Source organism: Callithrix jacchus, chromosome X, assembly GCF_049354715.1.
Source record: "Callithrix jacchus isolate 240 chromosome X, calJac240_pri, whole genome shotgun sequence".
Classification (NCBI taxonomy): Eukaryota; Metazoa; Chordata; class Mammalia; order Primates; family Cebidae; genus Callithrix; species Callithrix jacchus.
The window spans coordinates 98,330,207-98,402,295 of record NC_133524.1 but is presented as its reverse complement, the minus strand read 5'-3'; the positions used below and the strand labels follow the sequence as shown (position 1 = coordinate 98,402,295).

Below are 72,089 nucleotides of genomic sequence, written 5' to 3'. Positions count from 1 at the left end.
ATGGAGTTCCAAAACATCTGGCAGCAGACTGTTCTGTGGAAATCTTCCATGTCAGAAGAGAGTGACATGAAATATTTAATGTGGTGAAGGAAAAAATAACCACTTTTACCCTAGAATAGTATATCCAGTGAAAACACCCTTCCAACATGGAGAAATACTTTCCAAGACAAACAAAAGCTGAGGTATTTCATCAACACCAGATCTGTCCTACGAGAAATGCTAAAGAGAGTACTTCCATCAGAAAGAAAAGGATGTTAATGAGCAACAAATAATAACCTGAAGGTATAAAACTAACTAATAATTAGTAAGGAAATAGGAAAACACAGTATAACACTGTAATTGTGGTGTGTAAACTACTCTTATCCTAAGTAGAAAGACTAAATGATGAACCAGTCATAAATAATAACTACAACAACTTTTTAAGACATATTCAGCACCATAAGATATATATAAAAACAGAGAGATTAAATGAAGGGGACAAAGTTAAGGCATAGAGTTATTAGTTTTCATTTTGCTTTTTTTGTTTATGCAAACAGTGTTAGGTTGTTATCAGGTTAAAATAATGGGTTATAAGAAGATATCTGTGCTGGGCACTGTGGCTCATGCCTGTAATCCCAGAACTTTGGGAGGCTGTGGTGGGTGGATCACAAGGTCACGAGTTCAAGACCAGCAGGACCAACATGGTGAAACCCTGTCTCTATTAAAAATACCAAAATTAGCTGGGTGTGGTGGTGCATGCCTATAATCTCAGCTACTCAGGAGGCCGAGGCAGGAGAATTGCTTGAACCTGGGAGGTGGAGGATGCAGTGAGCCAAGATCACACCAGCCTGGGTGATAGAGTAAGATTCCATCTCAAAAAAAAAAAAAAGGTATTTTCAAGCCTCATGGGATCCTCAAACCAAAAAAACATATAATGGATACACTAAAAATAAAAAGCAAGAAACTAAATCATATCACCAGTGAAAATCACCTTCACTAAAGGAAGACAGGAAAGAAAGAAAGAAGGAAGAGAAGACCACAATACAACCAGCAAACAAATAACAAAACAGCAGGAGTAGGCCCATACTTATGAGTCATAGCACTGAATGTAAATGAAATAAATTCTTCAATCAAATGCTTAGAGCAGCTAAATGGATTTAAAAAAAAGACCTATTGCTCTGTTGTCTAGAAAAACACATTTCACCTATAAAGACACACATAGGCTGAAAATAGAAGAATGGAAATAGATATTCCATGCCAATGGAAACTGAAAAAGAGCAGGAGTTGCTGTACTTATACCAGACAAAATAAGTTTTAAGACAAAAAGTACAAGGAGAGACAAAGAAGGTCATTATATAATGATAAAGGGGTCAATTCAGTAAGAAGACATAACAATTTAAAATATACATGCACCCAACACTAAAGCACCCAGATATATAAAGTAAATATTAGAGGTAAAGAAAAAGATAAGTTTCAATACGATAATAGCTAGAGAGTTCAACATTCCACTTTCAGCATTGGAAAGATCTTTAAGACAGATAGTCAAGAAAGAAAGAGCAGACTTGAAATGCATTATAGATGAAATGGACTTAAGAGATATTTACTGAACTTTTAATCCAATGGCTACAGAATCCTCAGCACATGGAACATTCTTAGGGATAGATGATATGTTAGGTCACAAAAAAACTCTTAAAACTTTGAAAAAAATGAAATAATATCACGAATCTTCTCTGACCACATGAAATAAAACTAGAAATTAATAACAAGAGGAATTTTGGAAACTATACAAATACATGGAAATTAAACAATATACTCCTGAGTAATCGGGGGTTCAATGAAGAAATTAAGGATATTGAAAAATTTCTGAAAACAAATGATAATGCAAACATAACATGCCGAAGCTTATGGAATACAGCAAAAGCAGTACTCAAAGGGAAGTTTATAGCTTCATCATAAAAAGAGGAAAAACTTCAAAAGAAATAAAGGGAAAAACTTCAAATAAACAATCTAGCAATATGTTCTAAGGAACTAGAAAAGAAGGAGCCAAACAAACCCCAAATCAGTAGAACAAAAGAAACAGTAAATATTAGAGCAGGAATAAATACAATTGAAGTTAAAAATACAAAAATAAATGAGACAAAACTGGGTGTTTTGAAAGTTAAACCAATTTGATACACCTTTAGCATGGGTAACAAAAAGAGAGAGAAGATCCAAATATATAAAATCAGAAATGAAAAAGGAGACACTACAACTGATACTGCAGAACTTCAAAGGATCATTACTGGCTGCTGTGGGCAACTATATGCTAATAAATTGGAAAATCTAGAAGAAATTGACAAACTTCATAGGCAGGTGTTGAACAATGAGAATACATGGTCACAGGGAGGGGAGCATCACACACTGGGGTCTGTGGGGGGGACTAGAGGAGGGACAGCAGAGGTTGGGGAGGGATAACATGGGGAGAAATGTCAGATATAGGTGATGAGGGGATGGAGGCAGCAAACCACATTGCTATGTGTGTACCGATGCAACAATCCTGCATGATCTGCACATGTACTCCAGAACCTAAAGTAAAATTTTAAAAAAAGAAGAAATTGACAAATATCTAGACACAACCTACCGGGTTTGAGTCAGGAAGAAATAAAAGACCTGAACAAAACAATAATGATAACAAATAATGAGATCAAAGCCATAAAAAGATATTTTCCAGTAAAGAAAAGCCTGAGACCCAATGTCTTTACTGTTGACTTCTACCAAACATTTAAGGAAGAATGAATACCAATCCTATGCAAGCTATTCTGAAAAATAAAGACGGGAATACTTCCAAACTCATTCTATGAGGCCATATTACTCTGATACCAAACTCAGACAAAGACACAACAACAACAAAATAAAACTATAGGCCAATATCTCTGATGAATATTGATGCAGAAATCCTCAACAAAATACTAGAAAACTCAATTCAACAACAATTTAGAAGATCATTCATAATGACCAAGTGGGATTTATCCCTCAGATGCAAAGATTAAACATATGCAAATCAATCAATGTGATATATCATATTAATAGAATAAAGGATAGAAGTCATATCATCATTTTAATTGATGCTGAAAAGCCATTTGATAAAATTCAGCATCCCTTTATGATAAAAGCCTTCAAAATACTGAGTATAGAGGGAACATACCTCAATATAATGAAAGCCATATATGAGAGACCCACCACCAGTATCATACTGAAAGACCTTTTCTCTAAGATGTGGAACACTGCAAGGTTTTCCAGTGTCAGTGCTGTTATTCAACATAGTACTGGAAGCCATGGCTAGAGCAATAAGACAATATAAATATATAAAGGGCATCCAAAGTGGATAGGAAGAAGTCAAATTATCTTTGTTTTTTTTTCTGTGTGTGTGTGGGGGGATTATATCACTTCTTTTTATTTATATATTATTATTTTCTTTATTTCTTCTAAACACAAAATGGGATACATGGGCAGAACGTGCAGGTTTGTTAAATAGGTATACATGTGCCATGGTGGTTTGCTGCTCCTATTGACCCATCTTCTAACTACCCTCCCCTCACCTCCCATCCCCAAAAGACCCTGGAGTGTGTTATTCTCCTCTCTGTGTCCATGTGTTCTCCATGTTCAGCTCCCACTTATGACTGGGAATGTGCAGTGTTTGGTTTTCTGTTCCTGTGTTAATTTGCTGAGGATGATGGTTTTCAGCTTCATTCATGTCCCTGAAAAGGACATAATTTTATTCCTTTTTATGACTGCATAGAATTCCATGGTGCATATGTACCCCATTTTCTTTATCCAGTCTATCATTGACAGGCATTTGGGTTGGTTCCATGTCTTTGCTATTGTAAACAGTGCTGCAATAAACATACACGTGCATGTGTCTTTATAGTAGAATAATTTATATTCCTATATACCCAGTAATAGGATTTTGGGGTCAAATGGTATTTCTGGTTCTAGGTCCTTGAGGAATCACCATACTGTCTTCCACAATGGTTGAACCAGTTTACATTCCCACTAACAGTGTGAAAGCATTCCTATTTCTCCACAGCCTTACCATCATCTATGGTTTCCTGACTTTTTAATAATCGTCATTCTGACTGGTGTGAGGTGGTATCTCATTGTGGTTTTGATTTGCATTTATCTGATGGTCAGTGATGTTGAGCCTTTTGTCATATGTTTGTTGGCCACATAAATATCTTTTTTTTGTAGCTTCTTTTTTTGTTGCATTTTAGATTTGGGGTACATGTGAAGAACATGTAAGATTGTTGCATAGGTACACACAAGGCAGTGTGGTTTGCTGCCTTCCTCCCCATCACCTACATCTGGTATTTCTCCCCATGTTAGCCCTTCCCAACTCCCCACGCCCCACTGTCCCTCTCCTATTTCGCCCCAACAGACCCCAGTGTGTGATGCTTCCCTCCGTGTGTCCGTGTGTTCTCATTGTTCAACATCTGCCTATGAGTGAGAACATGCGGTGTTTGATTTTCTGTTCTTGTGTCAGTTTGCTGACACTTCTTTTGAGAAGTGTCTGTTGATATCCTTTGCCCACTTTTTGATGTTTTTTTTTCTTGTAAATTTGCTTAAGTTCCTTGTAAATTATGGATATTAGACCTTTGTAAGGTAGGTAAATTCTGTAGGTGGCCTGTTCACTCCAGTTTCTTTTGCTATGCAGAAGCTCCTTAGTTGAATTAGACTCTATTTGTCATTTTTGGCTTTTATTGCAATTGCTTTGTCATGCATGGAGTTTTGTCATGAAGTCTTTGCCCATGCCTTTGTCTTGAATGGTATTGCATAGGTTTTAAAAAGAAGTCAAATTATCTTTGTTTGCAGATGATATGGTCTTATATTTGGAAAAACTGAAAGATTCCCCAACAAGACTATTAGAACAGATAAACAAATTTGGTGAAGTTGCAAGATACAAAATTAGCATACAAAAATCAGTAGCATGTCTATACGCCAACAGTGAACCATCTGAAAAAGAAACTTAAACAGTAATCTCATTTACGATAGCCATACATAAAATTAAATACCTGGAAGTTAATTTAACCAAAGAAGGAAAAGATGTCTATAATGAAAACTATAAGACACTGATGGAAGACATTGAAGAGGACATCAAAAAATTAAAGAAAATTTCCATGCTCATGGATTGGAGGAATCAATATTGTAAAAATGTCTATACTACCCAAAGCAATCTACACATTGAAAGCAATCCCCATCCAAATACCAATAACATTCTTCACAAAAATAGAAAATCCTAAAATTCATGTGGACCCACAAAGTACATAGAGCACCTGGAGCTATCTTAAGCAAAAAGAATACAACTAAAAGAATCATGTTACCTAACTTCAAATTATCCTACAGAGCAATAGTAACCAAAAGAGCATGGCACTGGCATAAAACCAGATACAAGAACCAATGGAACAGAATAGAGAACCCATAAACAAATTCACACACCTATGGTGAACTCATTTTTGACAAAGGTGACAAGGACATAACTCTTCAATATGACAGTCTCTTCAATAAATGGTGCCTAGAAAACTAGATATCCACATGCGGAAGAAACCCATATCCCTATGTTGCCATATACAAAAATCAAATCAAAATTGATTAAAGATGTAAATGTAAGACCTCAAACTCTGACACTACTACAATAAAAAGTTGGGAAAAATCTGCACGTTGGTCTTGACAAAAATTGCTTGAGCAATGTCCCACAAACATAGGCAACCAGAGAATAAGTGGACAAATGATATCATATCAAATTAAAAAGCTTCTACATAGCAAAGGAAAAATTCAGCAAAGTGAAGAAACAATCCACAGAATGAGAGAAAATATTTTCAAAGTAATCATCTGACAAGAGATTAATCACCAGAAGATATAAGGAGGAGCTTAAACAACTCTATAGGAAATAATTTAATAATCCAATCAAAAATGGGCACAAGATTTGAAGAGACATTTTCCAAAAGACATATAAATGGCAAATATGCATACAAAAGGGTGCTGAACATAATTGATCATCAGATGATTCAAATCAAACTACAATGAGGTATCATCTTAACTCAGTTAAAATGGCTCATATCCAAAAGATATACAATAACAAATGCTAGTGAAGATGTGGAGAAAAGGAAACCCCGTACAATGTTTGTGGGAATTTAAATTAGTACAGCCACTATGGGGAACAAATTCGAAGTTCCTCAAAAAATTGAAAATTGAGTTCCCATATGACCCAGCAATCTCACTGCTGGGTATGTACCCCAAAGAAAGGAAATTAGTTTATCAAAGAGAGATTCCTGTTTGTTGCAGCACTGTTTACAATAGCTAAGATTTGGAAGCAATCTAATTGTCTATCAACAGATGAATGGATAAATAAAATGTGGTACATATACACAATGGAATACTATTCAGCCATAAAAAATGAGATCCTTTCATTTGCAACAACATGGATGGAAGTGGAGATGTTTTGTTAAGTGAAATAAGCCAAACATCACATGTTCTCACTTATTTGTGGAATCTAAAAATAAAAGCAATTGAACTCATGAACATAGAGAATAGAGGAATAGTTACCAGAGGCTAGGAAGGGTAATGGGAGGCTGAGGAGGAGCAGGAATTGTTAATGAGTAAAAAAAAAATGTAGTTAGAAAGGACGAATAAGACTTAGCATTCGATAGCACAACCGGGTGATTACAGTCAATAATAACTTAATTGTACATTTGCAAATAAAGAGTATAATTTGATTGTTTATAACTCAAAGGATAAATGCTTGAGGGGATGGAATAACTAACTAACTAAATAAATAAATAAATAAAGGGGTGTTTTAAATGTCCCTATTAAATATTGCAATAATATACCTAAGAATTATATCAATATACTCATAATAAACAGAGATGTAAATATAAATGGACAAAACCTTTAGTGAGTCTGTGCTAATGATTTTATTTACAGAATATCAGATCTGTGGGGAATTGTTTTTGACCATTCCAGAATATGATTAGTCAGTCCTACTCCCAAACATCTGTTTTTCAAGTGCCTATCTTACATTGAAGCTCAGAGTAAAACTTTATTGTCCCCAGGTTCTATGGGGCAATTACTACATGCTTCAGAGTTTTTTTTTTTAAATCATTTTTGGACTCAAAAGATTCGGGAAACTTGGGTTTGTAATGAAATTATTAGGTTTCTTTTCATCTGAAGATTATCCTTTAATGATATCAGGTTCTTAGTTTGCCTTTCTTAATTTTGAACATCATGGAAATGACACATGGCTTTGCTTTCCCATGATCCTGCCTCTCAGTTTGAATTTTCCCAGGCATCTATGACCAAGCCTAGCATTTCAGAGTCTGGTCAAGAGTACTTCATAGTCTCTCCCCATCTGTCTGTTACTTCTAGTTCTCTTTGATACCCTCCTAGTCCCTAGTGTCACACTTGGATTCTAATACAGATCTTGTGACTTCTGCCCACCCTTCTAGCTTCCCACTATTTTATTTTGGTAGGGGGAGTTGTATTTCACACTGACTTTTTAAACGAGCACATTACAGTCATTTAAGACTACCAGAGACAATTCAATCCAACTTGCTCTCATTTTTTTTCTGCTCATAAATCCTTAATGACTTCTGTCTTAGTCTGCTTTGTGCTGCTATAGCAGAATACCTTACACTGGGTAATTTATAAAGAGTAGAAATTAATTTCTCACAGTTCTGGAATCTGGGAAGTCCAAGATTAAGGAACGGGAGGATTTGGTGTTTGGTAAGTGTTCAATCTCTGCTTTCAAGAGGATGCCTTAAATGGTGCATCCTCCAGAGGGGATGAACAATATTCCTCTCCTGGCAGAAGAGCAGAACAGAGCAAATCCACTCCCATAAGCCCTTTTTATTGTGAACATAATCAATTCCTGAGGGCAGAGCCCTCATAACCTAAGCACCTCCTATTAGGCCACACCTCCCAACTCTATTGCATTGGGGATTAAGTTTCAACACGAGTTTTGGAAGGGAAAAAATACTTAAACCATAGCAAATCCTGTTTTCAAACAGGCTAAGACTATAAACCTCTTTGTCAAAGTCCTCCAGGTCGAACCCTACCCTCCCTTTGCTTATTCTGTTATACACTCTCAGATTCTCAGATGGGCTGTTCCCTCTACGGGAAGTCCATTTTTGCCCCGTTTCCAATACCCCTCAAGATGCGCGCGTGCGCACACAAACACACACACACACACACACACACACACACACACACACACACACACAAGGGAGCCTCCTGGAAACCCCTCTTGTTCTTACAGTTTGGCTACAAATTATATAACCTTTGAGCCCAATCACACCAACCCTCTTCCTACCTTTTTCCTTCCCTTCGAATGGACATAGTCCTTCCCTTTTCCCTTATTATAATAGTACTTCTCAGATCAGGTTAAGTTGTGATTTGATCAGTTACTGGTTTAGTGGCCAGCAGGAGAGATGGGGGCAGAAGGTAGGGGAGGAAAGTTGTCTTGTGAGGTAGAGAGTAAAATATTATCTTCATGCAAGGAGATGCTAGTCCTTAATTGGGAGAAAAGGGTTGGGTTGCCAGTTTAGCAAAAAGATAAATAAATACACAGACACTCAGTTAAATTTAGATTTTAGGTAATGAACTTTTAAAGTATAAGTTTGACTAAGGTATTACATGTAACACTTTTATTACAATTAGCTCTTTATCTGAAATGCACATTTAACTGGGCGTTCTGTATTTTATTTGACAATCCTAGAGCTCAGTGGGTTCAGGAAAAAGTGGGATAAGATGAAAAGATGAAAGTCTCTTTATATGCTACCAAGGATGCCTTCTGACTTTCATATTTTGCCCTCAATTGGTCATTCATTTTCTTAGCCTTTCATTTTCTTTCTACAATGTATCAATGGCATCTAAAAAGTCAGCAAATTCTATATAATTGCTATTTCCCCTAATCTTCTCAATTACTTGAGATACTACATTTGCATGTACATTCATTTCTACTAGTATAACTTGAAAGTTTTAACAACTTTCAAGTTGAAAAAGTTGTTAAACTTTTTCATAGCATGGCAGGGACACCTACTATGAGTATTTTATCTGTTACCAATGATGGAATCCTCATTGCCTTCTTTGAAAATCCCATTTTGGAGGTCTGTTCTCTAGGATCACTTCTGTTATCACCTGTTTTGGGTAAAGTTCTAGGGGAAATTATGAGATAAAAATTTGATTGTAGACAATTTATAGGGGCATGCTCAAAAGAACCCTTGTGAATTGAGGCGGAAGGAAAGAATAGCAGAGAACGAATTGAACTGATGCAGTCACAACGAAGGCCTCAGCTGATCCTATGGGGAGTTTGGGAACTGAGGTGGCCTTTTAAATTTGCCCAAAATTGAAGCAGGAGGTCTGGCTTTTGCCTATCTACATCATCCCATCATTGGATGTGTGTTGCATAGCCTTAGGAGAGTCAGTTGCCTTCAGATAAGGCCAATTCTCCAGAATTTAGAGAAGTGAGTGCCCCTGACCTGAGAAGATATGACAAGGGGTGGGGAGTGGTTCTAGGCAGCATAACACAGCCTCCATTTCAATGAATTTAATTTTATGTCTGTTGGCTATCTTTTATCTATTAGTTTTACCAATCTTTAGTATAATTTAAAAAATTATCTTAATTTTCCTTTTCATTTGTCTCATTGCCAGTCTCTACTCTCATGTATTCCTTCCAAGTTAATCTTCATTTATGATTTTTTCTTGTTTTCATGATTATTTCCTTAGTCCTGTTTCTGTTTCATAACCTTCTGTTGTTTATTTCTGGGTTCTTTTCCTGACTTATACTGTTTCAAAGCTTTAAATGTTTTCTTTTGGCTCATTTAGAAATACTAGGTCAGAGTTTTTATCTGCTTTGTGTTTGTATGTTTCTGGTATGTTCACATCCTATGGGACTTGTCTCTCAAGGTATTAGGCTTACCTTTAGTAGTTTATTTTGCTGTCATCACACTTTCTGGGATTTGATTTCTCTGGATTCTTCCTCCATTTGCTACTTATCAGAACTTTACTTTTCCCTTCCTCACAATATTTCTTCCCTGTTCAATTTGATTTCTGAAATAAGCAGTTTTCTTTCTGTATATGTATTTTTTTCTTCTGGAAGAAAACATATGCTGGATAGTTGTAAAATCCTTAAGGGACTAGTTCACCATAGCTCTCTATGACCTCTTGATGATTCTGTGCAGTTTTCTTTAATCTGTTATTCAGAACCCACAATCACTTCTTCCAATGTTTCAACTGCTCTCAAACCTACTTTCCCAGTTTGGTCAAGAAATAATGATATTTCAGATTAGGGTGATAACAGTGAAGATGAACTGAACATTGAGAGATATTTTGGTGATATAATCAAGGGGAATCACTTATGGTCTAATGTAGGAGAGAAGAGATGCTAAAAAATGGTTTTTGGCTTAGGCAATTAGACAAAGATTTTACAGAAATAAGGGAAACTAGATGAACAATTGGTAATGGCAGAAGGCATTCTATTTGTCGATATTAAGCTTGCAGCACCTATTAGATAGCCATGTAGATATATCAAATAAGTCTTTGAAACTCAGAGAAAACAGTCTGCTTAGATGTCCTTTGGGAAGCCTTTTCTGAATGCCCTCTTCCCATCCCATTAATCTTATTACCTTTCTGCCCACAGCATCCTTCATCACTTTGATTTAAGCCTTTATCAAATTTATTTTGTAATTGCCTATTTATTGGTCCATTTCCTCTGTTGGATTGTGAGCTTTTTGAAACAGAATCTCTGTTCATTCTTTTTTCAGGTTCCTTCCTGAAACAGTGCTGACAGTCAGCTCTTATTTGTTCAATCAATGCATGCACACAAGAATGTCAATTCTATTTTTTCTACAGATCCGATTTTTGAAAAATATTTTCCAAATTTGGCCAATACTTGCCTCTCTGTATCTTCTACCCACTTCAGGATTTATCTCTGAAGTTAGACACTTTTAACTTGTTCCAAATATTCTCTTATTTTGACTTAGACCATATGTGTATTTTATGTCTGGGTGAGCATATTAGTCTTTCAAACCAAACATTTAATAAAATCCTCAACACTGCTTTCACATATATCTTAAATTATGTCTCCTCAAATAGGTTTTTGTATTGAAATATCTAAATGTAGGATTTATTATTTATATCATTAAATTTCATCTTAGTGAATTAAACACTTAATTCCAGAAGTGGAGATCATTTGGGATCCTACACATAAACATATTGACTTACATATATTCTTACCTCTAAGTGCTCAGAGGCAGAGAAGTTGGAAGCATAACAAAAGTGCCAATGTTGGGCTCCAGACCCTTGTCCCACCCTCAACCTGAAAATTATGTTTTTAGGTTAATGTAAAATTTGTTTTATGGTGAGGTCAATGTAAAATTTATTTTTGGCAAAAAACTGTCTTAAAATTTTTGAAAACCATTTTTCTAGAGCAAGTCACTGGTGCATGTCCCTAGACTGCAATCAATACTGCATCCTTTTCTCTCTGTCTACTCATCACCGAATTTAAATGGTTTTAATTTTGTAAGTTTTCAAGATTTATCCACTATAGTTTAAAAATGGGTTATTTTTATGAATCATTGCATCTACTTATTTTAAAAAGATCAGAGTAATTTTGTATCTTAGTGAATATTCTTATGATATAGTTTTGAGTCCTCCCTAACTTTAAACACAAAATAAACTTCTGTGAAAAATTTAACAGATGCTGGCAATTCAATTGATCTTATCTTGCTCTTTGTGAAAAAAATGCTGCATTTCGTGGTGTGCTCAAAAAAGGTAACTAGCCAATTTGTGCTTGGTAATTCAGTCTGCGTTCTACCCTGGTTCTTCTTTCCCTTTCCTTTCACCAATACACCAAATGTATTTAAGAGTGGGGGATGATATTGTACCATAAAATAATCTTACAACAACAGTCTCATGGAAGAAAAGAGGATTCTGGAACCATCTAACTCTATTTAGGACTATTTACTCAACTAGGTATAAACCCAGACAATGATACTATGCTTCATCTTACACTTACTATTTTACTTAAATTGCAAAGATCAAAAAAAACTATTAAATCCCTTGTCTAAATGCAGATATGTCAACAACTAAATTTGTCATTTTTAAAAAATAGACACAGGATCTCAATATGCTGCCTAGGCTGTTCTTGAACCCCTGGGCTCAAGTGATCCTTCTGTCCCAGTCTCCCAAAGTGCTGGGATTACAGGCATGAGCCACTGTGTGGAGCATAAATTTATTTTTTGATAGAATTAATACATGAAGGGAATACTAAAGCCTATTTTTCATATTCCTGGTGACTCAAGTTGGATTCTAATGGTATTCTCACAAGTTCGCACAGTAACTTGATGATATGACTGAGACCAGAATCCTGGAATTTGGATTCACAGGCCATTACACTTTCTACTATCCCAAATACTTACGAGAGGGACTGCTCATAAATAAAGAGAGCACCAATGTAAAAAAAAAAAAAAACTGACAAAATCTAACAATTCAAAGGTAACATCCTCTGGCCCTTTATCACTTACAAATTCTTCCTTCTTCAGTTTCAAGTGTTTAATTTGTAACATTTTCCTAACCTAAAACTGAGTTTGAGACTGAATATCAGCTTCTATGAGGTAAGATGTAGAAAAAAATAAAATTATTACAACTTCACTGTGTGATCTCCCCAGGGGTATTAAGTGCAAACTGTTTAAGTATTGCCCCTCCAATTCCCAGAATAATCATCTTTGGATGGGAAATGATCATTTACATAAAACAATATGTAGAAATTAAAACACTTTAATATAAACATCTCCAGAATATAGACTGACTTTTTATATCAGCAATTTTTGAGAGCTTTTTAAAACTATATCTCATCTAAGTTTATTATAGACTGTTTCATTTTCCATGTTCAGAACTAGAAAATGCAAAAAATACACTGCAAATTAGACTGAATGAAGAAAAAAATCAGTTTAAGTTATTTCATACATATTCCTTGAAGAAAGCGGAGACATGTAAGCACAGAAAAACAACAATTGAATACCACCAACACTAAAGCAAAACCAAGCAAAGAATTGACTTTGTAATGCTTGGCAATTCTGTCCTTTAAAATAAATTATCTCCCATGATTAAATAATTCATTATCACAGCAATTTGATGAGCAGAAGTAGACACAATTTCATTACATGTGAGATATGTGAGAAACACTTAATTCTTTTTCTTTTTTAAGAAAATGAAGGAAAGTAACTTGAGGAAAAAGCATATTGAATACTTTTACTTCACTTGGCTTTTTTAGAGATTAAAGTAGCCATCTACCTAGAAAAATTCCAATAACACGAATTTTATGAAAGCAAACTCTTTAACTTTTTTCTTCAACTTTGAAGGAAAAAACTAAAAAGTTAAAAATGTGTCTTGTGTCTTTTCTTGAGTAGGTTTATTTTTCTCTTAACTTCTTGTGTTCTCATGTTAGTTTTCAGAGGCTAGGTTTAGGCTTTTTTGTTGTTGTTTCTTCTTTCAATTAAATCACAAGCTTTTTAAAAAATAGCTTTCCTGAAGTGACACTGACTGTATCTACCTATCCTTTTCTTCATCTGATCCTCTTGTGTTTGTCTAAGTCCATTTTTTTAGCTGATTTTCTCAATTAATCCTTGGGTAAACAAAACTAAAAGTTCAGTACACAAGCGTCGACTCATTCCAAAACACCGACTCTTCTCTTTTCTTTAACAGTTTTGCTTTTCTCTTATGTTCTCCTTGAGTTCTTATGTTCTTTTTCAGATATTAAGTTTAGGTTTTTTTTTCTTCTTTTAATTCAGTTTTAATTTTTATACAAAAAAACTAAGTGTCCTGAACTGACACTGACTGTATCTACCTCTTCTTTTCTTTATCAGATGTTGTGGTCTTTTTCTAAATTCATACTGTTTTTTCAATTTAACCTTGGGTAAACAAAACTAAACATTCAAAATCCAAGAATAGACTCATCCCAAAGCATTTCCTCTTCTGTTCTTTCTTCAACAGATTTCTTTTTCTCTTTCCTGTGCTTACGTTCTTCTCTCTCAGAAGGTACATTGTGGCTTTTTTTCTTTTTTCGATGCTTAAGCTTTCCTGAACTAACCCTGACTCTATCTCCCTCTCTTTTCCTTTGTCGGATGCTCTTGTCTTTGTCTAAATTTGTATCTTCGTAAGTCTTTTTCCTTTTATGCTTGGACTGTTCTTTCTCTGGCCTTTCTTTGCCTTCTTCCAGGTGTCGTCTTCTCTTCTGATGTTTCCGTTTATGACCTGCTTGAGGGTCAATAGTATTGTTTTCTGGGAAGAGGTGCTTATAAACTTCAGATTCCACACTGTATGAGCCAGAGTTATTTTCTTGATGATTAAGGCTCAAGGGTACTGGTTTTTCTGGGAAACAGTCTCTGGTGAGTTGACAGTAGCTAATAGAATCTAGTCTCTGTTTGCTGTCATAAGCTGATAAACAATGAGGTAACTGGTTTTCCACTGCTTGTGAAATACTGTACGGTCCTGAATAGGCCTGAAAAGTCTCAAATGGGATCTTTTCCTCCAACATTCTATGTCTAGGTCTGACATCAACCATTTCTCTGTTCTGTGTTTCTACAGAGCTATCACCTATCTTTCTGAAACAAGTTTTTGGCTCAAGTCCTCTGGCTTTCTGCACTTTTATGTAATCTTCAAGTTCATCTTGGAAAGAATCATATGTCCTCTTTGAATGAGCCGGTAACCACTGAGGTAACTGGCTTTCCACTGGTGGAATATGGTATGGTCGTTGGTAGGTCTGAGAAGCCTCACGTGAAAATCTTTGCTCACACATTCTTGGTCTGGGTCCAGAATCAACCTCTCTATGTCCATGAGTATCTACAGAGTTCTCTCTCATCTTTCTGAAACAAGTCTTTGGATCCAGTCCTCTGGCTTTCTGTACTTTGATGTAATCTTCAAGTTCATCTTGGAAAGAGTCATATGTCTTCTTTGAATGAGGCAACTGCTTTTCCACTGCTTGTGAAATATTGTATGGTATGGGGTATGTTCGGAAAGTCTCAAATGGGAGCCTTTGCTCAAACATTCTATGTCTGGGTCTGGAATCAATCACTTCTCTGTATCTGTGTGTTTCCAAAGAACTCTGTTCCATCTTTCTGAAACAAGTCTTGGGCTCTAGTCCTCTGGCTTTCTGCACGTTGATGTAATCTGCACATTCGTTTTGATAAGAGTCATGTGTCTTCCTTGAATTCTTCACTAGATTGATAACAATGGATTCTCTGTAAAGAAGACAGTAGAAAATTCTTGTTACTAGATTATTTTATACTGAATATTTTCTTTGCTCTTAAAAGTATTAGTCTGAAAAAAGAAAAACAACAAATGTTCGAATTTTAAAAAGCTGCTTCATTATAAAAGCTATAACTCATCAATTTTTATGCCAAAAAAAGCAGCATGAACAGTGGGAACTTACTTCATTGTAAAAGCCATAAATCATGACGTTTTCATGCCCCCCAAAAAGCAGTATGGACAGTGGTATATCTCCCAGGCCCCTCACAATTTTTACGCAAAAAAAAAAAAAAAAAGAGGAAAACTTCCTCAGGCCCGAGATGAAAGGGAAGATGGGTATAAAGGAGCAGACTTATCTGATGTCGTAGCACTAAAAATGTTGAGGCATATTGGAATGTATGCATAGGAACTAATGATATTTAATGTCCTCACAGATGCTCTGATTTGACTGTCATATTGTTTTTAAAGTTTTCATTAGTCAGTTCCTTATATACATCTTATAAATGTGATAGGTATTTATTCTGTAATCTCGAGGTTTTTTAAAGTCTAAATTATAAATCTAGCCAGGTGAGGTGCATGCACCTGTATTCCCAGCTACTGAGGCTGAAGCAGGAGGATTGCTTGAGCCCAGGAGTTCGAGGCTGTACTGCACTATGATGAGGCAAATAGCCACTGCACTCCAGCCTGGGCAAGATAACAAGAACCCATCTCAAAAAAAAGGAATGTAAATGTAGGTTAATTGGGCAAGTCAGACAATTTAGCTTCTAAGTATTCAAATTCAAATAATAGAAATATTTTCTACTAGAATAAAACTGTAACAGAAACAATATGTCTTGATTTTATTTTATTCATTTTATTTTATTTATTTTCTTGAGACAGGATTTCACTCTGTTGCCCAGGCTAGAGTGCAGTGGTGTGATCATGGTTCACCGCATCCTCAACATCCTGGGCTCAAGCGATCCTCCCACCTCAGCTCCCCAAGTAGCTGTGACCATGGGTGCATGCCACTAAACCTGGCTAATTTTTCTTTTTTGGGGGTAGAGATAAGGTCTCACTATGTCGCCCAGACTTGTCTCAAACTCCTGGGTTCTGCCTCCCACAGTGCTGGGATTAGAGGCATGAGCCACCAGGCCTGGCTCTATGTCTTGACTTTAAAAGCATCAAGACAATGATAAATAGTCAAACACCCTCTGACTTGATAACTAAACTACCCAGTCTCCAACTGTCCACTCAATTCTCCTCTCTTTGAAATAACAGAATAAAATGGACTAAATATTTATTGAATTTTTAGTATGTGCCAGGGCAGGCACCTTACACATATTATATTTCATTGTAACAATCTTATATAAGAACTGTCCAAAGTTACACACTTGGTAGAAAAATGGATCTAGTATTCTAATCTAGGTCTATCTAACAGCAAGGCCTCTATTCTTAACCACTATACCCCACTGGAAAAATAATGACTGGATCACTGGATCACTGGATCACTGAATACCTGGAACAGGGCAAACCTTCCAGAAATTCTCTGAATTTGGGGAGTTAGTATCAGAGTGACTCTTTAGCATCTCTCCAAAGAACACTGCTCTCTAGTCAGGAGGGGTGCCAGTTAGCTAGCTTTGTCAGTACACTATCATTACTGGAGAACTCCCTGAGGGACACGAGTATGCAATAAGTTACAAATACTGCCAACCATACCCAGGTTTAATTCATAGGCATATGGATGCCTAAGAAGTTTGTAAAAATACATTAGAGTGCTTAACTAGAAGCTCTAGTGTTATGCATCATAGGAAAATTTTGGCAAAAATACTTACTTAATCTGATGTTCACTTCCTTGCATGTGGGACCGGAACATATCTAAAGATGTAAAAGCAATACTACAAATATGGCAAACATAGGTTCTCATACTAAATGCTGAAAAAACAGAGAGTTCAAGTTAAGAAGGTCAGTATAAATATATTTAGAATCACATAACGTTAGAACTGTAAAAGAATTTATTAAAGACCATTTACTTTACATTTTCCAATAAAGATGGGGCCCAGAGAGGTCAAATGATTTGGTCAAAGTCACAAAGCAAGTTAGTAGTAGTGTTAGCCTCTCAGAGTCCATGCCTCTCTTAATTGAATGGCCATAATTCTTTATACTACACCAGACTGCTTCTCCAGCTTGACTTATTCCCTAAAAATATGCTATTTGTCTGCTTACTGTTGCTACATGGAGGTGCAACAGGCACCTGAAATTTAGCATGGCCAACCAACCTTTGCTTCTGAATATCTTAACCAACTTCTTTTTGTTTGCCCCCAATTCTGTTCCCACCCAACCAAAAGCTGAAATGTCCCAAAACATTAAAAACAAATAAAGGCAAATTTTTTACTCTCTTACCTGAAGTCACTGCAGTGCATTAGTTACCAAAAGTAATTTCCACAGATTTTAGAAAGGAGAGAGGTTTAGTGAGCCCCACTCTCAGGATAAAAGCTGAAAGCAAAATTCTAAAACAAAACTACTAGTTACCACTTCAAAAGAGTCAAGAACTATTATGAAAGGAATTATATAGTAGCTAGCACACTATTCTGCTTCATAGAATTAGAATCAAGGAATAAATTAATTTTTATTTTTCTAATCTCATCATCCTTCCACTTCATCTTTGATCAGAAGAAGCAAATTAATACATTTCATAAGCCAAATATAAAATTATTCTGACCCTAAGGAGAAGGAAATAAATTGGTACCTGCAAAGATTTTAAGGACAATCAAGCGCATCTTCTTTTAAACCAAAAAGTGACCTAATCATTTAAAAGAACCTAAATTAATTATTATCAAGTGTATTGGCCATGTCTGAGCAAAGACTCTTCATAGAAACAGGAGACTGCTTACAAGGGGAAAGAAAGATGCTGACTTTACAGAATATGAGACTGCACACTAAGGACATATACTCTACTGTGAGCCTAGGAAAACTCAGCAGGTTATGTCAAAACCTGAATGAAATGAACCCTCAAAACTATCCTTCTCTGTGGTCTAATTTCATGCATATTATAATTTGGTTTCTCATATTCTTTGATACCAAAAAAAGGATACCATGGATGATATATATCAAGAAAAACTAGGAAATGGAAATATCTATTGCCTCATACCATAAATCAATACCAGAAGAACAATACAATAACTTAAAGTACAGTGTTTCCAAGACTTCTCTGATAAAAATCACCTGGGGTGTTAGTTAAAAATATAGATTCCCAGGCTCTCCTCTGGAGAACATGACTTAATGTTTCTGGGTGAGGGACAAAAAATTTCTATTATCACAAATATAGCAAATAATTATCACAGGCCTTGTGAAAAACATATTAAAGTAATATCTTTCCAGTTCCTCAGTTATTTATCAGCCTCTTTCAAGTTTGTCTGTGGTTAGTGAGTCCCTGATTGAGGTTGATCAACTTGAGGATTTTGGACTTCCTGCTAAGGACTAAACCCAGGAGAGTACATATTCACAAGAAACTCTTAGGAAAATCTTACTATTTTTTATAGTCGCTCTAACTAAGGCTTAGATTAACTTTACCAATACATTTTGAGGGTACCCAAGTGGTGCAAGATAAGCAGAAGTTCTGGTTTCCTCTGGATTAATGGTTCTCAATGCTGGTTATACATTAGAATCACATAAAATAATTTAAAATTATTGATGTTACCGCTCCATATCAGACCAATTAAATCAGAATCTCTAGGAGGAGAATATTGAGTCATGTTCTCCAGAGGAGAGCCTGAAAATCTATATTTTTAACTAACACCCCAGGTGATTTTTATCCTTACTTTTTGAAAGCTTTCCATATGATTTAACTGTCCAGCCACCATTGAGCACTTGCCCTAGATTAAGCTTCTCCAACCTGCAGCCCATGGGCCATATGTGGCCCAGGGTGGCTTTGAATGCGATCCAATAAATTCACAAACTTTCTTAAAACATATGAAATTTTTATTTTTATTTTTATTTTTTTTAGCTCATCAGCTATTGTTAGTGTATTTTATGTGAGGCCCAAGACAATTCTTCCAAAGTGACCCATGGAAGCCAAAAGATACCTCTACCCTAGAATATTGAGGAAATAATCTTCATTATGACTAAAAACTCAGGTTATATTTCAGTTTTTACATATTTATTTAGTGCTTATAAAGTATACTGTATATATGTTCGCCTCAGTTCCTGCTTTGTTTCTCCATAAATTACATCAGAAACAATGTTGTAATAGAGGTAACATAGAGGTTTAGAAGAACTGCCAGTCATGTATGAAAGACCCAGAGGCAGTTCTAGAACTGTGTGGTCTGATTACCATTACCTTAGCCCTTTTTTCCCCCCCACATACTGATGGTCTTTATCTTTTTCTAGGATTCAGACATCTCAGAAAATGACATATAAAAGTCGTGTAAATCCTTCATGTGAAGATATGAAGCCTATTCATTGGCCCTAAGATCAGAATTCGTGATTGAATCCTCCTGGGGCCTGCCTCCATTATGTTTCTTATACCTTCCACTCTTTTATTCCAGAGACTACTCCATGGTCCTGTTCTGTTCTCAGGTATTCTAGGATTCCTTGTTCGTGAGTTCATCCAGAAACTCAGGCTCCTTTGTATCTTGTACCGTTCAGAATCTTCAATAACCTAATATTTGTGGGGCCTACTCTTCCCCTCATAATAGCCCTATCTTACAAGTCTCTGAACTATGGTCCTTGTTTTCAAAGCATGAATTGGGAAGGTGCATGCCTAACACTACTCTCAATCTTGGCTTCATATAAAAATCACGAAGGGAGTTAAAAAAGAGAAAACAAAACACAAATTATAAGTCCCAGAGATGGTAATTTAATTGATTGAAGGGATGGCCTGAGCAATGGGATTTCTAAAAGCTCCTTGCATGATTCTAATTAGTCAAGGTTGAGAACCACTGGTCTAACACCTTAAATTGGGAAAAACCAATCGAGAACTGCACATAATCAAAACTGCAGCTGTCAGAAAGAATAGCTAATGGATACTGGGCATAATCTCTAGGTGATGGGATGATCTGTGCAGCAAAACCACCATGGCATACATTTACCTACATAACAAACCTGGACACCTGCACATGTACCCATAAACTTAAAATAAAAGTTGGAAAAAAACTGCATGTAACTATTGGATTTATGTTATAAAGAAAAATAGAAAATGTCCAATTTACCTATTTTTAAATCATGACAGGACAAAACATTTTTACAAACCTAACATTTGTTACCAACCTATTCTGTGCTGGGTACTATATATACTACTTCAGTTAATTATTATCCTGTGGAGTCACATCATTTTCATTTTATATCAGAGGAATCTGTGGTGCAATTTGGCAAGTGACTATAAGTGTATCTCCAAATCTATGTTTATCCCTCTATACAACACTGCCTCTCAATTTACAAATATGAATTCAGAAAAAATTATGTCCTCATTACCATATAAAGCACTAAGAAGGATACTGCAGAATAAAATGTTATCCTTTGTCTCAAGGATGCTAATTTCCTTGAGGGGCTATAATTGATGAAATTTTTAGTGAATAGTAAAGGCTATGAGAAATCAGAGAGAGGGGAGAACACCAAGAACTAGAACAGTAAGGGAAGTTGTGATGGATCTTTGAGGACAGAAAGGATTTGAATTTGTAAGAAAGCAGGTAAGGGCATTCCAAGGGATGAAAATAATATCAGGTATGGTGGAGACAGAAATGAGCACAATGTGTTGAATCCAAATAATCTGTTTAATAAACACTGAATACCTATGCACCAAGCATCAGGTTAGATGCCAGATGAATACAAGATGAATAAAACAGTCAAGTTGCTCACAAATCTAGTGTGAGAAAGACACATGAACAAAAAATTTCAGTCTCACTTGGTAAAAGTAAAAGAGGTATGTTTAAGAGGTATGCAAGCACAAAGAAGCAGAGGCACTCAGCATAATATGGGGGTCTGAAAAAAGCTGTTGGAAGAGATGATGTCTTAGCTAAACTTGGAGAGATGATAAATAGTTAACTTGAAAAGAGTTGAGAAGAGCGTTTTAGGTACAAAATAATCATGAAAAAAGTGCTTACAGGAACTTCTTAAAATTTGGGATTGTTGTAGAGTAAAACATAAGGGGAAGAGATGGGAAAAGGCAAAATGGGTCAGATCAAAGAGAGACTTATATGTTATGCTAAGGATCCTAGACTTTGTATTCTGTGTTTTGGGAAACCTAGAAGTGGTTTAAGTAGTAAGTGGCATGGTTGGTCAATCGTGTGTTTTAGATGAGTCTTTTCTGTGACTGCAATACAAAAGATTAATTTAAGAAGAGTAAGCCTAGAAGTAAGTAGATCAGGCAAGACATAATGAGGACACAGACTAGATGGGTCTCAGTAGGGGTAGAGAGAAGCAGGGAGATTGGTATAACATTCAACTTTAAAACTGGCAAAAGTTAATCACAGGTTGAATGTGAGGGACAGGGGAGAGGAGAGAATCTAGAGAAGTCTAAAACAATTCCCAGAAATCTAATGTTGTAAGTGGGTGGGTGGTGATCCCATTAACTGAAATTGGGACTTCAGATGCATGTGTTGTTTTAATGAGTAGGAGAGTAGGCAGTGGCGAATAGTCTAAGTTTGAACACAGAGTCTAAGATATCTACCAAACTTTCATGTAAAGGTGTCCAACAGGCAGTTATACACAGGAGTATGAAAGGCAGAAAATAGGCCAGAGAGATTTTGGAGATGTCAGAACATGGATGGGGGTGGGTAGTCAAAATAATCAGAGTGGATGAAATCTCCTGAAGATAATGTATGGGTGGGCACAGGAATAGCAACACACTGGTAAAACCCTGGAGAATGCCATTCTTTGAAGAAAGATGGTAGAGAAGGATGAGCCTATGAAAAGTCCACCAAAGCAAAGGACAGCAAATTATAAGAATGAATAGGAGGGAGTAATGTCAAAGGAGCTAAATAAAGATGTCTATTGGATTTACAAATTTAGAAGTCACTTTGGCATTGTGAGTAGTAGTTACAGTGAAGTGGTAGGCTAGTGGTGTGAAGGTTGAGGGAATGAGTGCCAACAAATGGCAGTGAGTTGTGAATAATAAGTGAAGACAGTAAGAGTGGACTACATTTTTAAAATATCTTGGCTAAGGAGGGAAGGGGAGAATGTAGTAGTTAAATGAGAATTCAGGGTTACAGGAGTATTTGGTTAAACCAAGATACTTGATAGTAACCCACATCTGATGGTCAAATTCTTCTTGATAAAATAACAAAGGAGCTTGTCTGAGAAGTGTGAGGAGGATTGTAGAGCAGGGGAAAAGAGTATTGAAGAATGATGTAGGTTTAAAACTGTTGCTAAGGGGAAAGTGAAGAAAAAGGAAACAGATTAAGTAAGACTAAAGGCCCAAAGAGGTTAGGTACCAAGACTCTTAAAGCTTCCCTAGTCCCTATACTTTATAATTTTCCATAGCATCAGTCAGTAGGCTTGAATGCAGAAGTAGAAAATATAGAGGGTGGAAATGATCCAGGGTTGAAATCCTGCTAATAGGGAGTGAGAGAATAACAATGAGGTACAAGTAAAGCTTTCCAGAAGGTTGTTACAGCATTATGGTGTGAGGTGATAGTAGTAGAAATGTAATGAAGGACTACAGAAAGGAGAAATAGTTCTAAGATTTGATAAGACTTGCTGATGGATAGAATATAGATAATCAAGTAGTTAAAGATAGTCTCAAAGATTCAAGTACAGGTGACTAATAAACATTGTAACTACTAGCAAAGATGGAAAACTCAGGAAATTCAAGTTGATTGTAGAGAAGATTATTAATTCTGTTTTAGGTATGTTGAGTTACAGGTGAAGTTGAGACATCTAAGTGCAATAATGGGGCCAAAAATTAGTAAGATAAACAAAACAAATACAATAAATAAAAATACATACATACTTTAGTTCCATATCATTATGGTAGCCATTCCTGTGCTAATAAGATCTGAGCTGGATGAGGGACATAAAGGAAGCAGTGAGAATGATGAAGAAAAAGAGAAACATTAGAAATGGAAGAAACGTATATAAACAACAGCAGATGGAGAGGAAGATAGACAGAAGAAAATGGGTGATGAGTGAAACAGTTAAGATGGCATATGTTAAATTATTACCACTTGTTTACTTGTAATGAGGGCTTCTGCTGTTACTGTTCTTTGAAATTCTCATTAGCTAATTTAAATTCTCCAGGTATTTTTAAATGTTCAAATGTTTACTGCTCTCAAAATGAAACTGCTCTCAAATGAAACCCAAGGCAGAGTTGAAAATCTGTTCCTTGAGTTCTAGCTTCAGAGACTAATGTAAAGCAATTCCAATGACTGGATTAAATTATGCTGATGATCATCCCCTCTCCTTCACCATCAGATGAGATTTCACAAAAACCCTTTTTTCCTCATTCTAATAATGTAAAACTTCAGAGTACCAAAACGGCCCTCACCATTTAGAAGTGACAGGAGTGCACACACTTCTCAAAGTTAATTCAGTTCAAATGTACCTAATGCTACAAAATTTGAAGCCGCTTCTTTCAGATACCCTCAATCTAGCAACAGGAAAATACATTAACAAGTGGAAGCTGTCATTTCTCTGAACATATACTCCTACTTTCAGAAGCCCCACCACTTCTATTTCTACACTTGCCTAAATCAACATTCTTCACAATCCTAGATTAAAACACATATCTCTATGTAACTTTCTGGGATATGTTGAATCACACTAAGTAGGAAGAGTAAAAAAACAGGGTAAGAACTCAATAAATAAAAATAATTAATAGTTCTCTGATTCACATATTAAGCTAATCTCCATTGAAGTGGGCCTATTTCTGTGCCAGTTTCTATCTGCAGCACTGGAAATACAGATGAATTAGATGAAGTCCCTTGCCTCAAAGACCTTACATTCAAACGGGAGACAGACACATGGAGAGAGAATTAGAAGTGCAGGTTAAGGAAGCACAGAAGATGAACCTTGAAGTAAGTGAATGAGTGGGAGTTAGCTAGGAGAAGAGTGTTATGGGGATATTCCAGACAAAGTGGCAGCATGAACAAGGGCACAGAGACAAAAAACAGGGTAATGGTTTCTGGAAACCATATATGGTTTGCAGGTACTGACCCACATAGATCATGCCAGGAAGTAGCAGGGGATAAGCCTGGAGAAGGCAGGCAGAAACAAGATGACGGGGAGCTATGGAGCTTAGATTTTATATTTAGAAGATGAAGGAACAATGAAGGGTTTTAAAGAACGGTAATGACACATGGAAATACTTACACTTTAAGTGAAACACTCTAGTGGTTAAATTGGGGGTGGGTTTGGGGAAACAAAACTGGAGGCAGAAAAAGTAGTTAAGAGGTTCTGGCAATTGCTTCTCAAAACTTATTAAGTACAAATCACCACGGATCATGTTAAAATGCAGATTCTGATTCTGTAGGCCTGCAGTGGGGCCTGACAGTCTTTGTTCTAACAAGGTCCCAGATGATGCCAATGGCGTTGATCCACAACCCACACTCTGAGTAGCAAACCTCTAGGAAAGATCTTGAGGACCTGAAGAGCAGGGCTGGAGAGAAGGGGAGAGTACTATTCAGGAGGTAAAAGAATCACAGCTTGGTGCTTCATTAGATATACGAAGTGAAGAAGGTGGTGTTTGGGGGTTCATAGTTACCTGCAGGTTTCTACTTTGAATGACTAGGTGGATTTGAAATGGCTATGAGGCATCCAGGTGAAGCAGTAGCTGCCATTTGGATATGTGAATCTAATGCTTGACAGAAAGGTCATAAGCATACAGATGAGAAATGAAACCAGGGAAATAGAAATCGTGTTTGTAGAGTAAGGTCAAGGATGAAACCATGGGAATACCTACATCTAGGTAATGAATAAAAAAAGAGCCCACAGAGAAAACAAAAAAGAAACAGAAATACAGGAGAAGAACCAGTGCATAAAGAGTTACATATGACAAAGAAAAGAGCTTTAAGAAGGAGAGAATAATGAACATTTTCACATGAAGCAGAAAGGTAGGGTAAAGAAAGAACTGAAAAATAATAGTGAGTGGAAGAAAAGAAGTGGGTGGAAGAGAGAATATGAAAGGGTAATAAAACACACTAGTAGTGAGAAGGTGCCTGTGGGGGGAAAAATGAAAAAAAAAATATGGTTAGAAGAGCAAGTGGATCACTCTGGTCAGGATCAGTCTCTTTATTGTGCCTGAATTCTTGCCATTCTTTCTTAGCTCCAAGCCCTTTGGTTCATCCTTTCTTCTTCCCACTTCAATCAATTGAAAATCATCTAAATATGTGAATATTTTTCTGGAACATTATGCTTCACTCCCCTAGTTACCAAAAATATGTACACAAAAATGCATGTCTGTCAGCTCTTGCAATGAAGTATTATTAACCTAACTAGTTTACATACTTGCTCCTTTAGGTAACTGTATTCCCAAGAATGACTAGTCTAGCACCAAAGAGACACTTAAACGATACTTAGTAAAAAAAAATGATATAACCACATGATACTAATTTAAAATGCTTTCTTATATATGTACTTAAGGAACCTTATTTACCTAAAATAACATGAAACCATGAGAATTCCTGTATTTGATTCTAAAACTAATAGGGATCATCTGAACCATTCAGGGTTTCATTTCCTAGAAAATGAACAGATCAAGCTACATGGACTTGAAAGTCCTTACTTATCTAAAATTCTATTATTCCATGAATACTATCAACCTCTCACTCAATAACAGTAAAATGGTATGTAAATAAGCTAGTAAATGTTTTATAAAATACAAACTTCCTATGAAAAAGTTTTGTGAAAACTTTACTGTTTACCATTTGCATTTGATTTTTCTGGAAGCACTTTCTCTCTTATTTTGATTACAAATGTCTTCCTAGCTTCATTTCTTTTGTATTTTTTTCCCCAACATAATGTTGCTGGGCCATTACTGGACTATTGAAGGAAGCAGGATAGAGCTTGCAAAATTTGTTTGGATTATTTAAACCCAAATCACTGCTGGAAGAGGAAGGCAGAGTCTTGTCTTTAATCCCACCTGGAGGAGGCTTGACAGCAAGGGGCTTCAGGAAGGTTGACGCTGCAGAAGTAGTAAGAGGCACTCCTGCTGAAATAGTTGTAATAAGAAGTGATAAACACATGTTCAGATATTAAAACTGCATATATTATAAAGTACTAGGGAACTTTAGAATTCTCTAAAACCCCACTCTCTGGGCATTTTTTTCCCCAACAGATAGCTGCTGGATAAAGGTTCTAAAGTAAAAAAGAATTTCCTTCTGTGAGAATGAAAATGTGAATATTAATCTGTCACCAAGTTTGATATGAGAAGGAAAAAATGTTCTGTATTAGGAATTGCCTAATTATATCCATATAAAAATCAGTGAAAGCATGATAGCCATCTTAAGATTATTCTTTGAAATTAGTGAGGATAAAACATGATACTAACTTCTAAGTTAGTCTTTCTTGAGTAAGATAGTAAGGCATCCATTCATTCTACCTTTGTGATGTCTGCATCAGAATAAAATATATACAGTTGTTTAAGACTATAAAACTATATATGTTCCCACAATTCCAGTATTTCATACCTCTTTTATTTATCCTCCTCTCTGAGCTCAAGATGATAAATTTGAGGACTGAAGATAAAGCTTTTACAAAATGTTTTTTCTTGTAGGGCATAGTGATTTTATTTATCTTTTCAATTACAGGCAGAAAAAACGTACAAAAATTAGAGACTAAATTTAAAAATAATTCTGATTTCATTTATTAATAAAATGAAAGTTTTAATAACATATCTCATAGCATTGATTTTTCTGGGTGACATTTATACTATGAGTTCAGAATTAATTATGGTGAATTTTCCATGCCAGGAGTGCCTTAGTCCTAAAGTGTTGAAGTTACAAAGAATGTGGTAAATTATTTACTACAGAGGATCGACCATCTTTTTTTGTTCTAGCACATGCACTTAGAAAAATACAAGTTGGGTTTTCCAGGGTATACTCTGCCATCTCAGGCAACTTTGGGTCAGTTTTCTCATATGCACTGGTGACCCAACATCACTGGAAGAAGGAAAGACATAATGTTTTATACTTCCCTGTATCTTTAGGATTTAACATAAAATAAGTACTCAGTAACTAATTGATGATGCTGGTAGTACTTTAGGGAGAAAGAAATAGGCTGTCATGATAGAAAGAAATTCAGTAACTTTTTTTTGCTTATAGTTAGCAGGAAACATATCACTACATTCTGGTGAAGACATTGATTTGAACACTCATATGAGATGTTTTGTAAAATACTAAAGGAAAAAAGATGCCAAGGGGAAGAAGAAAAAAGTGAAGATTTTATTATTTGATTAGAAACTGACAGAGCTCCAGCTGCTTACTGTTGTTTCTTTATAGCAGTACAGCAAATCACTTGCTATTGTTTGGATTTGGTGAACAGAAAAGGAGAGGTCATAACGTTTCTTAAAAATCAGCTAGTGATTAAAATCTTCATATTGAATGACAAAGAGATAGAGATTAACTGGGCAGAAGAATAATGATGAAGTTATATCAACTGGGGTCAAAGTCTCCCCAATAAAAAGTGTATGGCAGGGTTAAACCAAACATGATAGGTAGATAAAGAGGTGAACAGAATCTTACCCATCTCTGGTTGAAATCCTGGTGGAGATGCCTGATCATATTTCTCCATTAATTGCTTCAGTTTTTTAGCATGGACGTTTCCCACATAGTGAGAGTGAGCAATATGTGGGGAGCTAAACATTATGTTGCAGATATCACAAAATTTGTTTTTGTCTACTCCTTCATTCCTATGCACCTGAAACAGGCACAATCTTGTTAGAAAGATTCAATAACTAAAAGTTTAGAATTGCCATATCAACATACATTACTCACCTGAAAATTATCAACATGCATCATCGTTTTCTTATCAGGCACTTCATTTTGCTCTCCATGCATTTGAAAATAAAAACTAACATTTTGAGCATGTTTTTCACCCTGAAAAAAGATATAATACGACTTTGTTTATTCAATAAAAGAGTCATTCAAAATTTATACCTTTCTTAATTTGAGGATTTCACTCATATGTTAATATATTTAGTCAAACTTGGTACAGACCCACATGTCTTCAAATCTCTAAATGTTGGTTAAAATGAAAATAATAATAAATTTAGAAGCCAATAACTCAGATTCTTGCTTTTGAAATGGATTCCTAGCTGCTGCCCAATATCAAATATCTTCTTTTTACTTAGTCACTGATCTTGAACAATGTACCCAGCTAAAAGACTATGTTTTTCAGCCTTCCTTTCTGCAAGATGTAGCCATGTGACTAGATTCTGGTCAATAAGCTATAATTTGAAGTGTTATGCAGAACTTCTGGGAAGCCTCCTTAAATGACTGGGCCATAAGCTCTTGTTCTACCCTACTTCCTTCCTGCTTCTGGAAGTAAGATACAAAGGATGGAGTTCCAACAGTCATCTTTGGACCATGGTAGACATTCAGGAGGAAAAACAGTTCATCAGAGCAGAAAGAAGGAACATGCCTAGTCCCTGATAATGTCATCAAGCTGTCATGTCAGCCCTGTACTACCTACCTGCAAATTCTTTTTTTTTTTTTAATTTAAGTTCTGGGGTATATGTGCAGACTGTGCAGGATTGTTACATAGGTATACACATGCCATGGTGGTTTGCTGCATCTATCCTCCTATATTAGGTATTTCTCCTGTTACCCCTCCTTAATCCCCCACCACCTGCTATCCCTCCCCTAGCCCTCTACCCCCAACAGACCCCAGTGCATGATGTTTCCCTCCCTGTGTCCATGTGTTCTCATTGTTCAACACCCACTTAACAGTGAGAACACGTGGTGTTTTGTTTTCTGTTCTTGTGTCAGTTTGCTGAGAATGTTGGTTTCTAACTTCATCCATGTCCTTGCAAAGGACATGAACTCGTCCTTTTTTATGGCTGCATAGTATTCCATGGTGTACATGGGCCACATTTTCCTTATCCAGTCTATCTTTGATGGGCATTTGGGTTGGTTCAAAGTCTTTGCTATTGTAAACAGTGTTGCAATGAACACACTCTGTGTGTCTTTACAATAGAATGGTTTATAATCCTTTGGGTATATACCCAGTAATGGGATTGCTGGGTCAAATGGTGTTTCTACTTCTAGATCCTTGAGGAATCACCACACTGTCTTCCTCAATGGTTGAACTAATTTACACTCCCACCAACAGTGTAAAAGCATTCCTATTTATCCATAGCCTCTCCAGCATCTGTTGTTGCCAGATTTTTTAATCATCACCATTCTAACCAGTGTGAGATGGTATTGCAATGTGGTTTTGATTTGCATTGCTCTAATGACAGTGATGATGAGCATTTTTTCTTATGTTTGTTGGCTGCATAAATGCCTTCTTCTGAAAACTGTCCATATCCTTTGCCCACTTTTTGATGTGGTTGTTTGTTTTTTTTTTCTTGTAAATTTGGTTTAGATCTTTACAGATTCTGGATAATACCCCTTGGTCAGATGGGTGGCTTGCAAAATTTTTTTCCTATTCTCTTGATTGCTGGTTCACTCTAACGACTGTTTCAATTACTGTGCAGAAGTTCTTAAGTTTAATTAGATCCCATTTGTCTATTTTGGCTTTTGTTGCTATTGCTTTTGGCATTTTAGTCATGAAATCCTTGCCTATGCCTATGTCCTGAATGGTACTGCCTAGGTTTTCTTCATTGACCTTCTTCACAGAACTGGAAAAAACTATCTTAAACTTCATATGGAACCAAAAAGAGCTTGCATGGCCAAGACAATCCTAAGGAAAAAGAACAAAGCTGGAGGCATAATGCTACCTGACTTCAAACTATACTACAAGGCAACAGTAATCAAAACAGTATGGTACTGGTACCAAAACAGACATATAGACCAATGGAACAGAACAGAGGCCTCGGAAGTAATGCCACACATCTACAACCATCTAATCTGTGACAAATATGACAGAAACAAGCAACGGGGAAAGGATTCCCTGTTTAATAAATGGTGTTGGGGAAACTGGCTAGCCATGTGCAGAAAGCTGAAACTGGACCCCTTCCTTACACCTTATACAAAAATCTACTCCAGATGGATTAAAGATTTAAACATAAGATTTAACACCATAAAAGCCCTAGAAAAAACCTAGGCAAATTTTCTTATGTGAGAAAGGAAATCCTTCTGGGTTTAAGCGACATTAGAAATAATCTGTAACAAATATATAACCAAATACGTAAGAATAGCTAAGATGCTGGTGTATGGGGAAGGAAAGCTAACATTTCCTGAGCACATAATGTAAGGCAATCACTCTCTCTACAGAATTTAATTATTTTTTAAATTAAATTACATTTTTCCATAAGTTATTGGGACACAGGTGGCATTTGGTTGCATGAGTAAGTTATTTAGCAGTGATCTGTGAGATTTTGGTGTACCCAGCACCCGAGAAGTATACACTGCACTGTATTTGTAGTCCTTTATCCCTTACCCCCCTCACACTCTTCCCTCCAGTCCCCAAAGTCCACTGTATCATTCAAGGCTTTTGTGTCCTTGTAGCTTAGCTCCCACGTATCAGTGAGAACATATGATGTTTGGTTTTCCATTCCTGAGTTACCTCACTTAGAATAATAGTCTCCAATCTCATCCAGATCACTGCAAATGCTGTTACTTCATTCCTATTTATGGCTGAGTAGTAGTCCATGATATATACATATACATATATATATAATAGTTTCTTTATCCACTCTTTGATTGATGGGCATTTGGGTTGGTTCCACAATTTTGCAATTGTGAATTGTGCTGCTGTAAACATGTGTGTGCAAGTACCTTTTTCAAATAATGACTTCTTTTCCTCTGGGTAGATAGCCAGTAGTGGGATTGCTGGATGAAATGATAGTTCTTCTCTTAGTTCTTTAAGGAATCTCCACATTGCTTTCCATAGTGGCTGTACTAGTTTACATTCACACCAGCAATGTAGAAGTTTTCCCTGTTTACCACATGCACGCCAACATCTACTGTTATTTATTTATTTTTTTTATGGCTATTCTTGCAGGAGTAAGGTTGTATTGCATTGTGGTTTTGATTTGCATTTCCCTGATCATTAGTGATGTTGAGCATTTTTTCATATGTTTGTTGGCCATTTGTACGTCTTCTTTTGAGGACTGTCTATTCATGTCCTTAGCCCACTTTTGATGGGATTTTTTTTCTTACTGATTTGTTTGAGTTCATTGTAAATTCTGGATATTAGTCCTTTGTCAGAAGTATAGACTGTGAAGAGTTTCTCCCACTGTGAGTTGTCTGTTTACTCTGTTGACTATTCCTTTTGCCATGCAAAAGTTCTTTAGTTCAATTAGGTCCCAGCTATTTATGTTTGTTTTTATTGCATTTGCTTTTGGGTTCTTGGTCATGAAATCCTTGCCTAAGCCAATGTCTAGAAGGGTTTTTCCAATATTACCTTCTAGAATTTTTATAGTTTCAGGCCTTAGGTTTAAGTCTTTAATCCATCTTGACTTGATTTTTGTATAAGGTGAGAAGTGAGGATTCAGTTTCATTCTCCTACATGTGGCTAGCCAATTATCCCAGTACTATTTATTGAAAAGGGTGTCCTTTCCCCACTTAATGTTTTTGTTTGCTTTGTTGGAGATCAATTGGCTGTATTTAGGTTTATTTCTGTTCCATTGGTGTATGTGCCTATTTTTATACCAGTACCATGCTGTTTTGGTAACTATGGCCTTATAGTATAGTTTGAAATCAGGTAGTGTGATGCCTCTGGATTTGTTTTTTCCTTAGTCTTGCTTTGGCTATGTGGGCTCTTTTTTGGTTCCATATGAATTTTAGAATTGTTTTTTCTAAGTCCGTGAAGAATGATGGTGGTATTTTGATGGGGGTTGCACTGAATTGCTAGGTTGCTTTTGGCACAGAATTTGTAGACCTCATTTTCACAATATTGTTTCCACCCATCCATGAGCATTGGATGTGTTTCCATTTGTTTGTGTCATCTATGATTTCTTTCAGCAGTGTTTTGTAGTCTTCCTTGTAGAGGTCTTTCAACTCCTTGATTAGTTAGTTATATTCCTATATTCTTTTCTTCTCTTTTTTTTGCAACTATTGTAAAAGGGGTTGAGTTCTTGATTTCATTCTCTGCTTGGTTGCTGTTGGGATATAGAAGAGCTACTGATTTTTGTACATTCACCTTGTATCCAGAAACTTTGCTGAATTCTTTTATCAGTTCTAGGAGCTTTCTGGAGGAGTCTCTAGGGTTTTCAAGGTAAATGATCATATCATCAGCAAACAGTGACAGTTTGACTTCCTCTTTATCAACTCGGATGCCCTTTATTTTTTTCTCTTGTCTGATTGCTCTGGCTAGGTCGTCCAAGTACTATGTTAAAGAGGAGTAGTGAGAGTGGGCATCCTTGTCTTGTTCCATTTCTCAAAGGGAATACTTTGAACTTTCCCCACTCAGTATTACGTTGGCTGTGGGTTTGTCATAGATGGCCTAAAGAATTTCAAAATGTGAAATACACCCATTGTATAGGAAAAACAGAAAATATTATTGAAACCCATACTCACTATTCAGTTTTCACATTTTTTTTGCATTTCTCTCAAATTTCCTTTTTAAAAGAGGTAAAATTTTAGATACAATCCTATACCCTCATGCTCACAATCCTTTCTTCCTCTCTCTCTCCATGTAAGTAATCACTTTCTTAAAGTTGGTGTACTTGATCTCCTTTTATGCTTTTATTCCTTTTTACTACACACATGTATCCATAAATAGTTTTATATATTACTACCTTGTAAATTTTTTTTCAAAAATGTAATCATTTGATACATATCCTTTTCATATTGTTTTATAAAACTCAGTATTTTGGTGGGAGTGTAAATTAATTCAAACATTGTGGAAGCCAGTGTGGCAATTCCTCAAGGATCTAGAAATAGAAATACCATTTGACCCAGCAATCCCATTACTGGGTATATACCCAAAGGGTAATAAATCATTCTATTATAAAGACACATGCACACGTATGTTAAATTGTGAATGACACTGTTTACAATAGCAAAGACTTGGAACCTACCCAAATGCCCATTAGTGTTAGACTGGATAAAGAAAATGTGGCACATATACACCATGAAATACTATGCAGTCATAAAAAGCATGAGTTCATGCCCTTTGCAGGGACATGGATGAAGCTGGAAACCACCATTCTCAGCAAAGTGACACAAGGACAGAAAACCAAACACTTCATATTCTCATTCACAAGTGAGTGTTGAACAATGAGAACACATGGACACAGGGAGGGGAACATCACACACATGGTCCTGTTGAGGGGGTGAAGGGGCTAGGGGTGGGATAGCAGGGGATTGGGGAAGGATAACATTAGGAGAAATACCTAATGTAGATGATGGGGGAATGGATGCAGCAAGTCACCATGGCATGTGTATACCTATGTAACAATCCTGCACAAACTGCACATATACCCCAGGACTTAAAGTATAATAAAACAAAACAAACCCCAAACCCCAAAACCTTATTAAAGCTATGATTGAAAAAAAATAAAAAAAATTTAAAAAGACTTATTGATATTGATACACGTAGCTCTAGTTCATTCATGCTACATACTGTATAATATTCTAGTCCATATGCTACCTATCTAGTTTCCTGTTTAGGACAATTACGTTTCAGTTTATTTTGCTAATAGAGGCATTGTTTCAATTAACATATATAAATAGATGTCCCAATATACATGTTCAAGAGTTCCTTTAGAATAGATGCGTAGAAGTGGAATTCTTGGCCTAGAGAGTGTGGATTTTCAACTTTACCAGGTATTAGAAAATTTTGATACAGTTTACATCTCAAAATGCAGCAATGAGAGCGTTTCACTATATTATCTTGAAGTGTTAAGTGTTATTAGATTTTATTTTTTGCCAGTATTATGGTTCTTATATGATAGTTCACTATCATTTTAATTTCCATATCCTGTATAATCATTAGTGAAGTTGAGTATCTATTCTATGACCTGTTTACATCACTTTCCCATTTTTCTTTTCTTTTTTTTTTTGAGACGGAGTTTTGCTCTTGTTACCCAGGCTGGAGTGCAATGGCGCGATCTCGGCTCACTGCAACCTCCGCCTCCTGGGTTCAGGCAATTCTCCTGCCTCAGCCTCCCGAGTAGCCGGGATTACAGGCACGCGCCACCATGCCCAGCTAATTTTTTGTATTTTTAGTAGAGACGGGGTTTCACCATGTTGACCGGGATGGTCTCGATCTCTTGACCTCGTGATCCACCCGCCTCGGCCTCCCAAAGTGCTGGGATTACAGGCTTGAGCCACCGTGCCCGGCCCCCACTTTCCCATTTTTCTATTTGCTTCTTGTTCTGATTGACGTGTGATCCTTTACATATTCTAGACACAAATCTTTCATTAGTTACATAGGTTATAAATATCACCTAATGTGTACCATATATTTTTAACTTGATTTATGATTTTTAGATTTTTTTAAGATCTTATACATTTCTTCTACAGATATTGTGACTTATTTGAAAGCTGTGACTTATTTGAAAGGTGAAATTGTTGCAGATATAGGAAACCAGGCCAATACAATAAAACATGATAAAAGCCTCAAAACAAACCTATATATATGTAGAAATTAGCATATGATAGAAGTGCCACTACAAATCAATGGGGTAAGGATACAATAAATAGTGCTGGAACAACTGGCTACCCATATGAAAAAAATGTTATCACACTCCATACACGAAAATCAATACCAGATGGAGTATAACGTAAGAAGTAAAACTTCAAAGTTTTAGAATAATATAGAGGAAAGTATCTATATGATAAAACTGTATAGAATGGTTTCTTAAAACACATACACACAGACACAAAAGAGATATTAATAAATGCAACCCCATCAAACTGCAATACTGCTATATTTTACAATACTATACTTAGAGAGTCTGTATATCTTTTTTTTTGTAAAAATGTATGTGTATATGTGTATGTGTGTTTAGAAATCATATTGGAATCACAGAAGCAAAAGAGGAATTCAGTAATGGTTAACTACAAGAAGTTACAGAATTATATTTATTTCCTCGTATTTTTGCCTATTTTCTAGAGTGAATAGTACTTTGTGATTTCACAAAAAGCTATTTTTCACATGTAAATTTAAACAGTTCAAATGGATAAATGGTAGTTATCTCAGAGTCTCCTGAATGTCTGTCTCTATTACTAATTCTAAATCTGATCTATGGAGTTTAAAGATGTGCTAGGCACTCTCATACATTTGATTTCACTTAATTCTCACAAGTATAGTAAGATATTTTACCACTCTCATTTTATAGGTCCAAGAAATATGTTCAGAAAGGTAAAGTGACTTGCGAAAGCTTCTATAACTAGTCAGCGGTGGAGTTAAGACTTAAACCTAGCTCCTCTCAATCCAGTCAACACAATTTCCCTATCTGTAATTATAGTAATTTAATTTCAGCCAACATTAGGACTAAAATATAATTACCCATAAGAATAGCAATGGGAAGAACAAGATGAGGTGTTTAAAAAAGGAGAACTGGCATTACATTAGTTTTAATTGAATGTATCTTGTATTTTTGGTAACCTAGATACCAGATATGAAAGAAATCCAACAGCTCATCAGATGATGTAGAAATATGAAGCAACACCAAATGAAGGGAAAGAACACTGGATATGAAATCAGAATAAACCATTTTTAGGCTTAGTCATACCAGTGACTAGCCATGGAGAATTATTAACCCTCTGGGTCTCAGTTTTCTAATCTATAAACTAAGAGAATAAGGACATTAAACATTCTCTGTTTTAGCTCTAGGAGTCTACGGTCCTGTGTCTAAAAACATGTGGCTCAATCAACTAGTTAGTTTTGTTTTTATGGTCTTCATTTGCTGTAAACAAAGACTCTGGGAGTTCTAGATAATATCCCTTGATTCACATTTAGTCTCCTATGCAAGCTTCATAATGCCTCTCTTATATTTAATATAAGGATGGATGACTTGATGGATACAAAGGGAGGCAGAGCGGTGTGAAAAAAAAAGAAAAAATCTTTGGAGTAAAAAGACTGAGTTTAATCTTAATTCCCCAAACTTCAAGTAGTATATTACCAACTCTTTCTGAGCCAGTCTCCTCATCCATCAAAGGAAAATAATACTACCTTTTTCACAGGATTCTTGTAAGAATCAAGTAAAATGACTTATAGGAAGTTTACTTGCTACATTTAAAAATCTGCTTTAGACCCTATTACCATTATTTTTAACCTACCTCATAATGTGAAATTCTTTGTGATTCAAACTGTAGCATCACTCCACATACTTGACAAAACTTATCTGTAAAAAGTTCAGCCTTTTTCTGTTTATTCCAAATGGGATCTGTGAATAAAAAAGGGAAGACAAATATATCACGTTAATAAATACTTAGAGATATCATTTTCATTCCTCAACTATATATGATTTTATATGCCACTTCAAATTTGAGTGCTTGTGAGACTAGAGTAACAGCTTTTTGTTCAAGTATGCAATTTAAATTTAATATACACATACTAAGCATCCCTCTAATGTCAGATATAGCAAGAGTTTATTTAGTATGATAAGTCTAGGCAATGGCATTCTAAGGAATCATTATGGGGGCATCAGTAATTTCATGAGCTTCATGGAATGATTTTGGACACTGGTAATTAAAGGCTGGATTTCTAAATCCAGCCTTGGCCAGGTGCAGTGGCTGATTCCTGTAATACCAGCACTTTGGGAGGCTAAGATAAGAGGATCGCTCAAGGCCAGGAGTTTGAGACCAGCCTGGGCAACAGAGCAAGACACCATCTCTACGAAAAATAGAAATAAAAATTAGCAGGGCATCATGGCACATGCCTGTGGTCCTAGCTACTCCAGAGGCTAGGATGATCACTTGAGCCCAGGAGGTTGAGGCAGTTGAGGCTGCAGTGAGGTATGATTGTGCCTTTCAGCCTGGGTGACAGCAAGACACTGCTTGAAACAAATGAACAAAGAACCAACCAAAAAACAAACCAGAAAACCAACCAAACAAACAAAAAACAGCCTTGATATTTTGTGTTTTATAGCAGACAACCCTAAGAAATGCTTTGCTTTAGGGCCGTCACTTGTCACACAATTCTCGTAAGAATCAAGTAAGAGATTTTTACCACTCTCATTTTACAGGTCCAAGAAACATGAAGCAATGCCTTCAATGTTGTCTAGAAATTACAAGGAACCACAAACTATCTTTGTCCATAGTAGGCAAATATCCTTCATAACTGTACAAACACTAGCACACTCATGTGGCCAAACAAGTCTCATACAGGTCTCTCAAAACTATAATGTAATGTTCGTATACTAAGATCTAGAAATGTATGCTAAAGTGTTTATCACTTTAATAAATAATACCTGCCAACACTTTCTGCATTTACACTTGAGGTCGATACTGTCATCTAAAATTCTTAAGAGCGAGTGTATTCTGCCAAAGTTTATCCATTTTTCTATACAGTGTGAGTCACAAACATCAAAATTCTCATTGTTACTTGGCTATCAAAGTGAATAAGTTGGTACCAAATGCTTTCACAAAGGGATGCCAATTAATATATTAAATGAATGTTTAATTAGCATATTAAATGAATAAAAATTTGTAGAACAAATACAATATATCCAACTCCCAATAATAACAAAAATTAAATATATGCACAGAAAAATCTGGAATAAAATAAACCATATTTACAAATGGTTAGCTCTGATAAGTGGGGCTAGAAAAGAAGCAAGGAGAGACAACTTAATGTTTAACTCTATGTACAACTGTCTTAATTAAAAAACCATTAGGAAGAACATCATCAAGATGGTGGAATAGGACTTTTCAGCACTCATTTCTCTACAGAAACATCAATTAAAACAACTATCCACACATGAAAATAACTTCACAAGAGCAAAAAAAAACTAAAAAACAAAACAAATAGGCAGGAGATTATAGCAGCATCTGGGTGTAGCACAGACATAAGGTACATTCAAGAAGGTAGGAAAGATAGTTTCACACTATTAGCATCAGCCCTCTACCAACCCCGGCATAGAGTGGAGAGAGATACCCTCTGTGTGAGAGAAATAGAGGGAAGTGAGCACTGAACATTCATTCAACTCTAAAACTGGACCCACGCCAATAATAACCAGTGCTAAGAAGGCCCCCACAGCCTCCAGGTCAGTGGACTCAGCCTCCAGGCCTGCCCCAGTCACAAGCTGAATCATTCAACCCCAACCTCCAGGCCTGCACAGTGAAGTTGGTCTTCAGGTTACCTCAACATCAAGCTAACCTCAGCAGTACCAAGGCCTCAACCACCCTCAGCATTGGACTAGCTCCCAAGGCTCCTGGCTTCAGGCCAGACCCCTACAGCCCTAGTCATAAGGCAGGCACCTGCAGACTCAGCCCCTCAAGGAGGCTGATATAGGCCCCAAGAGGCTGGTACCCACAGACTGAGCCTCCAAGCCCACGCCAGCACCAGGCAGGATTCCATAGCCCCACCCTCTAGGCTGGCTCCTGTAGTCCTCGCTGGATCTCCTCCAACTCAGTGTTCTAGCAGACCCAGGGCCCAGGCCAGTTCCAGTAGACCACAGTGCTGGATTGGCTGCTATGGACCTAGGTGCCAGGACCATCCCTGTGTTACCAAGTTCCAGGCTGGGCCCTGCAGCTCCAGGACCCATGTTAGCCCCAAGGAACCTAACCTCTAAGCTAGCCCTTGCACATCACATCTCTGGGCTTGCATCTACAGACTCAGGCTCCAGGCCACCCTCAGTAGTTCCAGGCATTGGGCTAGCATCCACAATTCTGGGCTCCAGACCAGACTCTGGTTCCAGGCTCCACACTGGTCCCAGCACCAGGCCCCAGGCTCCAGAGGCCCCAGGCTCCAGGCTTATTCTAAAAGACTCAGGGTCTATGCCCACTCCCATATACCCCAGTACCAGGCAAGACCCCTTGGACTAAGGGTCCAGGACCACACATGCAGACTTGGGCTCCAGTTCTTTCTCAATGATCCCAGGAACCAGGTATCTCAGTGATCAATTCAACAATCCAAGACACCCCAGTGCTAGGCTAGCCTCCATGAACTGAGGCTCCAGGCCCATGCCAGTGGTCCCAGGTGTCAGGCCCATCCAGTGTTCAGCCATCTCCTACAGACTCAAGCCCTACCCCCGCACCAGGTGAGCCCCTGTGGACCAGGCTTTAGGCTGGTTCCTGTGGATGATACAGGCCCCAGACCCACCCTTGTGGACACAGGCTCCAGGCCCATCCCTCAAGACCCAATCAACAGGTCCACTGCAGTGGATTTGGGCTTCAGGCCCAACTGAGGACCCAGGTACCAGGCCCACCTATCTGCTAACCCAGGTAGTAGGCCATCCTGCCCAAGGATGCCAGCAACAAGCACATCAAGGATCATACTAGATGGCCTGCCAAGAATCTCTGGATGTGGCTGACTGGTGAAGGGCTTTCCCATAAAACTTAAGTCTGCAAAACTGGAATAAGTCCTTACATTTCTTTAATTGCACAGACATTAATGTAAGGCAATGAGAAACATGAAAAACCAAGGAGACATAACACCACCACAAGAACACAATTTCTTAGTAGCTGACCCCTATACAAACTATCTGACAAAGATTCAAAATAACTGTTTTCAGGAATCTCAGTAAACTTAAAAAAAAGAGAGAGAGAGAAACAATTTAATAAAATCAAGAAAACAATAAATGACCAAAATTAGATATTAACAGAGACTGAAATTATATTTTTAAAAGGTCAAATTCTGGAGCTTAAAAATACTATGAATGAAATAAAAAATGTAATAGCATCAACCTCAGAATTGATCAGGTAAAAAAAATAATCTGTGAACTCAAAGATAAGCTATTTGAAAATATACAGTAAGAGGAGAAAAAAGAAAATAAAGAATAAAAAGGAATGAAGAAATCTTACAGGATATATGAGCAGCATCAAAATAGCAAATGTCTGGGTTATAAGAGTTCATAAAGGAGAAAAGAAAAATAATGGGATATAAAGCTTATAAAGAAATAATAGCTAAAACCTTTCCAAATTTGGAGAAAGATATACATATCCAGGTATAGGAAGGTCAAAGGTCTCCAATGAGATTCAATCTAAAAAAGACTACTCCAAGATAAAACTACAATCAAATTGCCAACAATTAAGGACAAAGAGAGGATCCTGAAAGCAAGAAGAGAAAAGAAGCAAAAAAAACATAACATATAAAGGAGTTTCCATAAGGCTAGCAGCAGACTTCTCAACAGAGGTCTTACAGGCCAGGAGAGAGTAGGATCATACATTCAAAACGTTGAAGGAAAAAAACCCTGCCAATCTAAATTACTGAACCCAGCAAAACTTTCCTTCAGAAATAAAAGAGAAAGACTCTCTGACAAACAAAAGCTGAGGGAGTTTATTCTCACCTGGCCTGTGTTATATGAAATGCTAAAGGGAGTTCTTCAAGATAAAAGAAAAATATGAAAATTAGTAACATGAAAACATATGAAAGTATAAAACTCACTGGTAAAAATCAAATTCAGAATACTTTAATACCATAATGGTGGTATGTAAATCACTTACATGTTTAGTGAAGGTTAAAAGACAAAACTATTGAGAATAATAATAGGTACAACAAGTTATTAAGAGATATACAACATAAAATGTAAATTGTGGCATTAAAAATATAAAATGTGCTGGGGTGGCAAAAGTGTAGAGTTTTTTATATGATCAAAGTTAAGTTGTTAGCAGCTTGAAATAGCCTGTTAAATCGTAAGATGTTTTTATAAATCTCATGGTAACCACAAAGCAAAAACCTACAGTAGATACCCAAAAGATAAAAAGTAAGGAATCAAAGCATGCTACTGGAAAAAAATCACTTAATCACAGAGAAAAACAGCATGACATGAAGGAACAAAAGATCTATAAACAACCAGGAAACAATTAATAAAATGACAGTAATAAGTTCTTACATATCAACAATTACCTCAAACTTAAATGTGTTAGATTTTCCAATTAAAAGATGTGGGGGAGAGGCAGGAGGATTGCTTGAGCCCAGGAATTAGAGACTAGACTGTGCAACATAGCAAGACCCCATCTCAAGAAAAAGAAAAAGATACAGAGTGGCTGACTGGATAAAAAACAATAGCAACTATCCGCTGCCTACAAGAAAGACTTACTTTATCTTGTGGGAACACATACAAACTAAAAGTGAAGGGACGAAAAAAGATATGCCATGCAAATTAAAACTAAAATACAGCAAGAGTACCTATACTTAAATTAGATAGAAACCATTGAAGATATTTATTTTAAAAGTTATGTTAGATATCTTCACCTAAGCTTAATTTTTAATATTATTACATGGACTAAAAATGCTTACTTTAAAAAGTGCATACTCAAGATAAGAATAAATGTAATTAGAAACATGTAAGAAACAACACAATGAATTGTTACAAATTTATCTCTATAACATATAGTATCACCTCTGAATTATTTTTGAGATTATTTTAGAATACATGATTTATCTAACTTTGACCCTAACATCAGCAATGTAAAGAAGCTAAATAAAATGCACTTTAGGACTTCTCTTGTTTCAGGATTAACTACTATGTGCAAACTAAGCATAGTGGTATAATCTTGAAATTCCCATCCATTAAAATCTTTAATAAGTAAATATAGGAAGCAGAGCAAGACAGCAGAATAGAAAGCTCCACCGATTATCCCCCCACCCAACAAGGACAGCAAGTTAACGACTATCTACACAGAAAAAAAATACCTTCACAAGAACCATAAATCAGGTGCCACTCAAAGTACCCAATTTTAACTTCAGATCGCTGAAAGCGGCACTTAAGACATAGAAAAAAAAAAAGGTCCTGAATAGCTGATGCCACCCCTCCCCCACCCCTGCAGCTGCAGCCTGCTGCAGAGAGCATTTCTGAGTGCCGGAAGGGAGAACACAACAATTGTGAGGCAATGAACTCGGTGCTGTCTTGTTAGAACAGAAAGGAAAACCAGAGCAAACTCAGCTGATGCCCAACCAGGGAAGGAGCATTTAAACCAGCCCTAGCCAGAAAGGAGTTGCTGATCCCAGTGGTTCCAACTTGAGTGCCTTCAAACCCTACCTCTGAGGGCCAAAGTGCTCTCAGTCTCTAAGTAAACTTTAAAGGCAGTCTAGGCCATAAGTACTGCAACTCATAGGTGAGTCCTAGGGCTGAACTAGGCCCAGAAACAGTGGACTGAGATGGGGAGGGCACATGACATAATGAGACACCAGTTGGGGCAGCCAAGGAAGGACTGAAATCACCCCTCCCTTAATCCCAGGCTGTATAGTTTGAGGCTCCAAAAGAGATCTCTTCCTTCTGCTTGAGGAGAGGAGAGTGGAGAGGAGGGGAGGACTTTGTCTTGCATCTTGGTTACCAGCTCAGCCACAGCAAGATAGGGCACAAGTCAGAGCAGTGAGGCTCTGTTCCAGGTCATAGCTCCCAGATGACATTTCAAGACATACCCTGAGCCAGAAGGGTATTCCCTGCCTCGAAGAAAAGGGCTCAATCCTTACAGCATTCATCATCTGCTAACTGAAGAGCCCTTGGGCCCTGAATAACCAGCAGTGATGCCCAGGAATCACCTCGAGGGTCTTGCTGAGCCTCTGAGACTTGCTGGCTGCAGGTGAGACTCAGCATATTTCCACTGTGGTGCTATGGGGCAAAACTCCTGCTTTAGAAAAGCAGAGGGAAAAGTAAAGGGGACTTTGTCTTGCCCCTTAGGTACCAACACCACCACAGGGAGGTAGAGCATCAAGTGGGCTCCTGGGGTCCCTGATTCTAGAGCTGACCGTTGGATAGCATTTATGGAACTGCCCTGGGCCAGAGGAGTGCTCACAGCACTGAAAAATGAGTCCTACACCAGGCAACATTCACCACAAGTGGACTTAAGAGCCCCTGTAACTTAGGGGTACTCCAGTGGTATTCTGGCAGTACACCTTGCCTTGTAGCCAGGGGAGGCAGTGGCTAACAGGTGAGGCTACTCTGCCTTTGGAAAGTGAAGGGAAGGATAAGAAGGTCTGAGACTTGTGGTTTGAGTACCAGCTCAGCTGCAATGCAATAGAATACCAGGTACACTTCTAAGGTTTTTTAACTCTAGTCTCTGACCACCAGACAACACGTCTAGATTCACCCAGAGATTGGGGGACCTCGCCATCCTGAAGGGAAGAACACAGGCCTGGCTGGCTTAGCTACCTGTGGATTGTAGAATCCCAGGACCTTGAGAAAACATAGGCAGTAGTAAGGGAGTGGTTACAATGGGCCTTAGGCAAGACTCAGCGCTTCTCTGGCTTCAGGTGTGACCCAGCACAGTCACAGTGGTGGTGGCCACAGGGATGCCTGTGTCACTCCATCCCCAGATTTAGGTGACTCAGAACAGAGAGAGACTCTTTATGTTTTGGAGAAAGTAAGGGAAGAGAAAAAGAGTCTCTGCCTGGTCATGTATAGAATTCTCCCAAATCATGTTCAAGACCATCAGGGCAGCTCCTCTACGAGTCTGAGAGAACCACAGCATTACTGGGCCTGGGGTGCCTCATAAAGAAGACACAGTTTAGATCACAACACCCAGGTCCTTTCAAATAGCTGGAACGCCTTTCCAAGAAGGACAGCTACAAATAAGCCTAGACAGTGAAGACTACATTAAATACTTAACTCTTCAATGACCAGACACCAAAGAATAGCTACTAGCATCAACACCATCCAGAAAAACATGGCCTTCCAAATAAACTGGAAAAGGCACCAGGGACCAATCCTGGAGAAACAGAGACATGTGGACTTTCACAGAGAGAATTCAAAATAGCTGTGTTGAGGAAACTCAAAGAAATTCAAGATAAGAGAGAGGAGGACTTCAGAATTGTATCAGATAAATTTAACAAAGAGATTGAAATAATTAAAAAGAACCAGGTGGAAATACTGGAGCTGAAAAATGCAACTGGCATATTGAAAAATGAATCAGAGTCTTTTAATATCAGAATAGACAAAACAGAAGAATTAGTGAGCCTAAAGATAGGCCACTTGAAAATACACAGAGGAGGCAAAAGAAAAAAGAATAAGAAATAATGATGCACACCTACAGGATTTAGAAAATAGATTGAAAAAAGGAACCTAAGAGTGGTTGGCCTCAAAGAAGAGGTAAAGAAAGAAATAAGGATAGAAAGTTTATTCAAAGGGATAATAATGAGAACTTCTGAAACCTAGAGAAATATATTAATATCCAAGTACAAGAACATTATAGAACACCAAGCAGATTTAACTCAAAGAAGACTACCCCAAGGCATTTAATAATCAAGTCTCCAAATGTCAAGAATAAAACATCCTAAAAGCAGCAAGAGAAAAGAAACAAATAACATACAACGGATCAGAAATACACTGGGCAGCAGACTTTTCACTGTAAACCACTTTACAGGATAGAAGGGCATGGCATCATGTACTTAAAGTGCTAAAGAAAAAAAAACCCTTTTACCTTAGAATGGTATATTCAGTGAAAATATCCTTTAAACATGAAGGAGAAGTACTTTCCAAGACAAACAAAAGCTGAGGGATATCATCAACACCAGACCTGTGCTAAAAGGAATGCTAAAGGAAGTACTTCAACCAGAAAGAAAGGGACATTAATGAGCAATAAATAATCACCTGAAGGTACAAAGCTCACTAGTAATAGTACACAGAAAAACACAGAATATTATAATACTATACTGTAACTGAGGTGTATAAACTACTCTTATCCTAAGTAAAAAGACTAAATAATGAACCAATCAAAAAGAAGAACTACAACTTTTTAAGACATAGTACAACAGTAAGACGTAAGTAGAAACAATAAAATGTTAATAAGTGGGGGGATGAAGTTAGGGCAAGTTTTTATTAGTTTTCTTTTTGCTTGTTTATGTAAATAGTGTTAAGTTGTTATCAGGTTAAAATAATGGGTTATAAGAAGGTATCTGCAAGCCTCATGGGAACCTCAAACCAAAAAACGTACAAGGGACGCACTAAAAATAAAATGCAAAAAACTAAATCATATTACCAGAGAAAATCACCTTCACTAGAGGAAGACAGAAATGAAAGAAAGAAGGAAGAGAAAGCCACAAAACCACCAGGAAACAAAAAATCAAAATAGAAGTACTAAGTCCTTACTTATCAATAACACTGAATGTAAACTTCCCAATCAAAAGACACTGACTAACTGAATAGATAAAAAACCAAGACCCATGTATCTGTTGCCTGGAAGAAACACACTTCACCTATAAAGACACACAGACTGAAAATGAAAGGACAGAAATAGACATTCCATGCCAATGAAACCAAAACAGAACAGGAGTCACTACACTTATATCAAACAAAATAGATTTAAAGACCAAAACTGTAAAAAGAGACAAAGAAGGTCACTATGTGATGATAAAGAGGTCAGTTCAGCCAGAGGACATAATAATTTTAAATAGATATGCACCCAACACTGCAGTGCCCAGATATATAAAGCAAATATTACTCAAGTAAAAGAGAGATGTAGACCCCAATACAATAACAACTGGAGACTTCAACACCACACTTTCAGCATTGGAAATAGCTTCCAGACAGAAAGTCAACAAAGAAACAGCAGACTTAATCTGCACTACAGACCAAATGGATCTAATAGATATTTACAGAACATGGAATGCAACAACTGCATAATACATATTCTTTCCCCCAGCACATAGGTCTTTCTCAAGAATAGGTTGTATTTTAGGTCACAAAACAACTCTGAAAACATTTTAAAAACAGAAATAATATCAAGCATCTTCTAGAACCACAATGGAATAAAACTAGAAATCAATAGGAATTTTGAAAACTATACAAATACATAGAAATTAAACAATATGCTCCTGAATAACTGGTGGTTCAATGAAGAAATTAAAAAGGATATTGAAAAATTTCTCGAAACAAATGGTAATTCAATACAAAATGCTAAAACCTATGGAATACAGTAAAAGCAGTACTCAGAGGAAGTTGATAGCTGTGAGTATCTACATCAAAAAAGAGGAAAAACCTCAAATAAATAATTGAATGATGTATCTTAAAGAACTAGAAAAGAAAGAGCAAACCAAACCCATAATTAGTAGAACAAAAGAAATAATAAATACCAAGCAAAAATAAATGAAATTGAAATCAAAAATACAATACAAAATATCAATGAAACAAAAAGCTGGGTTTTTTTTTGAAAAGTTAAACAAAATTGACAAACTGTTAGACAGACTAACAAAGGAAAAAAGCAAGAAGATCCAAATATGTCAAATCAGAAATGAAAAAGGAGACATTACAACTGATACTGCAGAAATTCGAAGGATCATTAGTGGCTACTAGGAGCAACTATATGCCAGTAATTTGGAAAATCTAGAAGAAATGAACAAATTCCTAAAGAGATACAGCCTACTGACATTAAACCAGGAAGAAATCCAAAACCTGAACAGGCCGATAACAAGTAGTGAATTTGAAGTCATAATAAAAAACACTCCCAGTAAAGAAAAGCCCAGGACTTAATGGCTTCATTGCTGAATTCTAACAAACATTTAAAGAACTAATACCAATATTACCAAAACTATTCTGAAAAATAGAGGAGGAAGGATTGCTTCCAAACTCATTCTATGAGGCCAGTACTACCCTGATACCAAAACCAGACAAAGACACATCCAAAACAGAAAGCTACAAGCCAAAATCTCTGATGAATATTGATGCAAAAATCCTCAACAAAATACTAGAAAACAAAATTCCACACTAAATTAGATCATTCATCATGACCTGGTAGGATTTTTTCCCTGGTATGCAAGGATGATTCAACATATATAAATCAAACAGTGGGATACATCACACTAATAGAATAAAGGATAAAAATGGTATCATTTCAATTGATGCTGACAAAGCATTTGATATAATTCAACATTCCTTCATGATAAAAACCCTCACAAAACTGGGAATAGAAGGAACATGCTTCAACATAATAAAAGCCATACACAACAGACCCATAGCTAGTATCACAACGAATGGAGAAAAACTGAAAGCTTTTCCTCTAACATCTAGAACATGACAAGGACGCCCAGTGTCAAAAGTGTTATTCAACATAGTACCAGAAGTCCTAGCTAGATCAATCAGACAAAAACAAAAGCAAACAACAACAAAAAGATATAAAGGCATCCAAAGTGGAAAGGAAGAAGTCAAATTATCTTTGTTTGCAGATGGTGATATGATCTTATATTTGGGAAAACCTATAAACTCCACAAGAAAACTATTAGAACTGATAAAAATCAGTAAAATTTCAGGAAACAAAATCAACACACAAAAAGGACTAGCATTTCTATGTGCCAACAAAGAACAATCTGAAAAAGAAATAAAAAAATAATTCCAGTGCTTGCTTTGGCAGCATTAAAACTGGAATGATACAGAGAAGATAGCATGGCCCCTGAACAAGGATGATATGCAAATTCATGAAGTGTTTCATAGTTTTCATCCTATGGCAGTCAGAATAGTATTATTAAAAAGTCAGGAAACAATAAATGCTGGCGAGGCTGTGGAGAAATTGGAAAGCTATTACGCTGTTGGTGGGAATGTAAATTAGTTCAACCATTGTGGAAGACAGTGTAGTGATTCCTCAAGGATCTAGAACGAGAAATACCATTTGACCCAGATTTCCATTACTGGGTGTATACCCAAAGAATTATAAATCATTCTGCTGTAAAGACACATGCATGTATATATTTACTGCAGCACTATTTACAATAACAAAGATAGAACCAACCCAAATGCCCATCAGTGATAAACTGGATAAAGAAAATGTGGTACATATACACCATGGAATACTATACAGCCATAAAAAGGAATGAGAGCATGTTCTTTGCCGGGACATGGATGAAGCTGGAAGCCATCATCCTCGGCAAAGTAACACAGGAACAGAAAACGAAACACCACATGTTCTCAGCCATAAAGGGGAGTTGAATAATGAGAATACATGGACACAGGAAGGGAAACAATGCACACTGGGGCCTGTTGGGGGGTAGGGGCGAAAGAAGGGAGAGCATTAGGATAAACAGCTAATGTACGCAGGGCTTAAAACTTAGATGATGGGTTGACAAGTCCAGCAAACCACCATGGCACACATATACCTATGTGACAAACCTATCTGTTCTGTACTTGTATTCTGGAACTTAAAGTAAAATAAAAAAATTTTAAAAAGTAATCCAATTTACAATAGCCACACATAAAACTAAATACCTATGCATTAACTTAAGCAAACAAATGCAAGATCTCTATAATGAAAACTGTAAAACACTGATGAATGATATTAAAGAGGACACCAAAAAATAGAAAAATCTTCCATGTTCATGGATTGGAAGAATCAATATTGTTAAAATGTCCACAGGACCCAAAGCAATCGACAGATTAAAAGCAATGTCCATCAAAATGCCAATGACATTCTTCACAGAAATAGAAAAAAAATTCCCAAATTTATATGGAACCACAAAAGACCCAGAATAGCCAAAGTTATCCTAAGTAAAAAGAAAAAAACTGAAGGAACTGTTCCTTCATAATTCTTCAAATTATACTACAGAGCTATAGTAACCAAAACAGCATGGTACTGGCATAAAAGTAGACATATAGACCAATGGACAGAATAGAGAACCCAGAAACAAATCCACAAACCTACAATGACCTCATTATTGAGAAAGGTGCCAAAAACATAATCTGGGGGAAAGACAATCTCATCAATAAATGGTGCTGCAAAAATTGGATATCCATATGCAGAAAGATGCAGCTAGACCCCTATCTCCTCTATATACAAAAATCAAATCAAAAGACATTAAAGACTTAAATCTAAGACCTCAAACCATAAAAATACTACAAGAAAACATTGAGGAAAATCTCCAGGATACTGGTCTTGGCAAAAATTTCTTGAGCAACACCCCACAAGCAATGTAAAAATGGACAAATTGGATCATATCAAGTTAAAAAGCTGCACAGCAAAGGATGTAATCAACAAAGTAAAGAGTCAGTTCACGGAATGGGAGAAAATATTTTCAAACCACCCATCTGACAAAAGATTAATAGCCAGAATACATAAGGAACTCAAAGAATTCCACCAGAAAAAAAAATATCCAATAATCCAATCAAAACATTGGCAAAAGATTTGCATAGACAGTACTCAAAAGAAGACATACAAATGGCAAACATGCATCTGAAAAGGTGTTCAACATAGTTAATCATCAGTGAAATACAAATCAAAACTACAATGAAATAACATCTCAACCCCAGTTAAAATGGCTTATATCGAAAAGATAGGCAATAGCAAATGCTAACGAGGATGTGACGAAAAGGGAATCCTCATATACTGTTGGTAGGAATGTAAGTTAGTACAACTCCTAAGGAGACCAGTATAGAGTTTCTTCAAAAAAAAACCTAAAACTTGGGATACCATATAATTCAGCAATTCCACTGCTGGTTATTACCCCAAAGAAAGGAAATCAGCATATCAAAGAGATATCTGCACAACTATATTTGTTGCAGCACTGTTTACAATAGCTAATATTTGGAAGCAACCTAAGTGTCCACCAACAGATGAATGGATAAAGAAAATGTGGTACATGGAACAACCCAGGATTGGAGCTCGCGTTGAATCCGCAAACGGTGAGTCAGAGCTGCATTTACAGACTGATCTTTGTTGCCCACAGAACGGGGAAACTCCCAAGTATAAAAAGACACGGGACGCTAGGCAGTAGGTCTGCCTGGAGGCCGGCCCTACCCAGCAATCCCCACAGGGCGCGCTTGTCTGGGTGCCCTGTTGAACCGGCAACCTGAGCCTTGAGAGGGCTGGACTTGAGACTGAACGAGATTTGGACAGTAGCCCAGCCCAGGGGATTGCAGGGACAGATCGTTTGGGATACCCAGTGGGACGAACAAAACCGCGATTTCAAACTATCCCGAGCAGACGGTCCGAGATGCTCTGTGGGAAAGGGGCGTCCACCACTACCGAGGCAACCCGCCCCAACTGAGATACACGCCCACTGCTGACTCAGCCAGCCATTGCCGAGGCAACCCGTCCCTACTGAGATACACGCCCGCTGCTGACGCAGCCTGCCGTTGCTGAGGCAACACACTACAAAGAAAAGACTCTGCCGCAGAGCATGGCAGAGACCACAGCAGAGCCTGCAGGAACAGGGCGAATCACACAACAGCAGGGCGGAGCCTCGGCAGCCAAACAGTGGCTAGTCTGCCTTCTAGCTGGGCAGGACACCTCATCGAACATCCAAAAATAAAGCCCAAACCCCTCAACACAGAGCATTTGAGAAAAAAAAAAGGGTTTTTTAATGAGTTCTGTTGTGGCAGAATCAAACATAGCAGCCTAACAGCCCTGAATGAACAACAGAGCTCACAGCTCAGCAATTAAGCCCCTATAAACTAAAAACTGTCTCCTCAAACAGCTCCCTGACCCCTCTATATCCAAAAGACTGACATTAGGCAGGCATCATCCTGAGACAAACATAGCAGAAAAAGAAACTGGTAGCATCCCTCGCTGTGCCACAGCTGCTAGAGGTGCACCACAGACAAGCAGGGTCTGGAGCGGACCTCAGCAGTCGTACAGCAAAGGGGCTAGACTGGTAGAAGGAAAACCAAGCAACAGAAATACTTCATCATCAACATTCTGGGTGTCCACTCAGAGACCCAATCGAAAAGTCAGCAACTACGCAAACGACCAGCGGACAAATCCACAAAGATGGGAAGAAACCAGCGCAAAAAGGGGGAAAACACCCGAAACCAGAACACCTCGCCTCCTAGAAAGGACCAAAACTCCTCACCAGCAAGGGAACAAAGCTGGACGGAGAATGACTGTGACGAAATGACGGAATTAGACTTCAGAAGATGGATAATGAGAAACTTTTGTGAGCTAAAAGATCATGTATTAAATCAATGCAAAGAAACTAAGAACCTTGAAAAAAGATTTGAAAAAAGATTCGAGGAAATGATAACAAGAATGGATAACTTAGAGAGAAATATGAATGAATTAAAAGAGCTGAAAAACACAATATGAGAACTTCGCGAAGCAAACACAAGTTTCAATAGCCGAATTGACCAAGCAGAAGAAAGAATATCTGAAGTCGAAGACCAACTCAATGAAATAAAACGAGAAACCAAGATCAGAGAAAAAAGCACAAAAAGGAATGAACAAAGTCTCCAAGAAATGTGGGACTATGTGAAAAGACCTAACCTACGTTTGATAGGTGTACCAGAAGGGGACGAAGAGAATGAATCCCAGCTGGAAAATACTCTTCAGGACATCATCCAGGAAAATTTCCTCCACCTAGCAAGACAGGCCAACACTCAAATGCAGGAAATACAGAGAACACCACAAAGATATTCTGCAAGAAGAGCAACCCCAAGGCACATAATCGTCAGATTCAACAGGGTTGAAATAAAGGAGAGAATACTAAGGGCAGCCAGGGAGAAAGGTCGGGTCACCCACAAACGGAAGGCCATCAGACTCACAGCAGATCTCTCAGCAGAAACACTACAAGCCAGAAGAGAGTGGGGGCCAATATTCAACATTCTTAGAGAAAAGAACTTTCAACCCAGAATTTCATATCCAGCCAAACTGAGCTTCAGAAGTGAAGGAAAAATAAAATCCTTTGCGAACAAGCAAGTACTCAGAGATTTTGTCACCACCAGGCCTGCTTTACAAGAGCTCCTAAAAGAGGCACTACACATAGAAAGGATCAACCACTACCAGCCATTCCAAAATCACACTGAATGCTAAAGAGCTTCAACATAATGAAGAATCTACAACAACTAACAGGCAAAACAGCCACTTAGCATCAAAATGGCAGTATCAAATTCACACATAACAATATTAACCCTAAATGTAAATGGACTAAATGCACCAATCAAAAGACACAGACTGGCAAATTGGATAAAAATCCAAAACCCATCAGTGTGCTGTATCCAGGAAACCCATCTCACATGCAAGGATACACAGGCTCAAAATAAAGGGATGGAGGAAGATTTACCAAGCTAATGGAAAGCAAAAAAAGCAGGAGTTGCAATTCTCATCTCTGATAAAATAGACTTTAAAGCAACAATGATCAAAAGAGACAAAGAAGGCCATTACATCATGGTAAAAGGATCGATACAACAAGAAGAGCTAACGATCCTAAACATATATGGACCCAATGCAGGAGCACCCAGATACATAAGGCAAGTTCTTAATGACTTACAAAAGGACTTAGACTCCCACACAATAATAATGGGAGACTTTAACACTCCACTGTCAATACTAGACAGATCAACCAGACAGAAAATCAACAAGGATATCCAGGGCTTGAACTCAGACCTGGAGCAAGCAAACCTGGTGGACATTTACAGAACTCTCCACCCCAAATCCACAGAATACACATTCTTCTCAGCACCACATCACACCTACTCTAAAATTGACCACATAATTGGAAGTAAAGCACTGCTCAACAAATGCAAAACAACTGAAATCATAACAAACAGCCTCTCATACCATAGTGCAATCAAGTTAGAACTCAGAATTCAGAAACCGACCCAGAACCGCACAGCTTCATGGAAACTGAACAACTGGCTCTTGAATGTTGACTGGGTAAACAACGAAATGAAGGCAGAAATAAAGAAGTTCTTCGAAACCAATGAGAACGAAGACACAACGTGCCAGAAACTCTGGGACACATTTAAAGCAGTCTCTAGAGGAAAGTATATAGCAATAAGTGCCCATATGAGGAGAATGGAGAGATCCAAAATTGACACCCTATCGTCAAAATTGAAAGAGCTAGAGGAGCAAGATCAAAAAAACTCAAAACCCAGCAGAAGACAAGAAATAACTAAGATCAGAGCTGACCTGAAGGAGATTGAGACACGAAAAACCCTTCAAAAAATCAATAAATCCAAGAGCTGGTTTTTTGAAAAGATCAACAAAATAGACAGACCACTAGCCAGATTGATTAAAAAGAAAAGAGAGAACAACCAAATAGATGCAATAAAAAATGATAAAGGGGAAATCACCACAGATTCCACAGAAATTCAAACCATCATCAGAGAATATTACAAACAACTCTATGCACATAAACTAGTAAACCTGGAAGAAATGGATAAATTCCTGGACTCCTGTGTCCTCCCAAGCCTAAACCAGGAGGAAGCTGAAACTATGAATAGACCAATAACAAGGGCTGAAGTTGAGGCAGCAATTAAGAGCCTACCACACAAAAAAAGCCCAGGTCCAGACGGGTTCACAGCCGAATTCTACCAGACACACAAGGAGGAGCTGGTACCATTCCTTCTAAAACTATTTCAAACAATCCAAAAACAATCCTTCCCAAATCATTTTATGAGACCAACATCATCCTGATACCAAAACCCGGCAGAGACCCAACGAGAAAAGAAAACTTCAGGCCAATATCCATGATGAACATAGATGCAAAAATCTTCAATAAAATATTGGCAAGACGATTGCAACAGCAAATCAAAAAGCTTATTCATCATGATCAAGTAGGATTCATCCCAGGGATGCAAGGCTGGTTCAACATACGTAAGTCTATCAACGTAATTCACCACATAAACAGAACCAAAAACAAAAACCACATGATTATCTCAATTAACGCAGAGAAGGCATTTGACAAAATTCAACAGCCCTTTATGCTAAAAACCCTCAATAAACTCGGTATCGATGGAACGTATCTCAAAGTAATAAAAGCTATTTATGACAAACCAACAGCCAATATCATACTGAATGGGCAAAAACTGGAAGCATTCCCTTTAAAATCTGGCACTAGACAAGGATGCCCTCTCTCACCACTCCTATTCAATATAGTACTGGAAGTTCTAGCCAGAGCAATCAGGCAAGAAAAAGAAATAAAGGGTATTCAAATAGGAAAGGTGGAAGCCAAATTGTCTCTATTTGCAGACGACATGGTAGTATACCTAGAAGACCCCATTGCCTCAGCCCAAAAACTCCTGAAACTGATAAGCAACTTCAGCAAAGTCTCAGGATATAAAATCAATGTGCAAAAATCGCAAGCATTCGTCTACACCAATAACAGACTTAAAGAAAGCCAAATCAAGAGCGAACTGCCATTCGCAATTGCTACAAAAAGAATAAAATACCTTGGAATACAACTCACAAGGAACGTAAGGGACCTCTTCAAGGAGAACTACAAACCACTGCTCAACGAAATCAGAGAGGACACAAACAGATGGAGAAACATTCCATGTTCATGGTTAGGAAGAATTAACATCGTGAAAATGGCTACACTGCCCAAAGTAATTTACAGAATCAACGCTATCCCCATCAAGCTACCATTGACTTTCTTCACAGAACTGGAAAAAACCACCATGAACTTCATATGGAACCAAAAGAGAACCCGCATAGCCAAATCAATTCTAAGCAAAAAGAACACAGCAGGGGGAACCACACTACCAGATTTCAAACTATACTACAAGGCTACAGTAATCAAAACAGCATGGTGCTGGTACCAAAACAGAGATATAGACCAATGGAACAAAACAGAGGCACTGGAGGCAACACAACATACATACAACTATACAATCTTTGATAAACCTGACAAAAACAAGCAATGGGGAAAGGATTCCCTGTTTCACAAATGGTGTTGGGAAAACTGGCTAGCCATGTGCAGAAAGCAGAAACTGGACCCCTTCCTGACACCTTACACTAAAATTAACTCCAGATGGATTAAAGACTTAAACATAAGACCTGGCACCATAAAAACCCTAGAAGGAAATCTAGGCAAAACCATCCAGGACATAGGAGTAGGCAAGGACTTCATGAACAAAACACCAAAAGCATTGGCAACAAAATCCAAAATAGACAAATGGGACCTAATGAAACTCCACAGCTTCTGCACGGCAAAAGAAACAGTCACTAGAGTGGATCGGCAACCAACAGAATGGGAAAAAATTTTTGCAGTCTACCCATCTGACAAAGGGCTGATATCCAGAATTTACAAAGAACTCAAACAGATTTACAGGAAAAAAACAAGCCCATTCAAAAGTGGGCAAAGGATATGAACAGATACTTTATGAAAGAAGACATATATGAGGCCAACAATCATATGAAAACATGCTCATCGTCACTGGTCATCAGAGAGATGCAAATCAAAACCACATTGAGATACCATCTCACGCCAGTTAGAATGGCGATCATTAAAAAATCTGGAGACAACAGATGCTGGAGAGGATGTGGAGAAAAAGGAACACTTTTACGCTGTTGGTGGGAGTGTAAATTAGTTCAACCATTGTGGAAGACAGTGTGGCGATTCCTCAAGGCCTTAGAAATAGAAATTCCATTTGACCCAGCAATCCCATTACTGGGTATATATCCAAAAGACTTTAAATCGTTCTACTATAAGGACACATGTACACGAATGTTCATTGCAGCACTGTTTACAATAGCAAAGACCTGGAATCAACCCAAATGCCCATTGATAATAGACTGGATTGGAAAAATGTGGCACATATACACCATGGAATATTATGCAGCAATCAGAAATGATGAGTTTGTGTCGTTTGTAGGGACATGGATGAATCTGGAGAACATCATCCTCAGCAAACTGACACAAGAACAGAAAATGAAACACCGCATATTCTCACTCATAGGTGGGTGATGAAAAATGAGAACACATGGACACAGAAAGGGGAGTACTAAACACTGGGGTCTATTGGGGGGAAAAGGGGAGGGCCAGTGGGAGGGGGAGGTGGGGAGGGATGGCCTGGGGAGAAATGCCAAATGTGGGTGAAGGGGAGAAGAAAAGCAAAGCACACTGCCATGTGTGTACCTACGCAACTGTCTTGCATGCTCTGCTCATGTACCCCAAAACCTATAATCCAATAAAAAATTTAAAAAAAAAGGAAATGTGGTACATATACACAATGTAGTACTATTCAGCCATAAAAAGGATGAGATTCAGTCATTTGCAACATCACAAGTGGAACTGGAGATTATGTTAAGTGAATAAATCAGGCACAGAAAGACAAACATCACATATTCTCAATTATTTGTGGGATCTAAAACTCAAAACAACTGGACTCATGGACATAGAGAATAGATGGATGATTACCAGAGGCTGGGAATGGCAGTAGGGAGTTGGCAGGGAGGTAGAGATGGTTAATGGTATAAAATAAATAGAATGAATAAGCCCTAGTATTTGATAGCACAACAAGGTGCCTATAGTCAGTAATAACCATATATTTTTAAATTACATAAAGAGTAGATTGCTTAAAGCTCAATGGATAAATTAGGGGATGGATACCCCATTCTTCATGTTGTGGTTATTTCACACTGCATGCCTATAACAAAACATCTCATGTACCCTACAAATATATACACATACTATGTACCCACAAAAAGTAAAAATTAAAAAGAATAGGTATTCATTTGATTACAATATAACTTATTACAGAAGAACCATTTATTTTAAAGAAACAAAAGGAAATTATTAACTTAAAGGTTCAAGAATTCCTAAAATTTAACACCTATTTATCTCCCAGATCAATAACACTTATTTCTCTCCCTTAATTCCAGACTTCCCCACTATTAACCGTCAGTTTGAAACTGACACTCAAGTTTATAACTTGAGTGTACCTACTTTAGGCCCTCAGTGTCTTGGGTATCATATAGATTTATGTATTGAGCTTAGTTTCAAAGTATTATGGTAGATATTTTTGAGAGGTAAGAAAGAACAGTTAATGAGGACCTCTGTATGTCAAAATAATAGATTATCCCTTTATCACTTAAGACAAATGTGTAAGGTAAGTGGCACTTTTGTGTGAATGTTTGAAAATTTTGAAGGATCCAGTGAAATCAAAATAACTTGTCACATGTCATTTGGTTTAGCTGGAACTGAACTTTGCATTATATTGACTCTTTTCATTATGCATACATAACTGTTCCACATGTTGGAGATGACAAACTAAGTGATGCAACTCCTAATGTCAAGAAATTGACAATTTAGTAAGGAATATGAGATGTGTATATTAAGAACCAGGATCCTAAGAGCAAAATGGTCTAAGTTTTATAAGACATAAGAAGGTACGGTGCGCTCCTTCTGAGAAATTTGGGGAAAAATTTCTAGAGTGGAACAGATTTTAAGCTAAACTTTAAAAGATATGTAAAATTCAAATAAAAAGAGTGGAATAAAAGTATCTTAGGGGAGGCAAGAGTATGAAGAACAATAATGGAAAGCTCAGAATAAAAACAAATAATGATGGGCTTCACAAGGGCATATGGACCTAATTCTGAATTCAACAGGGGGAAAGGAGTAACTTAAAATGAGTATATCAGGAGTCAGTTTCAGGCCTCAGGCTTGAACCAAAAGAGGGGCAGTGGGCACTGAATGGAAAAAAAGAAAAGAAAAGGTATATCAAAACTAGAAGAGTATTAAAGCTTGAGTTTAGAATGTGCTACGAATATAATAATCCTTTAGATCAATTACATCTTTTTTTGAGACAAAGTCTTACTCTTTACCTGGGTTGGAGAACAGTGGTGCAATCATGGCTCACTGCAGCCTCCACCTCCAGGGCTAAGTGATTCTCCAACCTCAGCCTCCCAAGTAGGTGGGACTACAGGCACACACCAATATACTCAGCTAATTTTTGTATTTTTTGTAGAGAAGGGGTTTCAGCATGTTGCCCAGGCTGGTCTCAAACTCCTAGGCTGAGGTGATCTGCCTGCCTCTGTCTCTGTCTCCCAATGTACTGGGTCTACATGTGTGAGCCACTCTACCCGGCCTAGATTTATTACATTTAAGCTTAAGTAATATTGTTCCTGATGCAAGAGATGGGGCTTTGACTTTAGATCTAATAAATTCATCTACAATTGTCAATGACAAATTCTCTTCGTGGGTGTAAGAAAATAAATGTGTTGACGTTTTGATTTCAGTGAATTGAAAATTAAAATACATGAAAATATGAAATTATTAAAGAAGATACTGGAGTAATGATTCATATTTTAAAATGTACTTAAAAGACAGACTGAGTTCTGCAAGGAGAAAATAAACAACAAAAAAAGAAAAATTAAAATGTACTTAAAAGGATTTATCCCAATTTCTTCTAAATAGCATGCTTTTCTAATTCAGTCAAATGGTTTATATCTACTCAAATATTCAGGAACAAATCCTGATGTGAAAATACCTCTTAATCCAGGTTTTATATCAAATTCACACATACAGCTTTTCAAAATCATACATGCTAAATTAAAATCAGAGTATCTGTAGGTGCTTCAATTCAACCATAAGTGATTCTGATGATCAGTTATGATGAGAATCATTGCCTTATGGGACAGGCTCAGAATCCTACACATAATGGCTGTCCAATATCTATTTGGTGACTAAGTTGATTGATATAAAACTCTTGTTATCTAGAATGGTACTTATCAAGCTAAATTATGCTTTAGTCTAACCTGAAGAGATTTTTTTAATTTAAGAAAGAAAGGCTATATAAATGTACATCCTTTTGTACTACTTTAAATCTACTTAAATCTCCAAAGTTCAAGCTGAATAATCTCTGCTTTTAGCCTATATTTGGCTGTAATGTCTTAGCCAAACTGGTCATTTGGTTCAACCTTCCACCATGGTTGTTTTCAAGCCTGGCTGCACATCAGAATCACCAATTAAAACATACCAGTGCCCAGGATCCACTCCAGACTAATTAATCAGAATCTCTGAGAGTGGTTCCCAGTCATATTTTACTATTTGTTTGTTTTGTTTATTAAAGCTTCCCAGGTGATTCTGTTACATAGAGAGGGTTATAGCCTATGGTTCTGGGAGTCAAAAAATCATGTCTCAAGTGGTGGGGGTTTGGGGCCAGGTGGATCTAAAGAAACATTTAGCATCTCTTGTGAATCAGACATATGTTTCTTTTATATGTCAAGCCTGGAGATGAAGTCTCTTTTTAAGACTAGCCTTGCCTGTAATCCCAGCACTGTGGGAGGCCTTCTTCCTTCCTTCTTTGCCCGTTTTGTGAATTAATCCCAGTATGTCATAATTTCTAATACTTTTATTAGTTTCTCTAAATCCCTGCCACTCATAACATATAACCTAAACACAATCACTTTAATACTGTAATAACAAACAAGTAAAATGGGACCTTATTTTTAAAATTGTGCTAAAAAGCCATGTAAAATTTACTATCTTAACCATTTTAAGTGTACAGTTCAGTAGCATGAAGTATATTTAACTCCTTATTTTGAGTATTTATCCTCTATTAATGCAGCCTACAATAGCTTCACTGTTTTTTGGTGGTCATATCATACTGTTGACTCACGCTCGGCTAACTTTTGATTAAAATACATGGTTCTTTTTAATCTGGAACTGGTTAAACTATGTCCCTCTAGGATACCATTATATAGATAGATTTTTTTCTGGATCCCAAAACAGATCCAATATATACTTATACTTTTGAATTTAAGTTTTACCTTGTTGGACTCAACCAACCATTATCAGCCTTTCAAGATCTTCTTGGATCTTCTAGAATCTGTCACCAGGAGGCTCAAGGAAGTTAGGTTTCTACTGAGAACAAATGTATAAAATGGGTGTTGTTTTCCAGAGGCTACTGTATGCTACCAAATTCTCCTCAGGTTGCATTTACCCTAAATTGTACATGAATTTGATGATCTCTACTTTCTAAAAGTGATACCTAAGGCTTGGAGAGGTTAAGCAGTTTGCCCAAAGTCACAAAGCTGCTAAGTGTCAGAGCCAGGATTCAGATCTAAGTCTGCCCAAGATTTCCCTGAGAGCTCTCTTAAAAAGGCTAGTCTTTTTTTTTTTTTTTTTTTTTTGAGATGGAGTCTTGCTCTGTCACCCAGGCTGGAGTGCAGTGGCATGATCTTGGCTCACTGCAACCGCCGCCTCCCAAATTCAAGTGATTCTCCTGCCTCAGCCTCCCAAGGAGATGAGACTACAAGCGTGCACCACCACACCCAGCTAATTTTTGTATTTTTAGTAGAGATGGGGTTTCATTATGTTGGCCAAGCTGGTCTTAAACTACTGACCTCAGGTGATCTGCTTGCCTCAGCCTCCCACAGTGCTGGGATTACAGGCAAGGCTAGTCTTAAAAAGACTTCATCTCCAGGCTTGACATATGTAAGAAACATATGTCTGATTCACAAGAGATGCTAAATATTTCTTTAGATCCACCTGGCCCCAAACCCCCACCATTTGAGACATGATTTTTTGACTCCAGGAAAAAAATGAACAATAGCCAATTCTGAAAGTGGGAGAGGAAACTGGTGACAATACAGATGTTTTTCAGCCTGTTTCAGGGTGACAGCTTAGAGGGAAGGCTGGCCTTTGGGAACAGATGTTAAATTAGAGGATACATGAGCAGATGATGTTGATTGTGAGGAAGATGACTGGGACAGGAACTAATGTTTACTGAAAACTCACTATCTGCCAGGAATAAAAGTGTTCTGGCAAAGAACTGGGACTTAGGAGCTGATTCTAGTAGAAATGGGAACCAAGGAATAGCTGAAGAAACTTAGGGGCACCTTCCTCTCTTTTCTTTTCTTCTTTATACTCTTAACATGTCTTTTTTTCTTCCTTAACTGATTAGAATATGAAATAAATATATTTTTGTTGGTTGGTTAAGTGTGGGTTTATACTGATTCTTAATTCCAAAAGTAGTAAGTTGTAAAAAGCGTTAGGATGAGAGAGACTGCATTGGTTTTCACCTTGCTATTAACTAGCTGTGTGACTAAGAACATACCACAGCCTTTCGGATTTCTGTTTCTGAAGTTTCTTTTCTACCTGACTTTATATGGGCTGATGATGATCAATGAAAAAATATATTTTAGATTGGAATACATATAGAAGCAAAATTGGTGGAATATTTATAGAGGACCCAAATAGCTTAGCTACTTCCAAATACAAAGACTGTCAGGAAGCACAGATGATTATTTAAAATGTCAAGTAGCTATACAGTTAATGCAAACATTTAAGGGCCTAAAAAAATCAAAGGGTCCAAATATTTCTTCTCCTACTCCTCCATTATCTTTATTTTCTTGTCTATGTCCTAACCCTAAAGTTCGTTCCTGCCAAAATATTACTTTGCAAAACTCCGTGAGGCATTTCTATTACCAAATGTAATATTTTAATAATTGCAGCTAGAGTTAAAAAGAATTTTTGCAAAATTAATATAGTGGTTATGATTTAGGTATAATAATTCAGTTTTCCCTACTGATAAATGTACAAAATTCATGGCAGATGGTCTTTTATCTTTCAATCTAATTAAGTAAGAAATTACGAAAGCTAGGGTTAAAAATATAAACAGATTACACATTAGAATATCAAATGACAATACACTGAATGTGGTGAAGCATGATTTCAAGTCTCATCTGGAACAAATACACTTCTTTGAACATAGCATGGTAAATACTTCCTGGTTAATTTTAGGCATATCATTTTATTATTTCTAGCCTAGAATTTTTCAACTGTTTTTCATTCCCTGGCATATTTGAATTTTTTATGTTACTATAAACTTGGAAAAGAGATATGGATAGAGAAGCAAGATTTTTTTTTTTTTTTTGAGATGAAGTCTCACTCTGCCACCCAGGCTGGAGTGCAGCAGCGTCATCTTGGGTCACTGCAACCTCTGCCTCCCAAGTTAAAGTGATTCTCCTGCCTCAGCCTCCTGAGTAGCTGGGATTACAGGCATGTGCTACTGTGCCCGGCTAATTTTTATATTTTTAGTAGAGATGGGTTTTCACCATGTTGGCCAGGCTGGTCTCAAACTCCTGACCTCAAGTGATCCGCCCACGTTGGCCTCCCAAAGTGCTGGGATTACAGGTGTGAGCCACCGCACTTGGCCAAGGAGCAAGATTTTATAATCAGAATCAAAGCCTAGTTTAGTGAAACTTGGTATTGAGATCTTAATGACACAAAGGCATGCTCTCAAATATGAACTGGAATATACTGTCTTTAAAATATACAGGAATTTCCAATGCTGATATCATTTATTTCCATTTTAATCTGAAAAAGAGAAATGGGGAGTAAGAAAACACTATCCAGAACTAGGTTCAAAATGGGAAGACAACCTAAATCTGATAATGAAGTAAGGGCTTAAAAATAATAATATATGGAAAAGATAGGATAAAAACCAATGTTTACTAGATGGACCCATTTATACTCAGGGTATAAGAGGGTAAAATTGCTTTGCAATGCTGGGCTTTGTGGTAATAAAAAACTTCAAGTTGCCAACTGTTAACAAATGTAGCATAACTTTAAATACATATTACTTTCCAGAAATTAAATACATCAGAAAGTTCTTTGGAGTGGAGAAATATGGTCATATAACAAAACTATGACCTAAATGTACAGAGTTTCAATTTGGGATGATGAAAAAGTTCTGGAGATGGACAGTGGTGAAGCTTACTTAACAATGTAAATGTACTTGACATCACTGAATTTCACATTTAAAATGGCAAAGTTTACGGTGTGCATATTTTACCACAATAAAACATAAAATACAATTTTGAAAAAAATAAAAGATAAAAGCATCTGAGGCCGGGCGCAGTGGCTCAAGCCTGTAATCCCAGCACTTTGGGAGGCCGAGGCGGGTGGATCACGAGGTCAAGAGATCGAGACCATCCTGGTCAACATGGTGAAACCCCGTCTCTATTAAAAATACAAAAAATTAGCTGGGCACGGTGGTGCCTGCCTGTAATCCTAGCTACTCAGGAGGCTGAGGCAGGAGAATAGCCTGAATCCAGGAGGCGGAGGTTGCGGTGAGCCGAGATCACGCCATTGCACTCCAGCCTGGGTAACAAGAGCGAAACTCCCGTCTCAAAAATAAATAAATAAATAAATAAATAAAATATATTTTAAAAAAGCATCTGAATCACTGCATGAAGGACAGGTGCTCTGTAGAGTCAACCTGTTGCTCAGAGGAATATGCATGAGCAAGTGATAGTTGTTTTGCTACCATGACTTAAGCAATTCACTTTTGAGTAATATTTACGATGATTATTTGAAATGAAAGAGTAGTTTTGTGAAAAATTATAAATAGGATCTGATCTGAGAGTTCATGTATTCCATGTAATGTATTTAATTACATTGAAGTGTGGCTTCAGCATTTGGTTGGAGAATGAATAAACTCCAATTTTCTATAAATAAGAGTGTTTTACTGCTTCATTTCCCTCTTACAAGAAATGTTTTCATGACCTAAGAAAATAAAACTTTCATAATAATTTGTAATGGGGAGAAAATCTATGACCTATAGCACTGGGATGTAGGAAAAAATATTTGAGATTTTGAGTTGGTCAAATAGATTCAAGTCCCATCTTTACCCACAACTATATAGCCTTGAACAAATTAATCACTATGGACCTTTTTTTATTTCACCTAAAAGGTACAGAAATACAATGTGTAATTTTTAATTCTAGGATTTGTGAATATTAAATAATTTCTAAAATGTTCAATGCATGTAGACACTTGATAAAGTATGCTTGTTCACCAATCCAGAAGCTTTGAACTTTTTACTTAATATTATACATACTCATTTTATTTAGACCAGAGTTATTTTAAAGATCATCTAGTTCAGGGTTTCTCAAACTCGGCGCTATTGTCACTTTGGGCTGGATAATTCATTGTTGTGAGCAGCCTATCCTATGAATTGTAGGATATTTGGCAGCATCTCTGGCCTCTGCCAATCAAACTAGCATTCCATAGTTTGACAACCAAAAATATCTCCAGACAATGTCAAATATCTCCTGTGAGGTAAAACTGGCTCCAGTTTAGAACCAATCTAGTCTAATGTCCTCATTTCATAAATGAGAAAGCTGAGGCCCAGAGAGGTAATAAGAATTAAATAATTGAGGGAGGTAAATGTAAATCATATGATTCTAGACTCACGAGGATTTGGTCTGCTGAAAAATTCTAGTAGTCTGGGAAGAGAAAATAGTAATAGCAGAGGGATGTTATTAAGTCAGTAAAATACAACTAGGTGTACTAATAGCTCACATTCTATAGATTTTGGCATTACTAAAATCCCTTATGTTGATATAAAATACTCAATCCAGTTTGTACCAGAATATCTGCCTTCAATGATATAAAAAGCAAAGAGATTGACTTGACAGAACCCTACGTTTTAGCTACTTTTGTTGGCTTGGGCCTACTCCAAATAGCATCATTATTATGTGAAAGTAAAGTAACATTAAGTTCTGCATTCAAAAGTGCAGCTAAGTGTGAAATCCAATAGTCATATTTGAAACTTACTCCTAATTAATACTACTACATAACAACAGGCAATTTAAGATGAAATGCATTTTTATGACAAAATATAACACTTATGGCTTGAGTTAGAATAATGAATTTGGTCCACCCTTGCTTACGGAATTATAAACCATGCAGGATCTCAGAGGAAAGGAACCAGAAAATTACTGTATTTCTTCAGTTCCAGGCAAGATAATTCTCTGTTCATTCCAATTAAATGTTTTTGTTAACCCCCAAGTTTAAGCTATTCAAATTAGGTGACTCAAGTTTATATATAACTGGCTATATTTAATAAAACGAATCTCACTTGCATTTGTTAAATGACAATTAGGCTGAGTTGTACAAAACCCCAAATTTCCTCTTTAGGATAACCCATCAAATGTTTATAGGAAAAACATGTTATTAGATGTTTTAATGCTTTGCTGAAGTGGGATGTTCACAGTCAAATTGATCTTGATATGAAACCAATCTACCATTGTAAAGGATTCTTTGTATATCCCATTTTAATAAAGTGACAAAACTGGAGCAAACTTCAGGACTGGATCCAATACTATAAACATAAATCTCATTCTTAGTCACAGATTTAAAGTCGGGCATTAAAAAAATCTGAGAAATAATCATTTCAATTGTGCAAAGAGCACATGTGCTATATTGTTCATGATTATACTTTTAGACATAAATTCCCTCAAGAATTCTTGATTAAGTAGAATTTTTAAAAAAACTGACTTGACCTTTGCAATCTCTTAATACAATCAGAATCTTAAAAAAGAATGAGCAGAGGCAGGGTGCGGTGGCTCAAGCCTGTAGTCCCAGCACTTTGGGAGGCCGAGGCAGGTGGATCACGAGGTCGGCAGATCGAGACCATCCTGGTCAATATGGTGAAACCCCGTCTCTACTAAAAACTACAAAAAATTAGCTGGGCACGGTGGCATGTGCCTGTAATCCCAGCTACTCAGGAGGCTGAGGCAGGAGAATTGCCTGAACCCAGGAGGCGGAGGTTGCGGTGAGCCGAGATCGCGCCATTGCACTCCAGCCTGGGTAACAAGAGTGAAACTCCGTCTCAAAAAAAAAAAAAAAAAAAAAAAAGAATGAGCAGAGTACAGCACTGAGTTACAGGAGACTGGGGAACTGAGTAAACCTACATAAGATGTTTTAACCCTTTTTGTCCCCTACAGGTCATACACTGTTTAAGGAGTTTTCATCAATAATAGCTGTGGTAGAAGTGAAGATCTGTACCTACCAGCATGATGAATACCCACAGCTATAATGCTATCTAGTGTCCTTAGTTTTTCAGTTTATAAAATTAACACCTGACTTATGCATTTTGCCAGTGTTAACAATGACAAATTACAACAGAATTAACAAAATAATTGGGAGTACTAATTATATGTTTAACATTTACATTTTCTTTATTTAAACTAAGTCCTTGACCTTCATAATCATAAGCACTTTGTGGCTAGCCAGCTCAGGGGTCATACTCATGAAATCAGAAACTGAATTAAGGTACCGTGTAAATCCATTAATACACTTGATCCCATGACAGCTACTTCGCATCAGAAAGCCACCAAATACATGGCATTCATTACAACAGATTAGTAAATGTGAACGAATCTGCAAGGCTGGTTTCAGATGGGAAAGAATCAAAGTTTTTATCCCAATCGATATGTAATAAATATAGTAGGGGGTATGCTTAAGTTAGTCTTTAAAACAAGCTTAGTGTTTTCACACACTGAAATCTAATATAGAGGGTCAGAAACGAACGAATAGTAATTTACCTCTCTCCAGACATCTCAACCTGCCAAATATAGAGAATCAAAAACTAATTCTGTAATAGTTTACTAACTATTCTTCCCTAACACCAACATTAGATTTATAGTATAATTTGCTTCACTGTGCCTGTAGTATATAACATACTGTGAGCTACAGATTACAGATTTATAATAAACAATGGAATGGTCCTGTGGCTCAGGAGTCTGACTAGTAACATTTAAAACTGCATTCCCTCCCTTATTTATTTATTTTATAATTTTACTATCAATCACTATTATTGAGTTGTTTAGTATAGCTGTGTCTAATTTTTATGTATATCTTTAACACTAAGCATAGTCCTTGGCACACACACATAGAGGTGTTCAATAAATGATTCCTGAATACATGAAAGGTTACACACTGTATTTTCTTATGGTGGATTTACTATCATTTGACTTGAAACTTTACTGAATAATATAGAGACAAAGGACAGTCTTGTTAGGTAATTGCTGCACAAATGGATTAATAGCTAAAAAAACAAAGCCAGAAGGTTTTCCAATCTAAAACAGGATACATTTGATATATTTTTTAAAAGGAATGGGTAAATAAGCAAGAATTTTTTATTTTCTTTTTTACTATGAATATACCAGAACATTATTCCTGGGTGAAAATTCACTTTTGAGTCATTAAACATTTTTGAAAAATGAAATATGAAGTGTCCCACAAAATCTCATAATTCCCTTTACCGTGAATTCTGAGTGTATATGTGTCTTTTCATATGGCATTTCTTTTCTTTCTTTGTTCTCTTTCTATGATTACTGCTCGATGTCCCATTTGTAATCACTGAAAGCTTCTAATATTCCCTGTTTGCTAGTTTCTAATTTCCACTGATACTGGTTCATTATCCACTCTAAGAGAGATGAAATCCTCAAGAATATCAGCTACAGTTCAAAATGGATCAGCAAATACTTTTCCAAACCACTTTTAATGATCCTAGAAGGAGTGGACTTGCAATAATTGAATCTTGACAATTCTTTGACATCTTTTAGAGCAATCTCTTAACTAGGACTTATACAAACAAGCAAAAGATACTGGCACACCACCAAGTAACATTTTCCTTTCTTCTCCTTTATCTGCCATAATAACTGACAACCATTTATGGCCTTCACAAATATCTAAACAAAAATTTTTAGGCGTAATAGTGTTTTGAGCAGTGCAATATATAAAATATTTGCCATTTCTTAAGTGAAAAGGTGAGAGAGTTTTAGTTTGGACTGAACAGTGAATGAAGGATATTTAGCTAAAATGAAATGGTAAGAGATAATTTTCAGGTTAACAATTATATTTGGTTTTTCATATGCTAGTAAATTGTCTCAGCACTAACTCAACATAGATCTCATTACTCACTGAATGTCAGGTGATAACTATCAGACAAGGTTTGTTATGATTTATGAGTTATTGTACGAGCACACAACCATGGAAATGTCATTGAAAGAATATCAATCCAGAACTGCAAAATCATGGTTGATACTTTCAGATCTGAAATCAACCCCTGGAGTGTGGGTAGTTCTACTCCCTTATTCCAAAAATGTCAAAACCCAAATCGAGGGGGCGGGGCCTGTTCAGGGCCACAAAGTCTAGTGAATTAATTGGCGGCTGAACCTATGTTAACTGCATCAGACTCCTATGCCAGGGTGCTCCTCATTTTACTGTCTAGCAATAATATAGATAAGGTATTGCTGCTACTTTATAAAATTACCTCTCTGAAAGCCTTAAATATTTGCATATATTTAAAGATACTGCATACAAACCAGTTACACCACCGGCAAAAAGCCATTTTTTCCCCATGAGATACTGGTCTTAAACCTTACTCTGAAAAGACAATGAGAGCCAAATTGAGCTGTGATATTGATGCCTATAAAACTGTTCTTGCCTACTAGCTGGTTATGGACATAAAGTTTGATATAAAAATTTAAAATCCAGATTTCATGTTTTCATCCACTGAGGCTGACTGAAGACACTAGACTAAGTCTTTCAAAGGTTGCCTTTAGTAAAAGAGTTGATAAATAAAACATTACTGTGTATTTCTAACTTCCATATTTAATTAGTGGCATTTATGTAATGTGCCTATATAAATATTGTAAGGGATTTTTTTCTACTTTGCCATTCCTCCAAAGTGAAAGGTGTGAAAGGTTATGGGACAGCACACAGGGATATATCATGATTATTTTTATGAGAAATCTTTAATGGGGCATCTTTCTAAGAGAAAGGAACTTATTTTTCTCTACTTTGGTGTCCACAATCTTTTACTTTGGAGGCAAGTTAGCAACATAAGGTAACATAGCAAATACTGGAAATTAAGAAATTTACGATGACAAAATGCTTTACTGGGATACTCTGTTGTGGAATGGTCTCCATCAGCTAAGAACATTTCCCAAACTGCTTTAAAACACATTTCAATGGCAAATTTTACAGTTTGCTATTAGTAGGCTGTTTACAAGTATACAGAACTTTGTGTGAATACCGCTTATATTGATATAGTCAAGAAATATCTTTTATGTTAGGAGTAATATGTGTCGGGAAGTACAACAGAACTTATTAAAACCCAAACCACCTCAAAGATGGGCCTGCAAACCTTGCTTTACTAGGTCACATCCTCAAATAGCCAAATAAAAGTCTCCAAAGTGATTCCTGAAATCTGTGCTTTTGCCACACTCTCTTCGTCTCCTCTTTCCCCAGTAGAGTCCCTTCCATTAGACCTTACCTTCCTAAATCCGGCATATCTTACTTTAAAGCTCAAGTATACACTTCTAACCTGCCCAAATTTCTAACATCATCTCTCTGTAAATATTCGACTTCGAGTTTCTACACTGCAGGATGTTGTATTTCACCAAAGGGGGTTTACTCCCCTTTATTTCTTTGGCCTTTCCTATTTTGTCTCCCCCCCTTTCTCCATCGGTCCCCCTTCCCTTATCCTTGACTCTCTTGGTTCACAGCACTTCTACCTTGCCTCCTCTCTCTTCAAAATCACACCTCAGCTTCCTATAGCACACTAAGGTGTCCCGGCTGGGAGAGAAATTATGTGGTATCTTTTTTCCCTTCAACTCCTGCCTCTTGAGTACCTGCAATTCTTTTGCCTTGGGACCCCCATCCTTTACGGGTGGGAGAGGTAGGGAAGGCCCTCTCGGCTTCAGTCCATCTTGCACACTAGGGGCCAACACGGCGGGGCGGGGCGGGGCAAGCTTGGCCTTTACTGCGCCACGGCAGGTGGGGGGTGGGGCAGTGGCGAACCGCGCCCAGCCCGATCTCGGAGGGGTTGAAGAGAGGCAGCGAAGGAGCTGGGGCCGCCCCCGCACCCCGGGACGGGAACTCACCTTCTCTGAGGCAAGGGCGGGTGTCTACTTTAAAACTACTGCCCCCCCTCCCCGCCGCCGCCATTGTGGAGCCGCCAAAGCCGCCGCCGCCGCCGTCGCCGCCAAAGCCACCGGCAGGCGGGCAGGCAGGGGTGGAGGTGGCGGAGGAGGCAGGAACAATTACGGCTGCCGCCGCCGCCGCCGCCGCCGCCGCCGCGCAGGCGGTGTAGGAGGAGGAGGAGGCGGCAGAGACGGTAGCTTCCTGAGGGGAAGACTCCGCCGCCAGCGGGGTGACTGTGTTCGGCGCCGCCGCCATCGCAGCGAGGCGAGCGGACAATTTCACTTGCGTCTGGATTCCGTTAAGCTTCTTTAGCCCCGCCTTCCGTTAGCCCCACCCCCTTTGCCCCTCTTTTTGACGCTTCAGCTCGAGCCTCGTTCTGGGTCCTCGGTCCACCAATCGGAGAGCTTTAGAGCCACAGGCTGTTTTCCCCTCCCCCATGGCTTGGCGTCACCCCACCTCCCTTTGGAGGGGAAGCAATGACAGCCAAGGGCAAAGGGCAAAAAGCGCGGGATGTAAAAGCACGTGGGCCTCGCACAGTGATGCTGCTTTGGAGAGCTAATCCAAAACCAATTTAAGAGGAAAAAAATGTTTGGAAACCTATTGACCCCTCCTCCAAAATATCTCTGAAATATATCTTCACCTGGTTTTCTTAAAGTACAGATAATAGAATATAATCCTTTGTCCTGACACATTGTTTTCTTGGCCTCTTAAAGGACAGCTTACCTAGCGATCTGTCCATCTTAATTACCATAAATTCCTGTGAATTAAGCACCCAATAGAAGAACTGGAATATTACTAATAATTTAAATCTCATCTTGTCCCCCAACCTCCCCTCTCAAAGAAACCAATACCGTGATTTATATTTATTTTTTATTTCTTTTAACATATATTCTTATCACATAGATATGTGCCTAAATAGTATTGTTTAGTTTTGTTTTCAATTTTCACAAAATTTTACATCTTTTTCTAGGTAGCATTCTGGGACTTGTTTCTGCTTTTTTTTCCCCCCCTCAAGCAATACTCTCACCTCACCCTCTGAAGTAGATAGGACTGGAGGAAGGAGCCATCACGCTTGGCCTGGGTCTTGTTTATTTTACTCAACATTTTGTTTCTAAGATTCATCCATGTTGTTGCTTGTAGCCGTAGTTATTCACTGTCAATGCTGTGCAATAGATCACTCTTTTCCTTATTGATGGGCACACCTCCTGGTGCATTTGTGCAAGTCTCCCTTAAGCATTCTCTCCCTTCCAGTCTTACTTCCATTGCTGTATTTCAAGTCCTCATGATGTTTGGTCAGAAGTATGGCATCTACCCCACTGGTTTTATTTCCTTTGATCTCAGTCCCTCCAATCTATTACCATATTGCTGCCAGTCATTATTGGCTGTCCAGTGCTTATTGAATAAAGTCAAAAGACACAGTTTTGCACTATTAGTTTTCCCACTCACCTCTTTGACCTAATCTCTTTCCACTGTTCCCATCTCTCCTCTCTGCTTTTACTTTGATTCAGCAATCAAAGACCTGGGCCTAAGAATGTTCTTAGATTCCTGTGAAGACCATATTATTTCATGATGTAATGTTATTGTATATGTTCTTCCCTCTTCCTGAAACACCTTTTTCCCCATGTTAGGCACTTGCCTAATGAAATCCTATAAACCCCTAGAAACCCAGGCAACACATTGTCTCACCAGGTTACCTGTTCTGTCCTTCCTTAGAGTTAATTTCACCATCTTCTGTGCTAAACCTATATCTGGTGCATATTTTTATTATAATGAATTATATACTTTGTACCTCTCAATAACCTGGGACCATTTGAGACAAAAGAGAGTGTCTTATTTTCGATGACTCATGCTCCAGCACAGTAAAGTCCTGGGACAGAAGTTGAAAGGCAGGGATTCATAGGCCCAGGTCTCTAATTTCCTAGATCTGGCTTATGATATGTTTTCTTCTACATACACAATTGTATATTTATGTCCTCATCAACATCTGAAAAGGGTATTTCATGCAAAAAAATCTATTAACAACATGAAGATTTGGCAGTACTGGCTGTGTATTCCTGAATGGCAACAGTTGGCTAGCACTAATAACCAGTTAAAGAGACATGGAGTGCTGGGCTCTTAAGCACTTACCTTTATGTTGTTTTTGTGGTTTAATAGTTTATCCAAGATTACCTGAGTCAATGGGTAGTTTCTCTAGTTTTCTATCTTGTCCTTCTGTAAGTTAGATCAACTTTTACTCATCAAGGAGATTACTGGATAGACCAGACAAAAGAAATAGTCTAGTAGGACAAGACAAGCATAACAATGGGGTTTGATTTTATTCCTTCTGATATGGGGGGGTT

The 72,089-nt window shown here is 37.4% G+C and overlaps 1 protein-coding gene and 1 non-coding gene across 4 annotated transcripts; one reads left to right on the top strand and one right to left on the bottom strand.

Moving 5' to 3' along the window:
* Positions 1 to 12,770: 12,770 nt before the first annotated feature.
* ZMAT1 (zinc finger matrin-type 1) lies at positions 12,771 to 70,076 on the bottom strand. Of its 3 annotated transcripts, none has more exons than XM_017968245.4 (7): positions 69,711 to 70,076; positions 36,558 to 36,664; positions 28,158 to 28,259; positions 27,906 to 28,080; positions 26,306 to 26,374; positions 17,067 to 17,166; positions 12,771 to 15,248 (listed from the first exon to the last, which is right to left on the bottom strand). In XM_017968245.4, exons 1-7 carry the CDS (start codon positions 70,003 to 70,005, stop codon positions 13,943 to 13,945), a joined length of 2,154 nt encoding a protein of 717 aa, XP_017823734.3. In that variant the 5' UTR covers positions 70,006 to 70,076; the 3' UTR covers positions 12,771 to 13,942. The 3 variants fall into 3 exon arrangements, with proteins under 3 accessions (XP_017823734.3, XP_078219546.1, XP_078219547.1); XM_078363420.1 differs by having other exon boundaries at positions 26,306 to 26,371; XM_078363421.1 differs by lacking the exon at positions 69,711 to 70,076 and adding an exon at positions 69,459 to 69,545.
* On the top strand, positions 47,711 to 47,813 carry LOC118150756 (U6 spliceosomal RNA). Its single transcript, XR_004738904.1, has one exon. It is a non-coding gene; the product is annotated as a U6 spliceosomal RNA (small nuclear RNA).
* Positions 70,077 to 72,089: the final 2,013 nt, after the last annotated feature.

Excerpts from the sequence above, each read along its gene's own strand:
- ZMAT1 (XM_017968245.4), bottom strand. The coding sequence starts at position 70,005 with ATGGCGGCGGCGCCGAACACAGTCACCCCGCTGGCGGCGGAGTCTTCC. Across the intron at positions 28,081-28,157 it reads TGCATGTTGATAATTTTCAG|GTGCATAGGAATGAAGGAGT; the intron begins GTGAGTAATGTA and ends TGCCTGTTTCAG. Across the intron at positions 26,375-27,905 it reads AGGATTTCAACCAGAGATGG|CAGGAGTGCCTCTTACTACT; the intron begins GTAAGATTCTGT and ends CAACTATTTCAG.